General features: G+C 45.1%; 1 long non-coding RNA gene across 5 annotated transcripts; it reads right to left on the reverse strand.

Moving 5' to 3' along the window:
• Positions 1 to 11236: 11236 nt before the first annotated feature.
• LOC119933719 lies at positions 11237 to 60667 on the reverse strand. 5 transcript variants are annotated; one of them, XR_005452607.1, is made up of 7 exons: positions 16323 to 17024; positions 15793 to 16029; positions 14788 to 14950; positions 14202 to 14517; positions 13661 to 13755; positions 13074 to 13263; positions 11237 to 11318 (listed from the first exon to the last, which is right to left on the reverse strand). It is a non-coding gene; the product is annotated as an uncharacterized LOC119933719 (long non-coding RNA). The 5 variants fall into 5 exon arrangements; XR_005452605.1 differs by having other exon boundaries at positions 13661 to 14517; XR_005452606.1 differs by having other exon boundaries at positions 13656 to 14517.
• Between the last annotated feature and the right edge of the window lie 281 nt (positions 60668 to 60948).

The following is a 60948-nucleotide window of genomic DNA, read 5'->3' on the forward strand; positions in this document are numbered from 1 at the left end:
ATGCAAAGCACTGTTCCAAGCGCTGGGGAGGAGACAAGAGCACTGTTCTAAGCTCTGGCGGGGATACATGGTGATCAGGTTGTCCCACGTAGGGCTCACAGTGTTAATCCCCACTTTACAGATGAGGGAACTGAGGCCCGGGGAAGTTAAGTGACTTGCCCAAAGTCACACAGCTAAGTGGAGGAGCTGGGATTTGAACCCATGACCTCTGACTCCCAAGCCCGTGCTCTTTCCACTGAGCCATGCTGTACTACCCTGTGTTCAACATCATCATCATCATCAATCGTATTTATTGAGTGCTTACTGTGTGCAGAGCACTGTACTAAGCGCTTGGGAAGTACAAGTTACAAGTACAAGCTGTCCCGGGCCAGCCTAAAAACGCATCCCGCGGGAGAAGTCTAAGACAGCAACTTCAAGACCTCTGGGCTGCTTTCATTCACTCATTCAATCGTATTTATTGAGCGCTTACTGTTTCCCATTCCTCGATTCCCAACCAGGCTGGGTTAATAATAATAATAATAATAATAATAATAATAATGGCATTTGTTAAGTGCTTACTATGTGCAAAGCACTGTTCTAAGCGCTGGGGGGATACAAGGTGATCAGGTTGTCCCGCGTGGGGCTCACAGTCTTAATCCCCATTTTACAGATGAGGGAACTGAGGCTTCGAGAAGTTAAGTGACTTGCCCAAGGCCACACAGCAGACATGTGGTGGAGTAGGGATTCGAACCCATGACCTCTGACTCCAAAGCCCGGGCTCTTCCCACCGAGCCACAGGTCTCGCTTTGGAGATGTGTCCCTGCAGACCATGAGGAGTTGGGGCGGGGAATGGGATGTGACGGGCCTTAGAAGTCCTCTTTAATAAACTGGCAATTCATTCAATCGTATTTATCGAGTGCTTACTGTGTGCAGAGCACTGTGCCAAGCGCTTGGGAAGTCCAAGTTGGCAGCATATAGAGACAGTCCCTACCCAAAATCAGGTTCACAGTCTAGAAGGGGGAGACAGACAACAAAACACGGAGACAGGCGTCAAAGTCGTCAGAACAAACAGAATTAAAGCTAGACGCACAGGGGATGGGTCTGTTTGTTTCTTGTTCTACTGTGCTCTCCCGGGCCCTCAGTACAGTGCTCTGCACACAGTAAGTGACGAATAAATGGGATCGAGTGAATGAAGCAGCCATTAGATATCAGTGACTGATTGAGTGGCTGAACGATCCCCGTGGGCATCAAACGTATTTATTGAGCGTTTACTGTGTGCAGAGCCCTGTACTAAGCGCTTGGGAAGTCCAAGTTGTGCTGAGGGTCTTCAGAAGAATGTGGCTCCCTTGGGTGGGAGAGTCTCAGATTTCTCTGTGCCCCTGTCAACTTTGTCGTGCTGGGCTAGGCCGGAAGGCATGACCTTCTTAGGCCCAAGAGACAGTTGTGTTCCGTGAGGCTTCGCCTGTCTACCATCCCCCTGTGGCACTGACCATTTTTTACGATGCTTGTGAAGCACTCACGATGTGCCAGGCACTGTACTAAGCGCTGGGATAGAGAGAAGCTCATCTGTTTGGACATAGTCCGCGTTCCTAATGGGACCTCCAAGTCTTAATCCCCATTTGAGAGATGATCTAGCTGATTCTCAGAGAAGTGAAGTGACTTACCCAAGGTCACCCCGCAGATGAGTGGCCGACGCTGGATTTGGAGCCAGGTCCTTCCGGGCTGTAGCCACCAGGTGGCGCTGCTTCTCTTCCAGATGGTGATTCTGGGCGTCCGCGCTTCTCTATCGCCACCTGGTGGCACTTCGCTCCAACAGCGCCGGCTTCCTCCCCGAGCCTCCATCTCCTCTAGGTCAATCAATCAATCAGTCAATCGTATTTATTGAGCGCTTACTGTGTGCAGAGCACTGTACTAAGCGCTTGGGAAGTACAAGTTGGCAACATATAGAGACGGTCCCTACCCAACAGTGGGCTCACAGTCACAGAAGCAGCGTGGCTCAGTGGAAAGAGCCCAGGCTTGGGAGTCAGAGGTCGTGGGTTCGAATCCCAGCTCTGCCACATGTCTGCTGTGTGACCTTGGGCAAGTCACTTAACTTCTCTGAGCCTCAGTTCCCTCATCTGTAAAATGGGGATTAAGACTGTGAGCCCCACGTGGGACAACCTGATCAGCTTGTATCCCCCCCAGCCCTTAGAACAGTGCTTTGCACATAGTAAGCGCTTAACAAATGTCATTATTACATATTAGAAGGGGGAGACAGAGAACAAAACCAAACATATTAACAAAATAAAATAGAGTAGATATGTACAAGTAAAATAGAGTAATAAATATGTACAAACATATATACAAATATACAGGTGCTGTGGGGGAGGGAAGGAGGTAAGACGGGGGGGTGGAGAGGGGGACGAGGGGGAGAGGAAGGAGGGGGCTCAGTCTTGGAAGGCCTCCTGGAGGAGGTGAGCTCTCAGTAAGGCCTTGAAGGGAGGGAGAGAGCTAGCTTGGCAGACGTTGGGAGGGAGGGCATTCCAGGCCCAGGGGAGGACGTGGGCTGGGGGTCGACGGCGGGACTGTGAGCCCACTGTTGGGTAGGGACTGTCTCTATATGTTGCCAATTTGTGCTTCCCAAGCGCTTAGTACAGTGCTCTGCACATAGTAAGCGCTCAATAAATACGATTGATGATGATGATGACAGGTGAGAACGAGGCACGGTGAGAAGATTAGCGGCAGAGGAGCGGAGGGTGCGGGCTGGGCTTCCTCCAGGTTGCCTCCAGCTCCTTTTTCCACTGCCTCCCCCTGGCCTGGATCTCCCTCCCCGCTCCACATAGTCCAGACGGCCACTCTCCCCCTCTTCACAGCATTATTAAGGTCGCAACTCCTCCAAGAGGCCTTCTCTGATTAAGCCCTCTCTTCCCCCGGGCTTCTTCGCCCTTCTGCATCCTCTACACCTGTGACCTGTGGACATTCCCTATTTCCCCTGCAGCATTTATGTGCGTATCTGTAAACTATGCATTTGGTGTACAGAAATGCGGTGGTTGTGAGCACAAGGGGGACAGTTAATAATAATGTTCTTATTAATAGTAATTATTAGTAGTAATGTGGCATTTCTTTAGCACTTAAAACATACCAGGCACTGTGCTAAGCGTGGGGGTAGATACAAGAAAATTGGTTTGGGCGCAGTCTCTGTCCCAAATGGGGCTCACAGTCTTCATCCCCATTTTACAGATGCGGTAATTGAGGTAGAGGGAAGTGAAGTGACTTCCCCAAGGTCACACAGCAGACAAGCGGCAGAGCAGGAATTAGAACTCAGGTCCTTCTAACTTCCAGGCCCAGGTTCTCTCCACTAAGCCACACTGCTTAGTGCTTAAATGCCATAATAATAATAATGATGATGACATGGCTTCAGCTACCATGTCAACATGAATGACTCCCAAATCCATCTCTCCAACAATATGCCATGTGAGAGTGGGAAAACTTTTTTCTTTCAGGACAGCGTCATCGAATCACCAATTACACTTCCACTCTATTTCCCCTCTCTGCAATTTATATTAATGTCTGTCTCTCCCCTAGACTGTAAACTTGTTGTGGGCAGCTCATGTCTTCCAACTTTGATGTACTGGACTCCCCCAAGCACTTTGTATAATGCTCTGCACACAGCAAGCGCTCGATACCATTGATTGATTAATGAGCTCATCATTATTACATAACAAATATACCACTTCCACAAAGATTTGGATAGACTCACTGGAGCATCCAAAACTACCAGCACCCAAAAAAGTGATAAGAGATTTTGCCATTTGGAATTGGAAAAACAAAAGTAATCAGAAGTCATGGTAGTAGCTCCCCGTAGGAAAGGGACTGCATCCAACTTGATCTGTGTCCACCCCGCTCCCGGTACAATGCGTGGTGCATAGTTAAGTGCTTAACAAATACCTTTATTAATAATGACAATAATAATAAAATGGGGATTCAATAACTCTTCCCCCTTCTTATACTGTGAGTTCCATATGGAATGGGGACTGAATCTGACCCGATAATCGTGAAACTACCCAGTGCTCGGTACAGTGTTTGGCACAAACTGGGCACTTAAAATGCCACCACAATTATTATTATGCAGGAAAGGGTGGGGGCTAGCTGGTTTCTAACCAGATTTCCGTCCTCTATCCCTTCTTCCCCTGTCTTGTTAACTCGATCTACTCCAGCGCTTAGTACAGTGCTTGGCATAAAGTAGGCATTTAACAAGTACCATTATTTTTATCAATAATACACACAAAGTCAATCATATCTATGGAACACACTGCAGGCAGAGCCCTGTCTTAAGCACTTACGTGACTACAATCTAACTCCTAACTGCAGCCCCCTCCCCCGGAGTGTCACCACCATTATGTCAGTTATCCCTGATTTGGGCCTCCCTTCCTCACCCCTTTAATTCAAACCTTGAGCCCAACCCATTCCTCAACCCCCTCAATCACCATAATGAAAGAAAATCACTAATATCCCAAAACTAAGCATCCAACTCCCCTCACAAGCCACTCCCTCAGCAGTTTGGTCAATGTCAGTTAGCCCTACACTGTTACTCCCTGAAAGTATCAGACCAAGTCACTTCCAAGCCAACAAAACCAAACCATTTTGTCCTACCCACCTCAGCACCACCAGGACCACTGCTGTATAAAATAGGTAGAGAATGCCAATTTCAGGGGGCTCTTAATCATAAAAGATATATTAATCTTAACATATCAACTACCACAACTGAATAAAAGATAAGCTAATCACAGGCCCTCCTCACCAAAACCCCAGAGGAACACATTCTGTCTTCTCTTCTCATCCTACAGCAAATTCAACCCACAGACCTTACCTCTGGGACTTTAAAGGGGCAGTGCCCTTGCCCCATTGAATGGAGAGACTGGGTTTCCAGGAGGTGAGGCTGCAGGAGCAAGGAAAAAAGAGGCAGAAGGCTATTAAGGAGAAGGGCATTTGCAGCTGCTCATCGTTAAAAGGATCTGGAAAAAACATCCTTAATTATAGACACCTGCAACCCATTCACATACACCTGGAGGATAGGGTCTAATTCTCATCCAGGGCTTTTCCAATGCCTAGTACAGTGCTTTGCACCAAGGAGGATGTTCAATAAACAAGAACGAATGAGCAAATGAATCAATGAAGCAGCGTGGCTCAGTGGAAAAGAGACAGGGCTTTGGAGTCAGAGGTCATAGCCTCAAATCCCAGCTCCGCCACTTAGCTGTGTGACTTTGGGCAAGTCACTTAACTTCTCTGTGCCTCAGTTACCTCATCTGTAAAATGGAGGCGAAGACTGTGAGCCCCACGTGGGACAACCTGATCACCTTGTATCCCCCCCCCAGCACTTAGAACAGTGCTTTGCACATAGTAAGCACTTAATAAATGCCATTTCAAAAATTAAAAAAATGAATCAATCAGTCAACGAACTCAAGCTCTTCCCTGAGGCCTTTCTAGTCCCCAGGCCCTCCACTCCCCCCTCCACTCTGTCTCTCCTTTTTGTTTCCTTTTTAATGGAGTATGTTAAGCGCTTTCTGTGCGCCAGGCACTGTGCTGGGCGCCACTGTGGATACAAGATAGGTTGGACACGGTCTCTGTCCCACATGGGGCTCACACTCTTGCTCCTCCGTTTTGTAGATGAGATGACTGAGGCCCAGAGAAGTGAAGCGAATTGTCCAGGGTGGCACAGCAGAGGGGTGGCAGAGCCGGAATTGGAACCCAGGTCCTCTGACCCCCAGGCCTGGGCCCTTTCCGCTAGGCCGTGCAACGTCTGTCCTCCCTGCTTCTGTTTCTTTCAGCCTCTGGGGAAGGACTGTTGGTGTAAGAAATAATTAGAGGACGCCAGGTTTGGGGGGCTCTTAACCCAAGACCCTGGGAAGAGTGGAAGGAAAAGGCAGGGAAGGTGAAAATGACAGGAAGGAAGGGCGGGTCAGCTTTAAGGCTGGCCACTACGGTAGCCGCTGATGGCCTTTGCAGATCTTGGACCAAAAGATAATAATAATGGTATTTGTTAAGCGCTTACTTGGTAGCAAGCACTGCTCTAAGCCCCGTTGCCCAGTGTGTCCCATGTTTCACGGAACACTTTTTTATACTATTTATTTATGCTATTTGAACGCTTGCTATGCGTTCAACACCATTCTAAGCCCTGGGGTAGAAACAAGTGAATTAGTTCGGATACAGTCCCTGTCCCTTATGAGGCTCACAGTCTGAAAAGGAGGGAGAACAGGAGAACCTAGGCACAGAGAAGGAGAGTGACTTGGCCAAGGTCACACAGCAGACAAGAGGCAGAGCCAGGATTAGAACACTTGACCTTCTTAATAATAATAATGGCATTTATTAAGCGCTTACTATGTGCAAAGCACTGTTCTAAGCGCTGTGGAGGTTACAAGGTGATCAGGTTGTCCCACGTGGGACTCACAGTCTTTATCCCCATTTTATAGATGAAGTAACAGGCACAGAGAAGTTAAGTGACTTGCCCAAAGTCACACAGCTGACAAGTGGCGGAGCTGGGATTTGAACCCATGACCTCTGACGCCAAAGCTCATGCTCTTTCCACTGAGCCATGCTGCTTCTCTAACTCTTACTCTCAGACCCGTGTAGGATTGGCTTTTTTGAACTTCACAATGTCGATCCTTTCCTTTCCACTCATTCTTCAGCGTGCCATTATTTTACTCAAATTCACCCTTCATCTGCACTTCTCATTTTAGGGAGGTGGAATTTAGGGAAAATGGGGGAATTTTATGGTTCTTTTAAAGGCACATCTCCTCCGAGAGGCCTTCCCTTATTAAACTCTCATCAAACCTGGGAAAATGGGGGAATTTTAGGGCTCATTTAAGGCACATCTTCTCCATGAGGCCTTCTCTGAGCCCCCATCCCCTTTTCTTCCCCTTCCTTCTGGGTTACTCTGACTTGCTCCCTTTATTCACCCCCTCCCTCAGCCCCACAGCACTTTTGTCAAGCAGGATAGCTCCATGGAAAGACTACGGGCCTGGGAATTAGAGGTCATGGGTTCTAATCCTAGCTCCACCACCTGTCAGCTGTGTGATTTAGGGCAAGTCACAACTTCTCTGAGCCTCAGTACCTCATCTGTAAAATGGGGATTAAGGCTGGGAGCCCCACATAGGACAACCTGATCACCTTGTATCCCCCCAGTGCTTAAAACAGTGTTTTGCACATAGTAAGGGTTTAACAAATGCCATCATTATTATTACTATTATATCTGTAATTTATTTATATTAATGTTGGTCTCACCCTCTAGACTGGAAGATCGGTTTGGGAAGGGAATGTGTCTGCCAATTCTGCTGTATTGTACTCTCTCAATCGGTTAGTACAGTGCTCTGCATGTAGTAGGCACTAAATAAATACCATTGATCGATTGATTGGCTCTTAGATCGAAAGCCTGGAGCCTGGACAAAGTCCCATGATGTTTTCTCATGTTGCCAACAAACACCTCAGTGGTGGCGAACACTTTCTGGGCCCCAAGTGGGACAGAAACTTTGAGTGAGGTGATTGTCTTCTGATCTAAAAACTTCATATATTGGAGGCCACCCCATTTATCTCGTGCCTCATCAGGTTCACCAATGTTCACAATTTGTGCTTAGGTTGCTATCTCTCTGAGGTCGCTTAACTAATTCCACAGAAAGTTGTTTTCAGCTGGGAGAATCTGGTCAACGAACCAAGCTGAAAAATTGCTAAGGGCTCTTGGCACTAAGCTGAACCCAATCCGGGAATTGCAAAACTGATAATTGACCTTTGAGATGTCAGTCCCAGCTCAAGTCCATGAGTATGCCTTGCTTGTCACTCATCAGTCTATCAGTTAATGGTATTTACTGAGCCCTTACTATATGCAGAGCAGTGTACTAAGTATTTGGAAGAGAACTATAGGACAGAGCTGGTAGATACACTCAAATTGATGAATCAATGGTATTTATGGAGTGCTTACTGTGGGCAGAGAACTGTACTAAGCGTTTGGGAGAGGACAATAGGACAGAGTTGCTAGATGCATTCCCCGGCCACAAGGAGTTTACAGTGTAGAGGGGGAGACAGACATTAATCATCATCATCAATCGTATTTATTGAGCGCTTACTATGTGCACCGCACTGTACTAAGCGCTTGGGAAGTACAAATTGGCAACATATAGAGACAGTCCCTACCCAACCGTGGGCTCACAGTCTAAAAAGGGGGAGACAGAGACCAAACATACTAACAAAATAAAATAAATAGAATAGATATGTACAAATAAATTAGAGTAAAAAAAATATGTACAAACATATATACATATATACAGGTGCTGTGGGGAAGGGAGGGAGGTAAGATGGGGGGATGGAGAGGGGAACGAGGGGGAGAGGAAGGAAGGGGCTCAGTCTGGGATGTAAGTCAATCAATTCTGGATATGTGCATAAGTACTGTGGGACTGACAGAGGGGCCAATAAAGGGTGCAAATCCAAGTGCAAGTGTGAAGCAGAAGGAAATCTCCTGCCTTGGTGCAGTTTTAAGGTGCAAAGAAAGTGCTTAATAAATACCATCATTATCACACACACCTAGTTTCTGCTGCAGGCACATGGGACAGTTGTGGGGAGTGGAAATAAACACAAAAACACACACTCAAGCTTCTCCCCCTCTTTCCCTGTAGCTCATCTTTAAACTCCATTTCTTCCCTCTGCTTATAAGGTATTGTAGTGTCCATCTCTCCAACTTGATTTTAATCTCAGAAGGTGTTGTGTCAATGTTTCAGTATTCCTTGCTCCCCCCTTGTGCTCTTAGATTGTGAGCCCCCCAAGTCTAATTCTCACCTTTGTCTTCTCTCTCCGCAATTGGTATAGTGTTCTGCACCCAATAAGAACCTAATACCATTACTAAAACTGTTATTGCTACTATGGCACTACTCTTTCTGGCCCTTGGATAGAGAAATAAAAGTAAGAGATGGTTTTCAGGAAGGAAACTTGTACCTTTTGAACACAGATAGTCTCTTTTTGGGTCAAGAAGACCTTTGGTAGAGAAACCAAAGTGGGAGGTGGCTTACATGAAGTAAATGTCTCCTTTTCAACCTAAAATATCCTATACTTTCAGGCCTCGAAGACATTAGGTAAAGAAATAAAAGTAGGAGATTGTTTGCATGAAGCAAATTTCTCCTCTTCCACCTCAAATATTCTCTTGTCAGGTCTTTAGGGAGAAAAATGAAAGCAGGAACTGGTTTCCATGACACAAATTTCACCTTTTAGGCCTTAAATATTTTCTTTTGAAGGCGTGAAGACCTGAGGTAGAGAAATAAAAGGAGGAGATTGTTCTCATGAAGCAAATTTCTCCTCTTCCGCCTCAAATATTCTCTTTTCAGGGCTTTGTGCTGATAAATGAAAGCAGAAGATTGCTTAACGTGACCGGCATGGTTAAGGCTCCCAGTTTCATTGGTGCAGGGGTGGGCGGGATGTGAGAATCTCCTCCTTCCTCCTCATCTCCCAGAGCCTTGGGGTGAAGTGGGCACTTGAAATTTCTGAAAGGGAGGCCAAACCTCGGTTTGAACATAAAGCGACAACAGGGCTTTCCTAGGGAACAGCAGGAATTCCTTTTTGAATATCAGTATTCATTCAGCCTGCTACAAGATACAGGTAAAAGTCGTTTATCTTCTCTCTATATCGATCTAGGGGCTAGAAATGCACTTTTCAAAGGCGGATCTAGCTAGTACCGGATTCCAACCTCCTAGCCGGCCAGGAGTTGAGAGAAAGGATTTCTTTCTTTTAGATACAGTCGCCTCCCTTTCTCTTCTCAAACAGACCCCAGGATCCATGGCCCGACTTGAGCCCTCATCCTCCCCTTGGGCCCCGCTTTCTCTGAAATGAATCCCTTCAGGACAGAGCTATCCAAGGGACACAGTGGACCAGTGGGAATTCACATTTTTAACAAATGGTTTGAGAAGCAGAGTGGCTTAGTGGAAAGAGCACAGGCTTGGGAGTCAGAGGTTATGGGTTCTAATTCCGGCTCCGCCGTTTGTCAGTTGTGTGACCTTGGGCAAACTTCTCTGTGCCTCAGTTACCTCATCTGTAAAATGGGGATTAAGACTGTGAGCCCTTTGTGGGACAACCTGATTACCTTGTATCAACCCCAGCACTTAGAACAGTGCTTGGCACATAGTAAGCGCATAACAAACACCAAAATTATTATTATTAGATGGGATTTTAACAACTTTTATTCTCTGACAGTGTTCTGGAGAAGAAAAGCTCTCCTTTGAATATCTGGAAGGGGGACAGTGGATCAGGTTTAGGGAGCTGGCGGGGCGGGTCGGGGAGGGGGCATGTTTTAAGGAGGGGTGGCCAGGGTTGGCGGGGGGAGGTGGACAGGGCGGTCACAGACAACCCCAGGCCCCAGAAGACTCCCTGTGGCTTGGCTTTAGGGTTGTGTGGGGCTGAGGTGGGCGGTGGGGGGGGGAGGCGGCTCAGGAGCGCTTCGGCATGGTTTCCCTCAAAGTGTTGAGAGTCCAGGAGTAAGTTAGAGCTGGCTTGGCTGGAGGGCTGTGGTCCTTAGGGTGAGGGCAGGAGTGCTTCAGGATGGTTTCCCTCGGGGTGTTGAATGTCCAGGATGAAGATGGAGCTGGCTTGGCTGGAGACCTTGGGTCCTCCAAAGTTGGGGTGCTGTTGAAACAAGGTTTTTTCCTTTTATTTTGGGGAAGAAAGTGGAGGAGGAGGAGAAATGGAAGTGGCTGGAGAAAGAGGAGGGGAGGTGGAGAGGGGAAAAGATGGAGAAGGGGTCCCCAGCAACCCCTCTTCCCTGCTGCTCCCTCCCCTGCACTGCCCTCCCTGCAGTGGACCTCACACTGAGGATCAGGGGGGACCTAGTGGCAGGGCCCCAGTGGGCTTAAACTCTCCGTCCACCCTCCCCAGGTGGGCCTGGTCCGCCACCTCCCTCCTCCCCTGGTCCCCTGTCACCAGACTGCCCCTGCTTCCCCCCTGCTGCAATAAGGGGGGCAGTGGCCATGCCTCCGACAGCAGGCACAATTGCGTGAATTCTCCTTCTTGGTCCACTGCCCCTTTGCCTCGTTTCTTCCCCGGATTTAGGAACGCCGATTCTCTCCTTGCGGCATGTGGGGGACAAAAATCCTGTCAGCAGATTTTGAAGTGGAAAAGCTAAGGCAGGCGTAAATGCACTGACACCCATCAAGGCAACACTTGCCAGCTCCCAGGGCCACACTGAGGATAGCCCATGAATCACCCTTCCTGGGAATTAGGACATTTCTCCCTTCTGGCCCGCAGTTACCTCGGCTCCTAGCAGGGTCTATCTCATCCAGGATGGATCCAGTCCAGAGTAGCAGTCCCCAAGACATGTACAGATTCAAAACCTTGAGGACAAAAGACTCGGTGGGTCAGATGTTCTTAAACAAAGCACAGGAAGTGAAACTGCTTTGAAGTTGGATGGAATTTTCCCTGGAGGCTTTTGGGTGGGTCTATGGTGTTATAGTCAGTTTGCGTTCATAAAGCCATTCATCTAATCATATTAGAAAAGGCAGAGAGATAAACCTCACCATTTTTTGTCTTCTGATGCATGGTATTTTTATTATTTTTTTTAATCCTAAGATATCCCAGACGTCTACGTTCAATGGAATGAGTAGTGTATGAAGTTATATGTCAATTATTTTATATGTTAGTGATTTTAGTATTAACTTTTATTTTAAACTATTTTATTGTATTTTATTGTGCCTGTAGTTGTGTTTTGTATTTATTTTTATTTGAACTATTTTATTGACTTTTAAAATGCTGGTGTGATGTGCTGCATAAATCTTTTAATTGTTTTATATCATTTGAGTGAGAGAAAAATAACATTCCATTGAACATTGAGTTGGTCAACTAGGATTTAGTGAAGGACAAGGAGTTATCTCTGTTGTGCTTTTGTAGTACAGGTTAGAAATTGAAATCCTGACAAAACACTATAGAATTTTGAAAGATATCTCTCGATAAAACTGGGCAAATTCTTGACATGGAAAATGAGCCTACACGGTCCAACTGGGGAAGCTCTAACCTCTGTGAAAACAGGATGGCTCCCAAGAGAGAGAGCCCAGATTGTCTAGGAGGATAATCATCTCTTGGTCCAGAAGTGCAGCCCTAAAAGACCAACTGGGGATTTCTTGGACAACTGGGACATGCTTTTCAGGAGATTCTGCAAGAAGAGAATCTCCTCTCGTTTGCCCCTACAGGCCTTAAAGACCTTAGGTAGAGAAATCCAAGCTGGAGATGTTTGCATGAAGCCGATTTCCTCTTAAACCTCAAACATTCCCTCATTCATGCTCAGTTCATAGGCCTTGAAGGCCTGAGATGGAATAACGAACATGATATGGATCTGAAAGAAGCCAATTTCTCCTTTAGGACCCTCAACTGTTCTCTTTTGAAGCCTTAACGACCTCAAATAAGCAGGAGAGGGTTTGCATGAAGCAAAATTCTCCTTATTTTCAACCCACATATTGCCTTCTCAGGCTTCGAAGACTTTAGGAAGAGATAATGAAGTATTATTTGTATAAAGCAAATCTCCTCTTTTTCACCTCCAGTATTCTCTTTGGTGGTCTTGAAGACCCCGTAGATAGAAAAATAAAACTGGAGATTATTTCCTTGAAGCAGATTTCTCCTTTGGCACAGCTAATGCTCTCTCATAAGGCATAAAAGACAGTCGATAGAGAAAGTAAACCTGGAGGCTGTTTGCATGAAGCAAATTTCTCCCTTTCCACCTCAAACATCTTCGTGAAGGCCTTGAAGACCACCTTTGGCAGGGAAATTAAATTTGGTGAATTTTTACATGAAGCATATTTCTCCTCTGGCACCTCAATACTCTCCATCTGTTTGGCAATAAAAGGCCTCGGAGACACGAGGTGGGGGCTCAGGCACAGGGGATGTCTCAGCATCCAGCAAATCTCTCCTTTCCCTCCTCATCTATTTTCTTTGACGGCCTTTAAATCCTTATATAGACAAATAAGCAAGAGAGGCTTTGCATAAAGGAAAATCCTCTTTTTTTTTTAACCCCATAGTATATTTTCAGGCCTTGAAGACCTTGGGAAGATAAATCAAGCAGGAGATTGTTTGCATAATGAAAACTATTTGTGTTTTACCTCTGTCTTCCTGGCCACAAACACTTAGTTTACAGTGCTGGGGACTGGTTCAGGGCCTCAAAGGGTTTTGCCTTTTTCCAACCCTTGACGCGTGAGCCGGAGCGAGGGTCTTCTTTCACCACCGTCTTCATTCCCCTGATATTCTGGGAGAAGCTGAGCCAATTGGAGGTTTGGAATTCAGGAGGCAGTCCTGTGGAGGAGAAAGAAAATCCCTCCATTAGTGTTCTCTGTAGAGGTAGCGCGATCCACAAATAGCCTGGCATCCTTTGTCAAATATTCCCCAAGGTGAGTCAAGGAATCTCTCACTGCCCTGAACGGGTGGTGCGCACAGGACTGTCTGGCATTTCATTTTTCTGGATTATCGTGCCCAGAGATAAAACGAAGTTCCATAGGCAAGGATTCCAACCTGCGGCATGTGATTATGAGCATCCCCCTTCTCACTTCTGACAGTTGCTGAGATTGCTCTTCCCTTTGGCAGCCCTCAAAATCGCTCTAGACCTCACTCAGCCCAGCCCAAAACCTTCATTCTCCTCGTTTTCTACCTTTGCTGCTGCCAGCACCTTTTCACCTAGCCCTCCTCACCCTACCGTCGACTCGGCTTCTGCTGATGTCTGAGATCGCAGCTCTGCCTGGCTGCATGCTTGCCGGATGGGCCGCTCCCAGAAGTAGGCAGGTTAAGTCTCTGAAAAACATCAACGTGGGTTTGAGCCTACGAGCACAGACTATACCACCGTTTTTACAAGGCGCAGCAGCAATTCTTTTTCAGATCTCCTTCAGAATCACATGGCTGGAGGATGCGCAATAATTTTCTTGTCTCTCTTCTTAAGTTAAATCCAAACCTCATATGGAATATCAACCCAATTCCAATAGTCAGGAGAGTGAACAGTTCTAAATCAGGGAGCCTCGTCCTAAGACATTACATTCTTTGTTTTTAAGGAGACATGAGGTAAATTTCCCTTGGAAATTTACAGTAAGGTTCAGTTTTTGCATCTACTTTTAAATAGCCTAACAGTACTATGTATTTAATCTCTCTTTTAGTTTCCTTATTATTTCTTCCTATGTAAAGGCTCCCAGTCTCTCCTATCTGTCCTCTGATTGAATTTTAAGAAGCAAAAGCAACATCCTAACCAGCAGAGTTCATTCCCCTGAAAATGGATTGGGGAGATATATTGTGACGAAAAGTCCAAATACTTTTTCATCTTGAATATAAAAAGATGAGAGAGGCTTCTCAGAGTTCAGGTCATTTGATATGAACAGTAAATGTTTCCAAGTTTTTTTTTGGTTAAGATATGAGGAGATACTTATATTTGGTTTTCCTTCCCTGATGCACAGGTCGCCTCCCAACTTCTCTCGGGGAGTCCTGGGATCTCCAATCACTCCTCCCCTGTCCTCTTCCCCTTGGGAGTAGCTCTCGGTCCTGAAAGGTATCTGGTGTCTGAAGTATCTGAAAGGCAGCTCGATGTCACAGCAGAGTACGAGCCATAATGAGTAAAGGCTTCTTGCTTACGTTTTGGATTCCTTACCAATATTCAAATTCTTTCCTAATTTCTTCTCCCAGAAAAAGTGAAATCTGAAAGTCTGCTTAGTCCATCAGATTTCCCAGATGCCTAAGTAGACAGGTAATCCCTCCCACCCATAACATAACATGCTTTCTGCCTCACCGAGAGGCCATATATATTCATTTCCCCTTGAAATTAGGAAAGATTTTTCCTACCATTTGGCCTGTCACCACTGTCGCACTCATCTCCCTGGCCAGCATAGTGAAGGCTCCCGGTTTGGTTGGTGCAGGGGTGGGCGGGATGTTTGAGTCTCGTCCTTCCTCCTCTGGTTTCTCCTCATCTCCCGGATCCTTGGAGTGAAGTGGGCATTTGAAATTTCTGAAAGGGAGATCAAACCTCGGTTTGAACACAAAGCTAGTATTCATTCAGCCTGCTACAAGACACAGGTAAGTCGTTTATTTTTTCTCTCTTTATATCGATCTAGGGGCTAGAAATGCACTTTCAAAGGTGGATCTGGCTCGTACGGGATTCCAACCTCCTCGCCATCCAGGAGTTGACATAAAGCATTTCTATTAGAGACAGTCGCCTCCCTTTCTCTTCTCAAAACAGACCCTGGGGTCCACAGCCCAAACTGAGCCCTCATCCACCCCTCGGGCCCTGCTTTCTCTGAAATGAATCCCTTCAGGAAAGAGCTACCGGAGGGACCCAACGGAGCAGTTGGAATTCACATTTTCAGCAAACAGTTTGAGAAGCAGCATGGCTTAGTGGAAAGAGCAGGTGCTTGGGAGTCAGAAGTCATGGGTTCTAAACCCGGCTCTGCCGTTTGTCAGCTGTGTGACCTTGGGCAAGGCACTTAACCACTCTGTGCCTCAGGTCCCTCATATGTAAAATGGGGATGAAAACTGAGCCCTACGTGGGACAACCTGATTACCTTGTATCTACCCCAGCACTTAGAATAGTGCTTGGCACATAGTAAGCGCTTAACAAATACCAATATTATCATTATTATTAGATGGGATTTTAACAACTTTTATTCACTAACATAGTGTTCTGGAGAACAAAAACTCTCCTTTGAATATCTGGAAGGGGGAGAGATGGATCAGGTTTAGGGAGCTGGCAGGGGGTATGGGGGAGGGGGTGTGTTGGAAGGAGGGGTGGCCAGGGTTGTGGCGGGGAGGTAGACAGTACGGTCTGAGACAACCCTAGGCCCCAGAACACACTTTTTGGCTTGGGTATGGAGTTGTGTGGGGTTGGGGTGGAGTCAGGCATGCTTCAGGATGGTTTGCCTCGGGGTGTTGAGAGTCCAGGAAAAAGTTAGAGCTGGCTTGGCTGGAGGGCTGGGGTCCTTAGGGTGGGGGCAGGAGTGCTTCAGTATGGTTTCTCTCCGGGTGTTGGGTGTCCAGGACGAAGTTACAGCAGGCTTGGCTGGAGGCCTTGGGTCCTCGAAAGTTGGGGTGCTGTTGAAACAATATTTTTTCTCTTTATTTTAGGAAAGAAAGGAGGAGAAACGGAAGTGGCTGGAGAAAGAGGAGGGGAGGTGGAGAGGGGAAAAGATAGAGAAGGGGTCCCCAGCAACCCGCTCTTCCCTGCCACTCCCTCCCCTGCAGTGCCACTGTCCCCCCTGCAGTGGGCTTCCCACTGATGATCAGGGGGCACCTAGTGGCAATGCTGCAGTGGGCTTAGACCCCCGGTCCCCTGGTCCCAGGCGGGCCTGGTCCACCACCTCCCTCCTCCCCTGGTCCCCTTTTACCAGACTGCCTCTGTTTCCCCGCCGCTGCAATAAAGGGCCATAGGGGCAGTGGCCATGCCTCCGACTGCAGCCACAATTGCGTGAATTCTCCTTATTGGTCGGCTGCCCTTTCGCTTCATTTCTTTGCCGGATTTAGGAACGCCAATTCTCTCCTTGCTGCATGTGGGGAACAAAAATCCTACCAGGAGATTTTGAAGGGGAAAAACAAAGGCAGGCGTAAATGCACTGACATCCATCAAGGCAACACTTGCCAGCTCCCAGGGCCACACTGAGGATATCATATGAACCACCCTTCCTGGGAATTAGGACATTTCTCCCTTCTGGCCCGGACTTACCTCTGTTCCTACCTGGGCCTACCTCAACCAGGAAAGATCCAGTCCAGAGTAGCAGACGCCTAAATCTGTACAGATTCAAAACCTTGAGAACAAAACACTCAGTGGATCAGACATTCTTAAACAAAGCATAGGAAGTGAAACTGCTTTGAAGTTGGATGGAATTTTTCCTGGAAGTTTTTGGGTGGGTCTATAGTGTTATAGTCAGTTTCTGTTCATGAAGCCATTCATCTAATAACGTTAGAAAAGGCAGAGATATAAACCTTGCTGTTTTTGGACTTCTAATGCATGGTATTTTTCTTGTTTTTTTTTTTAATCCTAAGATATCCCAGATGTCTATATTCAATGGAATGAGTGTTGTATGGATTTATATGTCAATTATTTTATATGTCAGTGATTTTAGTATTAACTTTTATTTTAAACTATTTTATTGTTTTTATTGTGCTGGCTGCAGTTGTGTTTTACATTCATTTTTATTGTATTTAGCTAATTTTATTGACTTTTAAAATGCTAGTGTGATGTGCTGCATAAATCTTTTAATTGTTTTATATCAGTTGAGTGACAGAAAAATAACATTCCATTGAACACTGAGTTGGTCAACCAGGATTTAGTAAAGGACAAGGAGTTATCTCTGTTGTGCTTTTGTCGTACAGGTTAGAAATTGAAATCCTGACAAAACACTATAGAATTTTGAAAGCTATCTCCCGATAAAACCAGACAATTTCTTCACATGGAAAGTGAGCCTACACAGTCCAATTGGGGCAGCTCTAACCTCTGTGAAAACAGGAAGGCTCCCAAGACAGATAGCCCAGATTGTCTACAAGGATAATCTCTTGATCCAGAAGTGCAGCCCTAAAAGACCAACTGGGGATTTCTTGGACAACTGGACCAGGTTTTTCAGGAGATTCTGCAAGAGAATCTCGTCTCGGGGGCCCCTGCAGAGTTTCTTTGGGATTTCTCTCCCCTGCCCGCCCCCCTCCGCCCCAGCACCACCCTCCCCACTCGTCCCCTCGGCTCGGCCTCCACCAACCACCAGACCAGAGTAGCCAGATGGGAGATGATAGATCAAACAAGAGATATTTGCATGAAGCTACTTTCCCCCTAATCACCCCTGGGCCTTGAAGACCCAAGGCAGGAGGTCATCGGAGGAGAGGCTGTTTTACACGAAGCTAAGTTTTTCAAGAGTTTGGCATGATGCAAAAATGACTCCTCCTCCTCAAATTTTCATTGATCGCCCTCCAATACCCCGGACCAGAGGCTCGAGACTGAGCCTGAGGTCCAGAAGAGATTCCCAATGGACTGGCACGAAGCACACGCCTCCTTTCTCATATCAACCCTAAAATGAAAGGACCTTGAAGGCCTTGAAGACATTAGACAGATTATTAGAAGAGTGTTTGCAATGAAGCAAATTTCTCCGTTTTTGAATCCCACCTATTGCCTTTTCTGGCCCTCAGGTGGAAAAACAGAAGCGGGAGATTTTTTGCATGAAGAAAACCTGTCCTTTTTCCCCACAGATATTCTCTTTTCAGGTCATGAAGACCTCAGGTAGAGAAGTGAAAGCGGAAGATGGTTTGCAGGAAGCAAATTTCTCCATCTTCATCTCTAAGATTTTCTTTAGAGGCCTAAGAGAATGCAAAGTGGGAGATGGTTTGCATGAAGAAAATTTCTCCTTTTTTGCCTCCCATATCCTCTTTACAGGTCATGGAGATCTTAGAGGGTCAAATGAAAGCAGGAGATGGTTTTCATGAAGTCAGTTCCTCCTTTTAAGCCTCAGAGACTGGGAGGCCTTGAAGACCTCAGAGAAATAAAAGCTAGAGGTTGTACAGATGAGGCCGATTTCTCCATTTACACTGTGAATGCTCTCTTTTACGGAATTGAACTCCTTAAATAAGGAATGTAAACCTGGAATTTGTATTCCGGAAGCAAAATTATCCTTCTTCACTTCAAATAGTCTCTTCTGAGGCCTTGAAGACCTTAGACACAGAAGGACAAGTTTGACACGGATTTCAAGAAGAAAATCCCTCCTTTTGCACCTCAGAGATTCTCTATTCAGTCTCAATTAAAAGGCCTTGAAGGCCTGAAGTGCAGTTTTGCACAGGACGTAGTATCTGCATGAAGCAAATTTCTCCTTTTGACCACTAGAAATAGTCTCTTTTAAGGTCTTGAAGACCTTAGGGAGAGAAACAATAGCAGGAGATGGCATCCAGGAAACTCCTTTTTCAACACAAACATTCTTTTTTCAGGTCTTGAAGACCGGAGGGAGAAATACAAAAGCAGAAGATTGATTGCATGAAGCAAATTTCTCCTTTTTTCCCCTCATATATTCTCGATTCACGGGCCTTGAAGGCCTTTAGTGGAGTAAGACACAGGAGATATTTCCGCATGAAGCAGACTTCTCCTTTCACACTTCAGATCTTCTCTTTTCAGGCCCTGAAGACCTTAGGTAGAGAAATAAAAGGAGAGAGTTTTTTTTGCATGAAGCAAATTTCTCCTTTTTGCCACCAACATTCTGGTTGAACTGTCTTGTAAAAGGCCCTGAAGGCCTCACGTGGTGAAAACCACAGGACATGTTTCTGCATGAAGCAGACTTCTTTCTCCTTTTCCACTTCATATATTTTCTCTTCAGGTCTTGAAGACCTTAGGCAGAAAAATGATGAGGTGAGTTTTTCTACAAGGCAAATTTCACCTTCTTTAATCCTATACACTAGTCTTTCTGGCCCTTACGTAGAAGAATAAAAGTAGGAGATGGTTTGCAGGAAGAAAACTTGTGCTTTTTGGACACAGTCTCTTTTCGGGTCTTGAAAACCTTCGGTAGAGACACCAAAGTGGGAGGTGGCTTACATGAAGCAAATTTATCCTTTTAAGCCCTAAATATTTTCCTTTAAGGCCTAGAAGACCTTAGGTCGAGAAATCAAAGGAGGGGATTGCTTGCATGAAGCAAATTTCTCCTCTTCCGTCTCAGATATTCTCTTTTCAGGTCTTTGGGTTGATAAATGAAAGCAGAAGCTTGTTATCATGACGCACATGTGTCATTTTAAGCCTTAAACACTTTCTTCTGAGGACTTGAAGACCCTGTATTGAGAAACACAAACTGGAAACGGTTCGTGTCAAGCAAACATCTCCTTTAGCACATCACATATCCTCTAGTCACTCTCAATTCAAAGGCCTTGAAGGCCTGAGGTGGGGAAATGCACAAGAAATGTATCTGTATGAAGCAAATCTCTCCCTCTTTTCACCTAAAACGTTCTCTTTTAAGGCCTTGAAGACACTGTATAGAGAAATACAAGCTGGAGATGGTTCGCGTGAAGCAAACTTCTCCTTTCGCAACTCACATAGTCTCTTTTCATTCTCAAATCGGAGGCCTTGAAGGCCTGAAGTGGGGAAATGCACAGGAAGTGTATCTGCATGAAGCAAATTGCTCCCATTTTTCACATGAAACAGTCTGTTTTAAGACCTTGAAGACCTACTATAGAGACCTAAGTGCTGGTTTGCGGAAGCAAAATCACCCTTTGTCATCTCATCTATTACTTTGATGGCCTTGAAGACCTTGGGTTGAACACTAAGCAGGACAGTTTTTGCATGAAGAAAAATTCTCCTTTTTGAAGGCCATAAACTATCCTCTCAGGCCTTGAAGACCCTCTTAGAGAAAGAAAGCAGGAGACCATTTGTATCAAGCAAATTTCTCCATTTTCACCTCAAGTATTCCCTTTTGAGGCCTTGGAGGCCTTAGGGTCACAAAAACTGGAGTGTGTTCACATGAAGCAAATAGCTTCTTTTACACCACAAATATTCTCTTGTCTGGCCTTGAAGACCAGAGATAGAGAAATACTAGTTGGAGATGGTTTACATAAAGCCAATTTCTCCTTTTCATTTGAAATAGTCTCCTCTGAGGCCTTGAAGAGAAACCTAAACTGGAGATTGCGTCGATGAAACTAATTTTTTACTTCTTTACCTCACGTACCATTTTTCGAGGCCTCCAAGACCTTAGGTAGAGAAAGAAAAGCTGGAGATGGTTTCCAAGAAGCAATTTTATCCTTTCTGACCTTAAATATCCTCTTTTCTGGCCTTGACAACCTTAGGTAGAGAAATCCAAGCTAGAGACATTTGCATGAAGCAAATTTCCCCTTTCACACTTTAAACGTTCCCTCATTCATGCTCAGTTCAGTGGCCTTGGAGGCCTGAGATGGAGTAATGAACAGGATATGATCTGCAAGAAGCCAATTTCTCCTTTAGGACCCTCAAGTGATCTCTTTGAAGCCCTGAAGACCTCAAATGAGCAGGAAAGTTTTTGCATGAACCAAAATTCTCCTTAACTCCACAGTATCTTTTCAGGCTGGTGAGATCTTGGAAAGATAAATCCAAGCTGGAGATGTTTTGTGTAATGAAAATTATTTGTGTTTTACCTCTGTCTTCCTGGACACAAAGACTTAGCTTACAGGGCTGGAGATTGGTTCAGAGCCTCAAAGGATTTTTCCTTTATCCATCCCTTGCCGCTTGAGCCGGAGTAAAGGTCTTCTCCCACCGCCGTCTTCACTGCTCCGATATTCTGGGAGAAGCCGAGCCAACTGGAGGTTTGGAATTCAGGCTGCAGTCCTGTGGTGGAAAAAGAAAATACCTTCATTAGTGTTATCTGTAGAGGTACATCGATACGCCATTAGCCTGACTTCCTTTGTCAAACATTCCCCAAGGTGAGGTAAGGAATCTCTCACTTTCCCGAATGGGTGGGGTATGCATGACTTTCTGGACTTTCATTTTCCTAGATTATCGTGCCCAGGGATAAAACACAAGGAAGGATTCCAACCTGCTGCGTGTGATTGTAAGCATCCCCTTTCTCACTTCTGAGTCTCTGAGCCTGCTCTTCCCTTTGTCAGGCCTCGAAATCGCTCTAGACCTCACTCACCCGACCCCCAAACCCTTCCCTCTCCTCGGTTCATACCTTTGCTGCTGCCAGCATCTTTTCACCTAGCCCTCCTCACCCTCCCGCCGACTTGGCTACTGCTGACGTCTGAGACTGCAGCTCTGCCTGGCTGCATGCTTGCTGGATGGGCCGCTCCCAGAAGTAAGCAGGTTAAGTCTCTGAAAAATAGCAACCTGGGTTTGAGCACACGAGCACAGACTATACCACCGTTTTCACAAGGTGCAACAGCAGTTCTTTTCAGAGCCCCTTCAGAATCACACCACTCCAGGATGTGCAAGAATTTTCTTGTCTCACTTCTTAAACTAAAGCCAAACCTCATATGGAATATCAACCCAATCCCAATAGTCAGGAGAGTGAACTGTTCTAAATCAGGGAGCCTTGTCCTAAGACGTTTTATTCTTTCTTTTTAATGAAACATGAGGTAAATTTCCCTTGGAAATTTACAGGAAGGTTCAGTTTTTGCATCTACTTTAAAATCACCTAACAGTACTATCTACTTACTCTCTCCTTTATTTTCCTTATTATTTGCTCCCAAGTAAAGGCTCCCGGTCTCTCCTAGCCATCCTCTGACTGAATTTTAAGGAGCAAAAGCAACATCCTAGCCAGCAGAGTTCTTTCCCCTGAAAATGGATTGGGGAGATATTCTGTGAGGAAAAGTCCAAATGCTTTTTCGTCTTGAACATAAAATGGAGAAAACGCTTCTCGGAGTTCCTAGCTCATTTGATACCAACTGTAAATGTTTCCAAGTTTGGTTTGGTTAGGATATGAGGAGATACTTATTTCTTTTTCTTTCCCCGATGGGCAGGTCGAATCCCAACTTCTTTTGGGGAGTCCTGGTCTCCACATGTTGGACGGGATCCCCAATCACTCCTCCCCTGTCCTCTTCCCCTTGGGAACGGCTCTCGGTCCTGAAAGGTATCTGGTATCTGAGGTATCTGAAAGGCAACTCAATGTCATGGCATAGTAAGAGTCATAATGAGCAAAGGCTTCTTGCCTTCGTTTTGGATTCCTTACCGATACTCAAATTCTTTCTTAATTTCTTCTCCCAGAAAAAGTGAAATCTAAAAGTCTGCTTAGTCCATCAGATTTCCCAGATACCCAAGTAGACAGGCAATCCCTTCCACCCAAAACGTTACATGCCTCCAGCCTCCCCGAGAGGCCATATGTAATCATTTCCCCTCCAAAGGAGGAAGGATTTCTCCTACTATTTGGCCTGTCACATCTCCCCGGCAGGCATGGTGAAGGCTCCCGGTTTGGTTGGTACAGGGGTGGGTGGGATGTTCATGTCTCCTCCTTTTGCCTCTGCTGCTTTCTCCTCTTCTCCCAGAGCCTTGGGTGAAGTGAGTACTTGAAATTTCTGAAAGGGAGGCCAAACCTCAGTTTGAACACAAAGTGACAACGGGTGGCTTGGATGGAGGGCTGGGGTCCTTAGGCTGGGGGCAGGAGTGCTTCAGGATGGTTTCCCTCAGGGTGTTGAGTGTCCAGTACCAAGTTAGAGCTGGCTTGGCTAGAGGCCTTGGGTCCTCGAAAGTTGGGGAGCTGTTGGGGTGAGGAGTAATGGAAGTGGCTGGAGAAAGAGGAGGGGAGATGGAGAGGGGAAAAGATGGAGAAGGGGTCCCCAGCAACCCATTCGTCCCTGCTGCTCCCTCCCCTGCACTGCCACTCTCCCCCACTGCAGTGGGCCTCACACTGAAGACCAGGGGGGACCTAGTGGCAGTGCCTCAGTGGGCTTAGACCCTCAGTCTCCCCACCCCAGGTGGGCATGGTTTGACACCTCCCTCCTCCCCTGGTCCCCTCTCACCAGACTGCCCTTGCTCCCCCCGCCCCCAGGGCTGGAATAAGGGGCCGCAGGGGCAGTGGCCATGCCTCCGACAATAGGCACAATCGTGTGAATTCTCCTTCTTGGTCAGCTGCGCCTTCACCTCATTTCTTCTCCAGATTTAGGAACGCCGATTCTCTCCTTTCTGCATGTGGGGAACAAAAATCCTACCAGCAGATTTTGAAGGGGAAAAACTAAGGCAGGCATAAATGCACTGACATCCATCAAGGCAACACATGCCAGCTCCCAGGACCACACTGAGGATAGCCCATGAACCACCCTTCCCAGGAATTAGGACATTTCTCCCTTCTGGCCCGCACTTACCTCTGTTCCTACCTGGGCCTACCTCATCCAGGAAAGATCCAGTCCAGAGTAGCAGCCCCCCAAATCTGTACAGATTCAAAACCTTGAGGATAAAATACTCAGTGGGTCAGATGTTCTTAAACAAAGCATAGGAAGTGAAATTGCTTTGAAGTTGGATGGAATTTTTCCTGGAAGTTTTTGGGTGAGTCTATAGTGTTATAGTCAGTTTGCATTCATAAAGCCATTCATCTAATCATGCTAGAAATAGAAAAGGCAGAGAGATAAACCTCACCATTTCTGGTCTTCGAATGCATGGTATTTTTAGTCTTTTTTTTCATCCTAAGATATCCCAGACATCTACATTCAATGGAATGAGTGTTGCATTGATTTATATGTCAATTATTTTATATCTTAGTGATTTTAGTATTAACTTTTATTTTAAACTATTTTATTGTATTTTATTGTGCTGCCTGTAGTTGTGTTTTGCATTTATTTTCACTTTATTTAGCTATTTTATTGACTTTTAAAATGCTGGTGTGATGTGCTGCATAAATCTTTTAATTGTTTAATATCACCTGAGTGAGAGAAAAATAACATTCCATTGAACATTGAGTTGGTCAACTAGGATTTAGTGAAGGACAAGGAGTTATCTCCGTTGTGCTTTCGTCGTACAGGTTAGAAACTGAAATCCTGACAAAACACTATAGAATTTTAAAAGATATCTCCCGATAAAACCGGACAATTTCTTCACATGGAAAGTGAGCCTATAAGGTCCAATTGGGGCAGCTCTAACCTCTGTGAAAACAGGAGGGCTCCCGAGAGATAGCCCAGATTGTCTAAAAGGATAATCATCTCTTGGGCCAGAAGTGCAGCCCTAAAAGACCAACTGGGGATTTCTTGGACAACTGGACCAGGTTCTGAGGTGGACCAATGCACAGGAGATGTTTCTGCATGGAGGCAATGTCTCCTATTCCAGTTCACATATTTTCTCTTTGGGCCTTGAGGACAGATCATTAGGACAGCATTTGCATGAAGCAGATTTCTCCATTTTTTAACCCCACCTATTGCCTTTTGCGGACCTCAGGTGGAGAAACGGAAGCAGGAGATTGTTTGCATGAAGAAAACCTGTCCTTCTTCCCCACAGATATTCTCTTTTCAGGTCATGAAGACCTCAGGTGGGGAAGTGAAAGCGGAAGACGGTGTGCAGGAAGCAAATTTCTCCATCTTCATCTCCAAGATTCTCTTTAGAGGCCTAAGACAATGCAAAGAGGGAGATGGCTTGCATGAAGAAAATTTCTCCTTTTTCACCTCCAATATCCTCTTTACAGGTCATGGAGATCTTGGAGGGTCAAATGAAAGCAGGAGATGGCTTTCGTGAAGTCAGTTCCTCCTTTTAAGCCTCAGAGATTGGGAGGCCTTGAAGACCTCAGAGAAACAAAAGCTGGAAGTTGTACAGATGAGGTCAATTTCTCTACTTATACTGGGAATGCTCCCTTTTAAGGGCCTTGAACTCCTTAAACAAGGAATGAAAAGCTGGAATTTGTTTTCCTGAAGTAAAATCCTCCTTCGTCACCTCAAATAGTCTCCTCTGAGGCCTTGAAGACCTTAGACACAGAAGGACAAGCTTGAAACGGTTTTCAACAAAATTCCTCCTTTTGCACCTCAGAGATTCTCTTTTCAGTCTCAATTCAAAGGCCTTGAAGGCCTGAAGTGGAGTTAAGCACAGGACGTAGTATCTGCATGAAGCAAATTTCTCCTTTTGACCCCTGGAAATAGTCTCTTTTAAGGTCTTGAAGACCTTAGGGAGAGAAACAATAGCAGGAGATGGCATCCAGAAAACTCCTTTTTCAACACATTCTCTTTTCAGGTTTGAAGACTGGAGGGAGAAATACAAAAGCAGAAGTTTGCATGAAGCAAATTTCTCCTTTTTCCCCTCATATATTCTCGATTCACGGGCCTTGAAGGCCTCAAGTGGAGTAATGGACAGGAGATATTTCTGCATGAAGCAGACTTCTCCTTTCACACTTCAAATCTTCTCTTTTCAGGCCCTGAAGACCTCAGGTACAGAAATTAAAGGAGAGGGGTTTGTTTTTGCATGAAGCAAATTTCTGCTTTCCACCACCAACATTCTGGTTGAATTGTTTTATAAAAGGCCCTGAAGGCCTCAAGTGGTGAAAAACACAGGAGACGTTTCTGCATGAAGCAGACTTCCTTCTCCTTTTCCACTTCATATATTTTCTCTTCAGGTCTTGAAGACCTTAGGCAGAAAAATGATGAGGTGAGTTTTACTAGGAGGCATATTTTTCCTTCTTTAATCCTATACACTACTCTTTCTGGCCCTTAGGTAGAGGAACAAAAGTAGGAGATGGTTTGCTGGAAGAAAACTTGTGTTTTTTGGACAAAGTCTCTTTTCGGGTCTTGAAGACCTTCGGTAGAGATACCAAAGTGGGAGGTGACTTACATGAAGCAAATTTCTCCTTTTAAGCCCTAAATATTTTCCTTTAAGGCCTTGAAGACCTTAGGTCGAGAAATCAAAGGAGGAGATTCTTTGCATGAAGCAAGTTTTTCCTCTTCAGCCTCAGATATTCTCTTTTCAGGTCTTTGGGTTGAGAAATGAAAGCAGAAGCTTGTTTTCATGACGCACATGCCTCCTTTTAAGCCTTAAACACTTTCTTCTGAGGCTTGAAGACCCTGTACTGAGAAACACAAATTGGAAAGCTCCTGTGAAGCAAACATCTCCTTTATCACCTCACATATCCTCTAGTCACTCTCAATTCAAAGGCCTTGAAGGCCTGAGGTAGGGAAATGCACAAGAAATGTATCTGCATGAAGCAAATTTCTCCCTCTTTTCACCTAAAACATTCTCTTGTAAGGCCTTGAAGACATTGTATAGAGAAATACAAGCTGGAGATGGTTCGCATGAAGCAAACTTCTCCTTTCGCACCTCACAAAGTCTCTTTTCATTCTCAACTCAGAGGCCTTGAAGGCCTGAGGTGGGGAAATGCACAGGAAGTGTATCTGCATGAAGCAAACTGCTCCCATTTTTTACATGAAACAGTCTCATGAAGACCTTCTATAGAGACCTAAGTGCTGGTTTGCGGAAGCAAAGTCACCCTTTGTCATCTCATCTATTACCTTTGATGGCCTTGAAGACCTTGGGTTGAACACTAAGCAGGACAGTTTTTGCATGAAGCAAAATTCTCCTTTTTTAAGGCCAAAACCTATCCTCTCAGGCCTTGAAGACCCCCTTAGAGAAAGAAAGCAGGAGACCATTTGTATCAAGCAAATTTCTCCATTTGCATCTCAAATATTCCCTTTTGAGGCCTTTGAGGGTCACAAAAACTGGAGTATGTTCACATGAAGCAAATAGCTTCTTTTACACCACAAATATTCTCTTGTCTGGCCTTGAAGACCAGAGCTAGGGAAATACAAGTTGGAGATGGTTTGCATAAAGCAAATTTATCCTTTTGACCATCAACTATTCTCTATTCTTTCTCCGTTCAAAAGCACGGAAGGCCTCCAGTGGAGAAATTAACGTGAGATGTATCTACGATGTGAAGCGAATTTCTCCCTTTTCACATAAATCATTCTCTTGCAAGGCCTTGAAGACCTTCCAGCTGGATAATGGGTGGCATGAAGCAAATTGATAATTTTTCACCTCCTAGGTAACTTCTGAAGGCCTTATAGCCTTAAGGAGGATAAATTAAGCTGGGTAGTTTTTGCAGGAAGCAAAATTCTCCTTTTCAGATTCAAGCCTTGAAGACTTTCTGTTAGAAAACTGAATGCAGGAAATGGTTTGCATAAAGCCAATTTCTCCTTTTTCACTTGATATAGTCTCCTCTGAGGCCTTGAACAGAAACCTAAACTGGAGATTGCATCCATGAAATTAACTTTCTCCTTTTTTACGTCAAGTACCGTCTTTCAAGGCCTCCAAGACGTTCGGTAGAGAAAGAAAAGCTGGAGATGGTTTCCAAGAAGCAATTTTATCCTTTCTGACCTTAAATATCCTCTTTTCTGGCCTTGACAACCTTAGGGTAGAGAAATCCAAGCTGGGCACATTTGCATGAAGCAAATTTCCCCTTTCACACCTTAAACGTTCCCCCATTCATGCTCAGTTCAGAGGACTTGGAGGCCTGAGGTGGAGTAATGAACAGGAGATGTATCTGCAAGAAGCCAATTTCTCCTTTAGGACCCTCAAGTGTTCCCTTTTGAAGCCCTGAAGACCTCAAATGAGCAGGAGAGGTTTTGCATGAAGCAAAATTCTCCTTCTTTAATTCCACAGAATTTTTGCAGGCCAGTGAGACCTTGGGAAGATAAATCAAAGCAGGAGATTTTTTGTGTCATGAAAATTATTTGTGTTTTACCTCTGTCTTCCTGGACACAAAGACTTAGCTTACAGTGCAGGGGATTGGTTCAGAGCCTCAAAGGATTTTTCCTTTATCCATCCCTTGCCGCTTGAGCCGGAGCAAAGGTCTTCTCCCACCGCCGTCTTCACTGCTCCGATATTCTGGGAGAAGCCGAGCCAACTGGAGGTTTGGAATTCAGGCTGCAGTCCTGTGGTGGAAAAAGAAAATACCTTCATTAGTGTTCTCTGTAGAGGTACATCGATCCACAATTAGCCTGACATCCTTTGTCAAATATTCACCAAGGTGAGGTAAGGAATCTCTCACTTTCCCGAATGGGTGGGGTATGCATGATTTTCTGGCCTTTCATTTTCCTAGATTATCGTACCCAGGGATAAAACACAGGCAAGGATTACAACCTGTGGCATGTGATTGTAAGCATTCCCTTTCTCACTTCTGACAGATGCTGAGAATGCTCTTCCCTTTGTCAGGCCTCGAAATCGCTTTAGACCCCACTCACCCGATCCCCAAACCCTTCCCTCTCCTCGGTTCATACCTTTGCTGCTGCCAGCATCTTTTCATCTAGCCCTCCTCACCCTCCCGCCGACTCGGCTTCTGCTGATGTCTGAGACTGCAGCTCTGCCTGGCTGTATGCTTGCTGGATGGGCCGCTCCCAGAAGTAAGCAGGTTAAGTCTCTGAAAAATAGCAACCTGGGTTTGAGCCCACAAGCACAGACTATACCACCGTTTTCACAAGGTGCAATGGCAGTTCTTTTCAGAGCCCCTTCAGAATCACACCACTCCAGGATGTGCAAGAATTTTCTTGTCTCGCTTCTTGAACTAAAGCCAAACCTCATATGGAATATCAACCCAATCCCAATAGTCAGGAGAGTGAACTGTTCTAAACCAGGGAGCCTTGTCCTAAGACATTTTATTCTTTCTTTTTAATGAAACATGAGGTAAATTTCCCTTGGAAATTTACAGGAAGGTTCAGTTTTGGCATCTACTTTAAAATTGCCTAACAGTACTATGTACTTACCCTCTTTTTTATTTTCCTTATTATTTGTTCCCAAGTAAAGGCTCCCGGTCTCTCCTAGCCATCCTCTGACTGAATTTTAAGGAGCAAAAGCAACATTCTAGCCAGCAGAGTTCTTTCCCTTGAAAATGGATTGGGGAGATATTCTGTGAGGAAAAGTCCAAATGCTTTTTCGTCTTGAACATAAAATGGTGAAAGAGGCTTCTCAGAGTTCCTAACTCATTTGATACCAACAGTAAAGTTTGTTTTGGTTAGGATATGAGGAGATACTTACTTTGTTTTCTTTCCCCGATGGGCAGGTCGAATCCCAACTTCTCTCGGGGAGTCCAGGTCTCCACATGTTGGACGGGATCCCCAATCACTCCTCCCCTGTCCTCTTCCCCTTGGGAACAGCTCTCGGTCCTGAAAGGTATCTGGTATCTGAGGTGTCTGAAAGGCAACTCAATGTCATGGCACAGTAAGAGTCATAATGAGCAAAGGCTTCTTGCCTTCGTTTTGGATTCCTTACCGATATTCAAATTCTTTCTTAATTTCTTCTCCCAGAAAAAGCGAAATCTGAAAGTCTGCTTAGTCCATCAGATTTCCCAGATACCCAAGTAGACAGGCAATCCCTCCCACCCAAAACATTACATGCCTCCAGCCTCCCCGAGAGGCCGTATGTAATCATATCACCTCCAAAGGAGGAAGGATTTCTCCTACTATTTGGCCTGTCACATCTGCCCGGCAGGCATGGTGAAGGCTCCCGGTTTGGTTGGTACAGGGGTGGGTGGGATGTTCACGTCTCCTCCTTTTGCCTCTGCTGCTTTCTCCTCTTCTCCCAGAGCCTTGGGTGAAGTGGGTACTTGAAATTTCTGAAAGGGAGGCCAAACCTCAGTTTGAACACAAAGTGACAACAGGGCTTTCTTAGGGAACAACAGGAATTCCTTTTCTAAAGTCATTATTCATTCAGCCTGCTACAAGACACACATAAGTCGTTTATTTCCTCTTTCTTTATATTGATCTGGGGGCTAGAAATGTATATTTCAAAGGAAGATCTGGCTAGTATGGGATTCCACCCACCTTGCTGGCCAGGAGTTGAGGTAAAGGATTGCTTTCTTTTCGAGACAGTCACCTCCCCTTCTCTTAAACAGATCCCGGGGTCCACAGCCCCACTTCAGCCTTTGTCCTCCCCTTGGGCCCCACTTTCTCTGAAATGAATCCCTTCAGGACCTAGCTATCTGAGGGACCCAACGGACCAGCTGGAATTCACATTTCTAACGAATGGTTTGAGAAGCAGCATGGTTTAGTGGAAAGGGCACGGGCTTGGGAGTCAGAGGTCATTGGTTCTAATCCCAGCTCTGCCATTTTTCTGCTGTGTGACGTTGGGCAAGTAACTTAACTTCTCTGTGCTTCAGTTACCTCAACTGTAAAATGAGGATGAAGACTGTGACCCCTACGTGGGACAACCTGGTAACCTTGATAACCTTGTGGAGAAGTAGTGTGGCTCAGTGGAAAGAGCCCAGGCTTTGGAGTCAGAGGTCATGGGTTCAAATTCCGGCTCCACCAATTGTCAGCTGTGTGACTTTGGGCAAGTCACTTAACTCCTCTATGCCTCAGTTACCTCATCTGTAAAATGGCGATTAAAGCCGTGAGCCCCCATTGGGACAACCTGATCACCTTGTAACCTCCCCAGTGCTTAGAACACTGCTTTGCACATAGTACGCACTTAACAAATACCATCATTATTAGTATTATTATTAACTACCCCAGTGCTCAGAACAGTGCTTGGCACATAGTAAGCGCTTAACAAATACCAACATCATTATTACTATTAGATGGGATTTTAACAACTTTTATTCACTAACGTAGTGTTTTGGAGAAGAAAAGCTCTTTGAATATCTGGAAGGGGGAGAGGTGGATCAGGTTTAGGGAGCTGGCGGGGGTGGGGGGGAGGGGGTGTGGTGGAAGGAGGGGTGGCCAGGGTTGTCGGAGGGAGGTAGACAGTGCAGTCAGAGACAATCCTAGGCCCCAGAACACACCTTTTGGTTTGGGTATGGGGTTGGAGTGGAGTCAGGAGTGCTTCAGGATGGTTTCCTTCAGAGGGTTGAGAGTCCAGGAAGAAGTTAGAGATGGCTTGGCTGGAGGGCTGGGGTCCTTAGGGTGGGGGCAGGAGTGCTTCAGGATGGTTTCCCTCAGGGTGTTGAGTGTCCAGTGCCAAGTTAGAGCTGGCTTGGCTGGAGGCCTTGGGTCCTCGAAAGTTGGGGAGCTGTTGGGGTGAGGAGTAATGGAAGTGGCTGGAGAAAGAGGAGGGGACATGGAGAGGAGAAAAGATGGACAAGCGGTCCCCAGCAACCCCCTCGTCCCTGCTGCTCCCTCCCCTGCACTGCCACTCTCCCCCCCTGCAGTGGGCCTCACACTGAAGACCAGGGGGGACCAAGTGGCAGTGCCTCAGTGGGCTTAGACCCTCAGTCCCCCCACCCCAGGTGGGCCTGGGTCGACACCTCCCTCCTCCCCTGGTCCCCTCTCACCAGACTGCCCTTGCTCTCCCCCACCACGGGGTGGAATAAGGGGCCGCAGGGGCAGTGGCCATGCCTCCGATGACAGGCACAATCGTGTGAATTCCCCTTCTTGGTCAGCTGCGCCTTCACCTCATTTCTTCTCCAGATTTAGGAACGCCGATTCTCTCCTTGCTGCGTGTGGGGAACAAAAATCCTACCAGCAGATTTTGAAAGGGAAAAACTAAGGCAGGCATAAATGCACTGACATCCATCAAGGCAACACTTGCCAGCTCCCAGGGCCACACTGAGGAGAGCCCATGAACCACCCTTCCCGGGAATTAGGACATTTCTCCCTTCTGGCCCGCACTTACCTCTGTTCATACCTGGGCCTACCTCATCCAGGAAAGATCCAGTCCAGAGTAGCAGCCCCCCAAATCTGTACAGATTCAAAACCTTGAGGATAAAGTACTCAGTGGGAAAGATGTTCTTAAACAAAGCATAGGAAGTGAAATTGCTTTGAAGTTGGATGGAATTTTTCCTGGAAGTTTTTGGGTGAGTCTATAGTGTTATAGTCAGTTTGCGTTCATAAAGCCATTCATCTAATCACGCTAGAAATAGAAAAGGCCGAGAGATAAACCTCGCCATTTTTGGTCTTCGAATGCATGGTATTTTTAGTCTTTTTTTATTTAATCCTAAGATATCCCAGACATCTACATTCAATGGAATGAGTGTTGCATTGATTTATATGTCAATTATTTTATATGTTAGTGATTTTAGTATTAACTTTTATTTTAAACTATTTTATTGTATTTTATTGTGCTGCCTGTAGTTGTGTTTTGCATTTATTTTCATTTTATTTAACTATTTTATTGACTTTTAAAATGCTGGTGGGATGTGCTGCACAAATCTTTTAATTGTTTTATATCACCTGAGTGAGAGAAAAATAACATTCCATTGAACATTGAGTTGGTCAACCAGGATTTAGTGAAGGACAAGGAGTTATCTCCGTTGTGCTTTTGTCGTACAGGTTAGAAACTGAAATCCTGACAAAACACTATAGAATTTTGAAAGATATCTCCCGATAAAACCGGACAATTTCTTCACATGGAAAGTGAGCCTATACGGTCCAATTGGGGCAGCTCTAAACCTCTGTGAAAACAGGAAGGCTCCCAAGAGAGATAGCCCAGATTGTCTAAAAGGATAATCATCTCTTGGGCCAGAAGTGCAGCCCTAAAAGACCAACTGGGGATTTCTTGGATAACTGGACCAGGTTCTGAGGTGGACCAATGCACAGGAGATGTTTCTGCATGGAGGCAATGTCTCCTTTTCCAGTTCACATATTTTCTCTTTGGGCCTTGAGGGCAGATCATTAGGAGAGCATTGGCATGAAGCAAATTTCTCCATTTTGTAACCCCACCTATTGTCTTTTGAGGCCCTCAGGTGGAGAAACGGAAGCTGGAGATTGTTTGCATGAAGAAAACCCATCCTTTTCCCCCACAGATATTCTCTTTTCAGGTCATGAAGACCTCAGGTAGAGACGTGAAAGTGGAAGATGGTTTGCAGGAAGCAAATTTCTCCATCTTCATCTCCAAGATTCTCTTTAGAGGCCTAAGAGAATGCAAAGAGGGAGATGGTTTGCATGAAGAAAAGTTCTCCTTTTTCACCTCCAATATCCTCTTTACAGGTCTTGGAGATCTTGGAGGGTCAAATGAAAGCAGGAGATGGCTTTCATGCAGTCAGTTCCTCCTTTTAAGCCTCAGAGACTGGGAGGCCTTGAAAACCTCAGAGAAATAAAAGCTGGAGGTTGTATAGATGAGGCCAATTTCTCCACTTACACTGTGAATGCTCTCTTTCAGGGCCTTGAACTCCTTAAGTAAGGAATGAAAAGCTGGAATTTGTTTTCCTGAAGTAAAATTCTCCTTCTTCACCTCAGATAGTGTCCTCTGAGGCCTTGAAGACCTTAGACACAGAAGGACAAGCTTGACACGGTTTTCAAGAAGAAAATTCCTCCTTTTGCACCTCGGAGTTTCTCTATTCAGTCTCAATTAAAAGGCCGTGAAGGCCTGAAGTGGAGTTACGGACAGGACGTAGTATTTGCATGAAGCAAATTTCTCCTTTTGACCACTGGAAATAGTCTCTTTTAAGGTCTTGAAGACCTTAGGGAGAGAAACAATAGCAGGAGATGGCATCCAGAAAACTCCTTTTTCAACACAAACATTCTCTTTTCAGGTCTTGAAGACCAGAGGGAGAAATACAAAAGCAGAAGATTGTTTGCATGAAGCAAATTTCTCCTTTTTTCCCCTCATATATTCTCGATTCACAGGCCTTGAAGGCCTCAAGTGGAGTAACGCACAGGAGATATTTCTGCATGAAGCAGACTTCTCCTTTCGCACTTCAGATCTTCTCTTTTCAGGCCCTGAAGACCTTAGGTAGAGAAATAAAAGGAGAGGGGTTTTTTTGCATGAAGCAAATTTCTCCTTTCCACCACCAACATTCTGGTTGAATTGTCGTGTAAAAGGCCCTAAAGGCCTCAAGTGGTGAAAAACATGGGACATTTTTCTGCATGAAGCAGACTTCTTTCTCCTTTTCCACTTCATATATTTTCTCTTCAGGTCTTGAAGACCTTAGGCAAAAAAATGATGAGGTGAGTTTTTCTACAAGGCAAATTTCACCTTCTTTAATCCTATGCACTAGTCTTTCTGGCCCTTACGTAGAAGAATAAAAGTAGGAGATGGTTTGCAGGAAGAAAACTTGTGCTTTTTGGACACAGTCTCTTTTCGGGTCTTGAAGACCTTCGGCAGAGATACCAAAGTGGGAGGTGGCTTACATGAAGCAAATTTCTCCTTTTAAGCACTAAATATTTTCCTTTAAGGCCTTGAAGAGCCTTAGGTAGAGAAATCAAAGGAGGAGATTGTTTGCATGAAGCAAATTTCTCCTCTTCCGCCTCAGATATTCTCTTTTCAGGTCTTTGGGTTGATAAATGAAAGCAGAAGCTTGTTTTCATGACACACATGTCTCCTTTTAAGCCTTAAACACTTTCTTCTGAGGACTTGAAGACCCTGTATTGAGAAGTTCGTGTGAAGCAAACATCTCCTTTAGCACCTCACATATCCTCTAGTCACTCTCAATTCAAAGGCCTTGAAGGCCTGAGGTGGGGAAATGCACAAGAAATGTATCTGAAGCACATTTCTCCCTCTTTTCACCTAAAACATTCTCTTTTAAGGCCTTGAAGACACTGTATAGAGAAATACAAGCTGGAGATGGTTCGCATGAAGCAAACCTCTCCTTTCGCACCTCACATAGTCTCTTTTCATTCTCAAATCAGAGGCCTTGAAGGCCTGAGGTGGGGAAATGCACAGGAAGTGTATCTGCATGAAGCAAACTGCTCCCATTTTTTAAATGAAACAGTCTCTTTTAAGACCTTGAAGACCTTCTATAGAGACCTAAGTGCTGGTTTGCGGAAGAAAAATCACCCTTTGTCATCTCATCTATTATCTCTGATAGCCTTGAAGACCTTGGGTTGAACACTAAGCAGGAAAGTTTTTGCATGAAGCAAAATTATCCTTTTTGAAGGCCATAAACTATCCTCTCAGGCCTTGAAGACCCTCTTAGAGAAAGAAAGCAGGAGACCGTTTGTATTAAGCAAATTTCTCCATTTTCACCTCAAATATTCCCTTTTGAGGCCTTGGAGGCCTTAGGGTCACAAAAACTGGAGTGTGTTCACATGAAGCAAATAGCTTCTTTTACACCACAAATATTCTCTTGTCTGGCTTTGAAGTCCAGAGCTAGAGAAATACAAGTTGGAGATGGTTTGCATAAAGCCAATTTCTCCTTTTTCACTTGAAATAGTCTCCTCTGAGGCCCTGAAGAGAAACCTAAACTGGAGATTGCATCTATGAAACTAACGTTCTCCTTTTTTACCTCAACTACCATCTTTTGAGGCCTCCAAGACCGTAGGTAGAGAAAGAGAAGCTGGAGATGGTTCCCAAGAAGCAATTTTATCCTTTCTGACCTTAAATATCCTCTTTTCTGGCCTTGACAACCTTAGGTAGCGAAATCCAAGCTAGAGACATTTGCATGAAGCAAATTTCCCCTTTCACACCTTAAACGTTCCCCCATTCATCCTCAGTTCAGAGGCCTGAGGTGAAGTAATGAACAGGAGATGTATCTGCAAAAAGCCAATTTCTCCTTTAGGACCCTCAAGTGTTCTCTTTTGAAGCCCTGAAGACCTCAAATACGCAAGAGAGATTTTGCATGAAGCAAAATTCTCCTTCTTTAACTCCACAGTATCTTTACAGGCTGGGGAGACCTTGGAAAGATAAATCCAAACAGGAGATGCTTTGTGTAATGAAAATTATTTGTGTTTTACCTCTGTCTTCCTGGACACAAACACTTAGCTTACAGTGCTGGGGATTGGTTCAGAGCCTCAGAGGATTTTTCCTTTATCCATCCCTTGCCGCATGAGCCGGAGCAAAGGTCTTCTCCCACCGCCGTCTTCACTGCTCCGATATTCTGGGAGAAGCTGAGCCAATTGGAGGTGTGGAATTCAGGCTGCTTTCCTGTGGTGGAAAAAGAAAATACCTTCATTAGTGTTCTCTGTAGAGGTACATCGATCCACAATTAGCCTGACTTCCTTTGTCAAATATTCCCCAAGGTGAGGTAAGGAATCTCTCACTTTCCTGAATGGGTGGAGTATGCATGACTTTCTGGCCTATCATTGTCCTAGATTATCGTGCCCAGGGATAAAACACAGGCAAGGATTCCAACCTGCGGCATGTGATTGTAAGCATTCCCCTTCTCACTTCTGACAGTTGCTGAGCCTTCTCTTCCCTTTGTCAGGCCTTGAAATCGCTTTAGACCTCACACACCCAACCCCAAACCCTTCCCTCTCCTTGGTTCATACCTTCACTGCTGCCAGCATCTTTTCATCTAGCCCTCCTCACCCTCCCGCCGACTCGGCTTCTGCTGATGTCTGAGACTGCAGCTCTGCCTGGCTGTATGCTTGCTGGATGGGCTGCTCCCAGAAGTAAGCAGGTTAAGTCTCTGAAAAACAGCAACCTGGGCTTGAGCCCTCAAGCACAGACTATACCACTGTTTTCACAAGGTGCACCAGCAGTTCTTTTCAGAGCCCCTTCAGAATCACACCACTCCAGGATGTGCAAGAATTGTCTTGTCTCGCTTCTTAAACTAAAGCCAAACCTCATATGGAATATCAACCCAATCCCAATAGTCAGGAGAGTGAACTGTTCTAAATCAGGGAGCCTTGTCCTAAGACATTTTATTCTTTCTTTTTAATGAAACATGAGGTAAATTTCCCCTGGAAATTTACAGGAAGGTTCAGTTTTGGCATCTACTTTAAAATTACCTAACAGTACTATGTACTTACTCTCTCTTTTATTTTCCTTATTATTTGTTGCCAAGTAAAGGCTCCCGGTCTCTCCTAGCCATCCTCTGACTGAATTTTTTAAGAAGCAAAAGCAACATCCTAGCTAGCCAGCAGAGTTCTTTCCCCTGAAAATGGATTGGGGAGATATTCTGTGAGGAAAAGTCCAAATGCTTGTTCGTCTTGAACATAAAATGGAGAAAGAGGCTTCTCAGAGTTCCTAGCTCATTTGATACCAACTGTAAATGTTTCCAAGTTTGGTTTGGTTAGGATATGAGGAGATACTTATTTTTTTTTCTTTCCCCGATGGGCAGGTCGAATCCCAACTTCTCTTGGGGAGTCCTGGTCTCCACGTGTTGGACGGGATCCCCAATCACTCCTCCCCTGTCCTCTTCCCCTTGGGAACAGCTCTCGGTCCTGAAAGGTATCTGAGGTATCTGAAAGGCAACTCAATGTCATCGCACAGTAAGAGTCATAATGAGCAAAGGCTTCTTGCCTTCGTTTTGGATTCCTTACCGATACTCAAATTCTTTCTTAATTTCTTCTCCCAGAAAAAGCGAAATCTAAAAGTCTGCTTAGTCCATCAGATTTCCCAGATACCCAAGTAGACAGGCAATCCCTCCCACCCAAAGCATTACATACCTCCAGCCTCCCCGAGAGGCCGTATACATAATCATATCCCCTCCAAAGGAGGAAGGATTTCACCTACTATTTGGCCTGTCACATCTCCCCGGCAGGCATGGTGAAGGCTCCCGGTTTGGTTGGTATAGGGGTGGGTGGGATGTTCCCGTCTCCTCCTTTTGCCTCTGCTGCTTTCTCCTCTTCTCTCAGAGCCTTGGGTGAAGTGGGTACTTGAAATTTCTGAAAGGGAGGCCAAACCTCAGTTTGAACACAAAGTGACAACGGGTGGCTTGGATGGAGGGCTGGGGTCCTTAGGGTGGGGGCAGGAGTGCTTCAGGATGGTTTCCCTCAGGGTGTTGAGTGTCCAGTACCAAGTTAGAGCTGGCTTGGCTGGAGGCCTTGGGTCCTCGAAAGTTGGGGAGCTGTTGGGGTGAGGAGTACTGGAAGTGGCTGGAGAAAGAGGAGGGGAGATGGAGAGGGGAAAAGATGGACAAGGGGTCCCCAGCAACCCCCTCGTCCCTGCTGCTCCCTCCCCTGCAATGCCACTCTGCCCCCGTGCAGTGGGCCACACACTGAAGACCAGGGGGGACCTAGTGGCAGTGCCTCAGTGGGCTTAGACCCTCAGTCCCCCCACCCCAGGTGGGCCTGGTTCGACACCTCCCTCCTCCCCTGATCCCCTCTCACCAGACTGCACTTGCTTCCCCCGCCCCCCGGGATGGAATAAGGGGCCGCAGGGGCAGTGGCCAAGCCTCCGACGACAGGCACAATCGTGTGAATTCCCCTTCATGGTCAGCTGCACCATCACCTCATCTCTTCTCCAGATTTAGGAACGCCGAATCTCTCCTTGCTGCGTGTGGGGAAGAAAAATCCTACCAGCAGATTTTGAAAGGGAAAAACTAAGGCAGGTATAAATGCACTGACATCCATCAAGGCAACACTTGCCAGCTCCCAGGGCCACACTGAGGATAGCCCATGAACCACCCTTCCCGGGAATTAGGACATTTCTCCCTTCTGGCCCGCACTTACCTCTGTTCCTACCTGGGCCTACCTCATCCAGGAAAGATCCAGTCCAGAGTAGCAGCCCCCCAAATCTGTACAGATTCAAAACCTTGAGGATAAAATACTCAGTGGGTCAGATGTTCTTAAACAAAGCATAGGAAGTGAAATTGCTTTGAAGTTGGATGGAATTTTTCCTGGAAGTTTTTGGGTGAGTCTATAGTGTTATAGTCAGTTTGCATTCATAAAGCCATTCATCTAATCATGCTAGAAATAGAAAAGGCAGAGAGATAAACCTCACCATTTCTGGTCTTCGAATGCATGGTATTTTTAGTCTTTTTTTTCATCCTAAGATATCCCAGACATCTACATTCAATGGAATGAGTGTTGCATTGATTTATATGTCAATTATTTTATAGCTTAGTGATTTTAGTATTAACTTTTATTTTAAAACTATTTTATTGTATTTTATTGTGCTGCCTGTAGTTGTGTTTTGCATTTATTTTCACTTTATTTAGCTATTTTATTGACTTTTAAAATGCTGGTGTGATGTGCTGCATAAATCTTTTAATTGTTTAATATCACCTGAGTGAGAGAAAAATAACATTCCATTGAACATTGAGTTGGTCAACTAGGATTTAGTGAAGGACAAGGAGTTATCTCCGTTGTGCTTTCGTCGTACAGGTTAGAAACTGAAATCCTGACAAAACACTATAGAATTTTAAAAGATATCTCCCGATAAAACCGGACAATTTCTTCACATGGAAAGTGAGCCTATAAGGTCCAACTGGGGCAGCTCTAACCTCTGTGAAAACAGGAAGGCTCCCAAGAGAGATAGCCCAGATTGTCTAAAAGGATAATCATCTCTTGGGCCAGAAGTGCAGCCCTAAAAGACCAACTGGGGATTTCTTGGACAACTGGACCAGGTTTTGAGGTGGATCAATGCACAGGAGATGTTTCTGCATGGAGGCAATGTCTCCTTTTCAAGTTCACATATTTTCTCTTTGGGCCTTGAGGACAGATCATTAGGAGAGCATTTGCATGAAGCAAATTTCTCCATTTTTTAACCCCACCTATTGCCTTTTGCGGCCCTCAGGTGGAGAAACGGAAGCAGGAGATTGTTTGCATGAAGAAAACCTGTCCTTTTTCCCCACAGATATTCTCTTTTCAGGTCATGAAGACCTCAGGTACAGAAGTGAAAGCGGAAGATGGTTTGCAGGAAGCAAATTTCTCCATCTTCATCTCCAAGATTCTCTTTAGAGGCCTAAGAGAATGCAAAGAGGGAGATGGTTTTCATGAAGAAAATTTCTCCTTTTTCACCTCCAATATCCTCTTTACACGTCTTGGAGATCTTGGAGGGTCAAATGAAAGCAGGAGAAGGCTTTCATGAAGTCAGTTCCTCCTTTTATGCCTCAGAGATTGGGAGGCCTTGAAGACCTCAGAGAAATAAAAGCTGGAAGTTGGACAGATGAGGCCAATTTCTCCATTTACACTGGGAATGCTCCCTTTTAAGGGCCTTGAACTCCTTCAATACGGAATGAAATGCTGGAATTTGTTTTCCTGAAGAAAAATGCTCCTTCTTCACCTCAAATAATCTCCTCTGAGGCCTTGAAGACCTTAGACACAGAAGGACAAGCTTGACACGGTTTTCCAGAAGCAAATTCCTCCTTTTGCACCTCAGAGATTCTCTATTCAGTCTGAATTAAAAGGCCTTGAAGGCCTGAAGTGGACTTAGGCACGGGAAACAGGATCTGCATGAAGCAAATTTCTCCTTTTGACCACTGGAAATAGTCTCTTTTAAGGTCTTGAAGACCTTAGGGAGAGAAACAATAGCAGGGGATGGCATCCAGAAAACTCCTTTTTCAACACAAACATTCTCTTTCAGGTCTTGAAGACCGGAGGGAGAAATACAAAAGCAGAAGATTGTTTGCATGAAGCAAATTTCTCCTTTTTTCCCCTCATATATTCTCGATTCACGGGCCTTGAAGGCCTCAAGTGGAGTGGAGTAACGCACAGGAGATATTTCTGCATGAAGCAGACTTCTCCTTTCTCACTTCAAATCTTCTCTTTTCAGGCCCTGAAGACCTTAGGTAGAGAAATAAAAGGAGAGGTTTTTGGTCTGGGTTTTTTTTGCATGAAGCAAATTTCTCCTTTCCACCACCAACATTCTGGTTGAATTCTCTTGGAAAAGGCCCTGAAGGCCTCAAGTGGTGAAACACACGGGAGATGTTTCTGCATGAAGCAGACTTCTTTCTCCTTTTCCACTTCATATATTTTCTCTTCAGGTCTTGAAGACCTTAGGCAGAAAAATGATGAGGTGAGTTTTTCGAGGAGGAAAATTTTTCCTTCTTTAATCCTATACACTACTGTTTCTGGCCCTTAGGTAGAGGAATAAAAGTAGGAGACGGTTTGCAGGAAGAAAACTTGTGCTTTTTGGACACAGTCTCTTTTCGGGTCTTGAAGACCTTCGGTAGAGACACCAAAGTGGGAGGTGGCTTACATGAAGCAAATTTATCCTTTTAAGCCCTAAATATTTTCCTTTAAGGCCTAGAAGACCTTAGGTCGAGAAATCAAAGGAGGGGATTGCTTGCATGAAGCAAATTTCTCCTCTTCCGTCTCAGATATTCTCTTTTCAGGTCTTTGGGTTGATAAATGAAAGCAGAAGCTTGTTATCATGACACACATGTGTCATTTTAAGCCTTAAATACTTTCTTTTCAGGCCTTGAAGACCCCGTATTGAGAAATGACAAACTGGAAATGGTTCGTGTGAAGCACACATCTCCTTCAGTACCTCACATATCCTCTAGTCACTCTCAATTCAAAGGCCTTGAAGGCCTGAGGTGGGGAAATGCACAAGAAATGTATCTGCATGAAGCAAATTTCTCCCTCTTTTCACCTAAAACATTCTCTTTTAAGGCCTTGAAGACACTGTATAGAGAAATACAAGCTGGAGATGGTTCGCATGAAGCAAACTTCTCCTTTCGCACCTCACATAGTCTCTTTTCATTTTCAACTCAGAGGCCTTGAAGGCCTGAGGTGGGGAAATGCACAGGAAGTGTATCTGCATGAAGCAAATTGCTCCCATTTTTCACATGAAACAGTCTCTTTTAAGACCTTGAAGACCTTCTATAGAGACCTAAGTGCTGGTTTGCGGAAGCAAAATCACCCTTTGTCATCTCATCTATTACCTTTGATGGCCTTGAAGACCTTGGGTTGAACACTAAGCAGGACAGTCTTTGCATGAAGCAAAATTCTCCTTTTTTAAGGCCAAAACCTATCCTCTCAGGCCTTGAAGACTCTCTTAGAGAAAGAAAGCAGGAGACCATTTGTATCAAGCAAATTTCTCCATTTGCATCTCAAATATTCCCTTTTGAGGCCTTTCAGGATGACAAAAACTGGAGTATGTTCACATGAAGCAAATAGCTTCTTTTACACCACAAATATTCTCTTGTCTGGCCTTGAAGACCAGAGCTAGGGAAATACAAGTTGGAGATGGTTTGCATAAAGCAAATTTATCCTTTTGACTCTCAACTATTCTCTATTCCTTCTCTGTTCAAAAGCACTGAAGGCCTCCAGTGGAGAAATTAACGTGAGATGTATCTACGATGTGAAGCGAATTTCTCCCTTTTCACATAAATCATTCTCTTGCAAGGCCTTGAAGACCTTCCAGCTGGATAATGGGTGGCATGAAGCAAATTGATAATTTTTCACCTCCTAGGTAACTTCTGAAGGCCTTATAGCCTTAAGGAGGATAAATTAAGCTGGGTAGTTTTTGCAGGAAGCAAAATTCTCCTTTTCAGATGGCACATATTTTCAAGCCTTGAAGACTTTCTGTTAGAAAACTGAATGCAGGAAATGGTTTGCATAAAGCCAATTTCTCCTTTTTCACTTGATATAGTCTCCTCTGAGGCCTTGAACAGAAACCTAAACTGGAGATTGCATCCATGAAATTAACTTTCTCCTTTTTTACGTCAAGTACCGTCTTTCAAGGCCTCCAAGACGTTCGGTAGAGAAAGAAAAGCTGGAGATGGTTTCCAAGAAGCAATTTTATCCTTTCTGACCTTAAATATCCTCTTTTCTGGCCTTGACAACCTTAGGGTAGAGAAATCCAAGCTGGGCACATTTGCATGAAGCAAATTTCCCCTTTCACACCTTAAACGTTCCCCCATTCATGCTCAGTTCAGAGGCCTTGGAGGCCTGAGGTGGAGTAATGAACAGGAGATGTATCTGCAAGAAGCCAATTTCTCCTTTAGGACCCTCAAGTGTTCCCTTTTGAAGCCCTGAAGACCTCAAATGAGCAGGAGAGGTTTTGCATGAAGCAAAATTCTCCTTCTTTAACTCCACAGAATTTTTGCAGGCCAGTGAGACCTTGGGAAGATAAATCAAAGCAGGAGATTTTTTGTGTCATGAAAATTATTTGTGTTTTACCTCTGTCTTCCTGGACACAAAGACTTAGCTTACAGTGCTGGGGATTGGTTCAGAGCCTCAAAGGATTTTTCCTTTATCCATCCCTTGCCGCTTGAGCCGGAGCAAAGGTCTTCTCCCACCGCCGCCTTCACTGCTCCGATATTCTGGGAGAAGCCGAGCCAACTGGAGGTTTGGAATTCAGGCTGCAGTCCTGTGGTGGAAAAAGAAAATACCTTCATTAGTGTTCTCTGTAGAGGTACATCGATCCACAATTAGCCTGACATCCTTTGTCAAATATTCACCAAGGTGAGGTAAGGAATCTCTCACTTTCCCGAATGGGTGGGGTATGCATGATTTTCTGGCCTTTCATTTTCCTAGATTATCGTACCCAGGGATAAAACACAGGCAAGGATTACAACCTGTGGCATGTGATTGTAAGCATTCCCTTTCTCACTTCTGACAGTCGCTGAGACTGCTCTTCCCTTTGTCAGGCCTCGAAATCGCTCTAGACCTCACTCACCCGACACCCAAACCCTTCCCTCTCCTCGGTTCATACCTTTGCTGCTGCCAGCATCTTTTCATCTAGCCCTCCTCACCCTCCCGCCGACTCGGCTTCTGCTGATGTCTGAGACTGCAGCTCTGCCTGGCTGCATGCTCGCTGGATGGGCCGCTCCCAGAAGTAAGCGGGTTAAGTCTCTGAAAAATAGCAACCTGGGTTTGAGCCCATGAGCACAGACTATACCACCGTTTTCACAAGGTGCAACAGCAGTTCTTTTCCAGAAGCCCTTCAGAATCACACCACTCCAGGATGTGCAAGAATTTTCTTGTCTCGCTTCTTAAAGCCAAACCTCATATGGAATATCGACCAAAGCCCAATAGTCAGGAGGGTGAACTGTTCTAAATAAGGGAGCCTTGTCCTAAGACATTTTATTCTTTCTTTTTAATGAATCATGAGGTAAATTTCCCCTGGAAATTTACAGGAAGGTTCAGTTTTTGCATCTACTTTTAAATCACCTAACAGTACCATGCACTAAATCTCTCTTTTATTTTCCTTATTATTTCTTCCCAAGTAAAGGCTCCGGGTCTCTCCTAGCCATCCTCTGACTAAATTTTAAGAAGCAAAAGCAACATACTAGCCAGCAGAGTTCTTTCCCCTGAAAATGGATTAGGGAGATATTCTGTGAGGAAAAGTCCAAATGCTTTATCGTCTTGAACATAAAATGGTGAAGGAGGCTTCTCAGAGTTCCTAACTCATTTGATACCAACAGTAAATGTTTCCAAGTTTGTTTTGGGTAGGATATGAGGAGATACATATTGTTTTTTTTTCTTTCCGTGATGGGCAGGTCGAATCCCAACTTCTCTCGGGGAGTCCAGGTCTCCACATGTTGGACGGGATCCCCAATCACTCCTTCCCTGTCCTCTTCAGCCTTGGGAACAGCTCTCGGTCCTGAAAGGTATCTGCTATCTCAGGTATCTGAAAGGCAACTCAATGTCATGGCATAGTAAGAGTCATAATAAGCAAAGGCGTCTTGCCTTCATTTTGGATTCCTTACCGATATTCAAATTCTTTCTTAATTACTTCTCCCAGAAAAAGCAAAATCTGAAAGTCTGCTTAGTCCATCAGATTTCCCAGATACCCAAGTAGACAGGCAATCCCTCCCAACCAAAACATTACTTGCCTCCAGCCTCCCCGAGAGGCCGTATATAATCACATCCCCTCCAAAGGAGGAAGGATTTCTCCTACTATTTGGCCTGTCACATCTCCCCGGCAGGCATGGTGAAGGCTCCCGGTTTGGTTGGTACAGGGGTGGGTGGGATGTTCCCGTCTCCTCCTTCCTCCTCTGCTGCTTTCTCCACTTCTCCCAGAGCTTTGGATGAAGTGGGTACTTGAAATTTCTGAAAGGGAGGCCAAACCTCAGTTTGAACACAAAGTGACAACAGGGATTTCTTAGGGAAAAACAGGAATTCCTTTTCTAAAGTCAGTATTCATTCAGCCTGCTACAAGTAAGTCGTTTATTTTCTCTTTCTATCGATCTGGGGGCTAGAAATGTATTTTTCAAAGGAAGATCTGGCTAGTATGGGATTCCACCCACCTCGCTGGCCAGGAGTTGAGGTAAAGGATTTCTTTCTTTTCGAGACAGTCGCCTCCCTTTGTCTTCTCAAACAGACCCCGGGGTCCACAGCCCGACTTCAGCCTTAGTCCTCCCGTTGGGCCCTGTTTTCCCCGAAATGAATCCCTTCAGGACCTAGCTATCCGAGGTACCCAACGGAGCAGTTGGAATTCATATTTCCAACGAATGGTTTGAGAAGCAGCCTGCTTTAGTGGAAAGGGCACGGGCTTGGGAGTCAGAGGTCATTGGTTCTAATCCCAGCTCTGCCATTTTTCTGCTGTGTGACCTTGGGCAAGTAACTTAACTTCTCTGTGCCCCCGTTACCTCATCTGTAAAATGAGGATGAAGACTGTGACCCCTACGTGGGACAACCTGATAACCTTGATATCCTTGTAGAGAAGGAGTGTGACTCAGTAGAAAGAGCCCAGGCTTTGGAGTCAGAGGTCATGGGTTCAAATCCCGGCTCCACCAATTGTCAGCTGTGTGACTTTGGGCAAGTCACTGAACTTCTCTGTGCCTCAGTTACCTCAGCTGTAAAATTGGGATTAAAGTTGTGAGCCCCCATTGGGACAACCTGGTCACCTTGTAACCTCCCCAGCACTAAGAACAGTGTTTTGCACATAGTAAGCACTTAAATACCATCATTATTAGTATTATTATTACCCCAGCGCTTAGAACAGTGCTTGGCACATAGTAAGCACTTAACAAATACCAACATCATTATTACTATTAGATGGATTTTAACAACTTTTATTCACTAACGTAGTGTTTTGGAGAAGAAAAACTCTTTGAATATCTGGAAGGGGGAGAGGTGGATCAGGTTTAGGGAGCTGGCGGGGGTGTGGGGGAGGTGTTGGAAGGAGGGGTGGCCAGGGTTGTCGGGGGGAGGTAGACAGTGCAGTAAGAGACAACTCTAGGCCCCAGAACACACCTTTTGGCTTGGGTATGGGGTTGGAGTGGAATCAGGAGTGCTTCAGGATGGTTTCCTTCAGAGCGTTGAGAGTCCAGGAAGAAGACTGAGGTGGCTTGGATGGAGGACTGGGGTCCTTAGGGTGGGGGCAGGAGTGCTTCAGGATGTTTTCCCTCAGGGTGTTGAGTGTCCAGTACCAAGTTAGAGCTGGCTTGGCTGGAGGCCTTGGGTCCTGGAAAGTTGGGGAGCTGTTGGGGTGAGGAGTAATGGAAGTGGCTGGAGAAAGAGGAGGGGAGATGGAGAGGGGAAAAATGGAGAAGGGGTCCCCAGCAACCCCCTCGTCCCTGCTGCTCCCTCCCCTGCACTGCCACTCTCCCCCCCTGCAGTGGGCCTCACACTGAAGATCGGGGGGGCCTAGTGGCAGTGCCTCAGTGGGCTTAGACCCTCAGTCCCCCCAACCCAGGTGGGCCTGGTTCAACACCTCCCTCCTCCCCTGGTCCCCTCTCACCAGACTGCCCTTGCTCCCCCCGCCCCCCGGGCTGGAATAAGGGGCCGCAGGGCCAGTGGCCATGCCTCCAACGACAGGCACAATCGTATGAATTCCCCTTCTTGGTCAGCTGCGCCTTCACCTCATTTCTTCACCAGATTTAGGAACGCCGATTTTCTCCTTGCTGCGTGTGGGGAACAAAAATCCTACCAGCAGATATTGAAAGGGAAAAACTAAAGCAGGCATAAATACACTGACATCCATCAAGGCAACACTTGCCAGCTCCCAGGGCCACACTGAGGATAGCCCATGAACCACCCTTCCCGGGAATTAGGACATTTCTCCCTTCTGGCCCGCACTTACCTCTGTTCCTACCTGGGCCTACCTCATCCAGGAAAGATCCAGTCCAGAGTAGCAGCCCCCTCAATCTGTACAGATTCAAAGCCTTGAGGATAAAATATTCAGAGGGTCAGATGTTCTTAAACAAAGCATAGGAAGTGAAATTGCTTTGAAGTTGGATGGAATTCTTCCTGGAAGTTTTTGGGTGGGTCTATAGTGTTATAGTCAGTTTGCATTCATAAAACCATTCATCTAATCACGTTAGAAATAGAAAAGGCAGAGAGATAAACCTGCCATTTTTGTTCTTCGAATGCATGGTATTTTTAGTCTTTTTTTATTTAATCCTAAGATATCCCAGACATCTACATTCAATGGAATGAGTGTTGCATTGATTTATATGTCAATTATTTTATATGTTAGTGATTTTACTATTAACTTTTATTTTAAGCTATTTCATTGTGTTTTATTGTGCTGCCTGTCGTTGTGTTTTGCATTTATTTTCATTTTATTTAGCTATTTTATTGACTTTTAAAATGCTGGTGGGATGTGCTGCATAAATCTTTTAATTGTTTTATATCAGCTGAGTGAGAGAAAAATAACATTCCATTGAACATTGAGTTGGTCAACCAGGATTTAGTGAAGGACAAGGAGTTATCTCCATTGTGCTTTTGTCGTACAGGTTAGAAACTGAAATCCTGACAAAACACTATAGAATTTTGAAAGACATCTCCCGATAAAACCGCACAATTTCTTCACATGGAAAGTGAGCCTATACGGTCCAATTGGGGCAGCTCTAACCTCTGTGAAAACAGGAAGGCTCCCAAGAGAGATAGCCCAGATTGTCTAAAAGGATAATCATCTCTTGGTCCAGAAGTGCAGCCCTAAAAGATCAACTGGGGATTTCTTGGACAACTGGACCAGGTTTTGAGGTGGACCAATGCACAGGAGATGTTTCTGCATGGAGGCAATGTCTCCTTTACCAGTTCACGTATTTTCTCTTTGGGCCTGGAGGACAGATCATTAGGAGAGCATTGGCATGAAGCAAATTTCTCCATTTTGTAACCCCACCTATTGTCTTTTGCGGCCCTCAGGTGGAGAAACGGAAGCTGGAGATTGTTTGCATGAAGAAAACCCATCCTTTTCCCCCACAGATATTCTCTTTTCAGGTCATGAAGACCTCAGGTAGAGAAGTAAAAGCGGAAGATGGTTTGCAGGAAGCAAATTTCTCCATCTTCATCTCCAAGATTCTCTTTAGAGGCCTAAGACAATGCAAAGAGGGAGATGGTTTGCATGAAGAAAAGTTCTCCTTTTTCACCTCCAATATCCTCTTTACAGGTCTTGGAGATCTTGGAGGGTCAAATGAAAGCAGGAGATGGCTTTCATGCAGTCAGTTCCTCCTTTTAAGCCTCAGAGACTGGGAGGCCTTGAAAACCTCAGAGAAATAAAAGCTGGAGGTTGTATAGATGAGGCCAATTTCTCCACCTACACTGTGAATGCTCTCTTTTAGGGCCTTGAACTCCTTAAGTAAGGAATGAAAAGCTGGAATTTGTTTTCCTGAAGTAAAATTCTCCTTCTTCAACTCAGATAGTGTCCTCTGAGGCCTTGAAGACCTTAGACACAGAAGGACAAGCTTGACACGGTTTTCAAGAAGAAAATTCCTCCTTTTGCACCTCAGAGATTCTCTATTCAGTCTCAATTAAAAGGCTGTGAAGGCCTGAAGTGGAGTTACGGACAGGACGTAGTATTTGCATGAAGCAAATTTCTCCTTTTGACCACTGGAAATAGTCTCTTTTAAGGTCTTGAAGACCTTAGGGAGAGAAACAATAGCAGGAGATGGCATCCAGAAAACTCCTTTTTCAACACAAACATTCTCTTTTCAGGTCTTGAAGACCAGAGGGAGAAATACAAAAGCAGAAGATTGTTTGCATGAAGCAAATTTCTCCTTTTTTCCCCTCATATATTCTCGATTCACAGGCCTTGAAGGCCTCAAGTGGAGTAACGCACAGGAGATATTTCCGCATGAAGCAGACTTCTCCTTTCGCACTTCAGATCTTCTCTTTTCAGGCCCTGAAGACCTTAGGTAGAGAAATAAAAGGAGAGGGGTTTTTTTGCATGAAGCAAATTTCTCCTTTCCACCACCAACATTCTGGTTGAATTGTCGTGTAAAAGGCCCTAAAGGCCTCAAGTGGTGAAAAACATGGGACATTTTTCTGCATGAAGCAGACTTCTTTCTCCTTTTCCACTTCATATATTTTCTCTTCAGGTCTTGAAGACCTTTGGCAAAAAAAATGATGAGGTGAGTTTTTCTACAAGGCAAATTTCACCTTCTTTAATCCTATACACTAGTCTTTCTGGCCCTTACGTAGAAGAATAAAAGTAGGAGATGGTTTGCAGGAAGAAAACTTATGCTTTTTGGACACAGTCTCTTTTCGGGTCTTGAAGACCTTCGGTAGAGATACCAAAGTGGGAGGTGGCTTACATGAAGCAAATTTCTCCTTTTAAGCCCTAAATATTTTCCTTTAAGGCCTTGAAGAGCCTTAGGTAGAGAAATCAAAGGAGGAGATTGTTTGCATGAAGCAAATTTCTCCTCTTCCGCCTCAGATATTCTCTTTTCAGGTCTTTGGGTTGATAAATGAAAGCAGAAGCTTGTTTTCATGACGCACATGTCTCCTTTTAAGCCCTAAACACTTTCTTCTGAGGACTTGAAGACCCTGTATTGAGAAGTTCGTGTGAAGCAAACATCTCCTTTAGCACCTCACATATCCTCTACTCACTCTTAATTCAAAGGCCTTGAAGGCCTGAGGTGGGGAAAAGCACAAGAAATGTATCTGAAGCACATTTCTCCCTCTTTTCACCTAAAACATTCTCTTTTAAGGCCTTGAAGACACTGTATAGAGAAATACAAGCTGGAGATGGTTCACGTGAAGCAAACCTCTCCTTTCACACCTCACATAGTCTCTTTTCATTCTCAAATCAGAGGCCTTGAAGGCCTGAGGTGGGGAAATGCACAGGAAGTGTATCTGCACGAAGCAAACTGCTCCCATTTTTAAAATGAAACAGTCTCTTTTAAGACCTTGAAGACCTTCTATAGAGACCTAAGTGCTGGTTTGCGGAAGAAAAATCACCCTTTGTCATCTCATCTATTACCTCTGATAGCCTTGAAGACCTTGGGTTGAACACTAAGCAGGACAGTTTTTGCATGAAGCAAAATTATCCTTTTTGAAGGCCATAAACTAGCCTCTAAGGCCTTGAAGACCCTCTTAGAGAAAGAAAGCAGGAGACCATTTGTATCAAGCAAATTTCTCCATTTTCACCTCAAATATTCCCTTTGGAGGCCTTGGAGGCCTTAGGGTCACAAAAACTGGAGTGTGTTCACATGAAGCAAATAGCTTCTTTTACACCACAAATATTCTCTTGTCTGGCCTTGAAGACCAGAGCTAGAGAAATACTAGTTGGAGATGGTTTGCATAAAGCCAATTTCTCCTTTTTCACTTGAAATAGTCTCCTCTGAGGCCTTGAAGAGAAACCTAAACTGGAGATTGCATCCATGAAACTAACTTTCTCCTTTTTTACCTCAAGTACCATCTTTTGAGGCCTCCAAGACCGTAGGTAGAGAAAGAGAAGCTGGAGATGGTTTCCAAGAAGCAATTTTATCCTTTCTGAACTTATATATCCTCTTTTCTGGCCTTGACAAACTTAGGTAGAGAAATCCAAGCTAGAGACATTTGCATGAAGCAAATTTCCCCTTTCACACCTTAAACATTCCCGCATTCATCCTCAGTTCAGAGGCCTGAGGTGAAGTAATGAACAGGAGATGTATCTGCAAAAAGCCAATTTCTCCTTTAGGACCCTCATGTGTTCTCTTTTGAAGCCCTGAAGACCTCAAATGAGCAAGAGAGATTTTGCATGAAGCAAAATTCTCCTTTAACTCCACAGTATCTTTACAGGCCGGGGAGACCTTGGAAAGATAAATCCAAACAGGAGATGTTTTGTGTAATGAAAATTATTTGTGTTTTACCTCTGTCTTCCTGGACACAAACACTTAGCTTACAGTGCTGGGGATTGGTTCAGAGCCTCAAAGGATTTTTCCTTTATCCATCCCTTGCCGCATGAGCCGGAGCAAAGGTCTTCTCCCACCGCCGTCTTCACTGCTCCGATATTCTGGGAGAAGCTGAGCCAATTGCAGGTTTGGAGGTCAGGCTGCAGTCCTCTGGTGGAAAAAGAAAATACCTTCATTAGTGTTCTCTGTAGAGGTACATTGATCCACAATTAGCCTGACTTCCTTGGTCAAATATTCTCCAAGGTGAGGCAAGGAATCTCTCACTTTCCTGAATGGGTGCAGTATGCATGACTTTCTGGCCTTTCATTTACCTAGATTATCGTGCCCAGGGATAAAACACAGGCAAGGATTCCAACCTGCTGCATGTGATTGTAAGCATCTCTTTTCTCACTTCTGACAGCTGTGAGACTGCTTTTCCCTTTGTCAGGCCTCGAAATCGCTCTAGACCTCACACACCCAACCCCAAACCCTTCCCTCTCCTCGGTTCATACCTTTGCTGCTGCCAGCATCTTTTCATCTAGCCCTCCTCACCCTCCCGCTGACTCGGCTTCTGCTGACGTCTGAGACTGCAGCTCTGCCTGGCTGCATGCTTGCTGGATGGGCCGCTCCCAGAAGTAAGCAGGTTAAGTCTCTGAAAAATAGCAACCTGGGTCTGAGCCCTCGAGCACAGACTATACCATCGTTTTCACAAGGTGCACCAGCAGTTCTTTTCAGAGCCCCTTCAGAATCACACCACTCCAGGATGTGCAAGAATTTTCTAGTCTCGCTTCTTAAACTAAAGCCAAACCTCATATGGAATATCAACCCAATCCCAATAGTCAGGAGAGTGAACTGTTCTAAATCAGGGGGCCTTGTCCTAAGACATTTTATTCTTTCTTTTTAATGAAACATGAGGCAAATTTCCCCTGGAAATTTACAGGAAGGTTCAGTTTTGGCATCTACTTTTAAATCGCCTAACAGTACTATGCACTTACTCTCTCTTTTATTTTCCTTGTTATTTCTTCCCAAGTAAAGGCTCCGGGTCTCTCCTAGCCATCCTCTGACTGAAGTTTAAGGAGCAAAAGCAACATCCTAGCCAGCAGAGTTCTTTCCCCTGAAAATGGATTGGGGAGATATTCTGTGAGGAAAAGTCCAAATGCTTTTTCATCTTGAACATAAAATGGTGAAAGAGGCTTCTCAGAGTTCCTACCTCATTTGATACCAACAGTAAATGTTTCCACGTTTGTTTTGGTTAGGATATGAGGAGATACTTATTTTTTTTTTTCTTTACACGATGGGCAGGTCGAATCCCAACTTCTCTCGGGGAGTCCTGATCTCCACATGTTGGATGGGATCCCCAGTCACAACTCCCCTGTTCTCATCCCCTTGGGAACAGCTCTCGGTCCTGAAAGGTATCTGCTATCTGAGGTATCTGAAAGGCAACTCAATGTCATGGCATAGTAAGAGTCATAATGACCCAAGGCTTCTTGCCTTCGTTTTGGATTCCTTACCGATACTCAAATTCTTTCTTAATTTCTTCTCCCAGAAAAAGCGAAATCTAAAAGTCTGCTTAGTCCATCAGATTTCCCAGATACCCAAGTAGACAGGCAATCCCTCCCACCCAAAGCATTACATACCTCCAGCCTCCCCGAGAGGCCGTATACATAATCATATCCCCTCCAAAGGAGGAAGGATTTCACCTACTATTTGGCCTGTCACATCTCCCCGGCAGGCATGGTGAAGGCTCCCGGTTTGGTTGGTACAGGGGTGGGTGGGATGTTCCCGTCTCCTCCTTTTGCCTCTGCTGCTTTCTCCTCTTCTCTCAGAGCCTTGGGTGAAGTGGGTACTTGAAATTTCTGAAAGGGAGGCCAAACCTCAGTTTGAACACAAAGTGACAACGGGTGGCTTGGATGGAGGGCTGGGGTCCTTAGGGTGGGGGCAGGAGTGCTTCAGGATGGTTTCCCTCAGGGTGTTGAGTGTCCAGTACCAAGTTAGAGCTGGCTTGGCTGGAGGCCTTGGGTCCTCGAAAGTTGGGGAGCTGTTGGGGTGAGGAGTACTGGAAGTGGCTGGAGAAAGAGGAGGGGAGATGGAGAGGGGAAAAGATGGACAAGGGGTCCCCAGCAACCCCCTCGTCCCTGCTGCTCCCTCCCCTGCAATGCCACTCTCCCCCCGTGCAGTGGGCCACACACTGAAGACCAGGGGGGACCTAGTGGCAGTGCCTCAGTGGGCTTAGACCCTCAGTCCCCCCACCCCAGGTGGGCCTGGTTCGACACCTCCCTCCTCCCCTGATCCCCTCTCACCAGACTGCACTTGCTTCCCCCGCCCCCCGGGATGGAATAAGGGGCCGCAGGGGCAGTGGCCAAGCCTCCGACGACAGGCACAATCGTGTGAATTCCCCTTCATGGTCAGCTGCACCATCACCTCATCTCTTCTCCAGATCTAGGAACTCCGATTTTCTCCTTGCTGCGTGTGGGGAACAAAAATCCTACCAGCAGATTTTGAAAGGGAAAAACTAAGGCAGGCACAAATGCACTGACATCCATCAAGGCAACACTTGCCAGCTCCCAGGGCCACACTGCGGATAGCCCATGAACCACCCTTACCAGGAATGAGGACATTTCTCCCTTCTGGCCCGCACTTACCTCTGTTCCTACCTGGGCCTACCTCATCCAGGGAAGATCCAGTCCAGAGTAGCAGCCCCCTCAATCTGTACAGATTCAAAACCTTGAGGATAAAATACTCAGTGGGTCAGATGTTCTTAAACAAAGCATAGGAAGTGAAATTGCTTTGAAGTTGGATGGAATTTTTCCTGGAAGTTTTTGGGTGAGTCTATAGTGTTACAGTCAGTTTGCGTTCATAAAGCCATTCATCTAATCATGTTAGAAATAGAAAAGGCAGAGATATAAACCTGCCATTTTTGGTCTTCGAATGCATGGTATTTTTCGTCTTTTTTTTTTAATCCTAAAATATCCCAGACATCTACATTCAATGGAATGAGTGTTGCATTGATTTACATGTCAATTATTTTATATGTTAGTGATTTTAGTATTAACTTTTATTTTAAACTATTTTATTGTATTTTATTGTGCTGCCTGTAGTTGTGTTTTGCATTTATTTTCATTTTATTTAGCTATTTTATTGAGTTTTAAATGCTGGTGGGATCTGCTGCATAAATCTTTTAATTGTTTTATATCACCTGAGTGAGAGAAAAATAACATTCCATTGAACATTGAGTTGGTCAACCAGGATTTAGTGAAGGACAAGGAGTTATCTCCGTTGTGCTTTTGTCGTACAGGTTAGAAACTGAAATCCTGACAAAACACTATAGAATTTTAAAAGATATCTCCCGATAAAACCGGACAATTTCTTCACATGGAAAGTGAGCCTATAAGGTCCAATTGGGGCAGCTCTAACCTCTGTGAAAACAGGAAGGCTCCCAAGAGAGATAGCCCAGATTGTCTAAAAGGATAATCATCTCTTGGTCCAGAAGTGCAGCCCTAAAAGACCAACTGGGGATTTCTTGGACAACTGGACCAGGTTTTGAGGTGGACCAATGCACAGGAGATGTTTCTGCATGGAGGCAATGTCTCCTTTTCCAGTTTACATATTTTCTCTTTGGGCCTTGAGAGGACAGATCATTTGGAGAGCATTTGCATGAAGCAAATTTCTCCATTTTTTAACCCCACCTATGCCTTTTGTGGCCCTCAGGTGGAGAAACGGAAGTAGGAGATTGTTTGCATGAAGAAAACCTGTCCTTTTTCCCCACAGATATTCTCTTTTCAGGTCACGAAGACCTCAGGTACAGAAGTGAAAGCAGAAGATGGTTTGCAGGAAGCAAATTTCTCCATCTTCATCTCCAAGATTCTCTTTAGAGGCCTAAGAGAATGCAAAGAGGGAGATGGTTTGCATGAAGAAAATTTCTCCTTTTTCACCTCCAATATCCTCTTTACAGGTCTTGGAGATCTTGGAGGGTCAAATGAAAGCAGGAGAAGGCTTTCATGAAGTCAGTTCCTCCTTTTATGCCTCAGAGATTGGGAGGCCTTGAAGACCTCAGAGAAATAAAAGCTGGAAGTTGGACAGACAAGGCCAATTTCTCCATTTACACTGGGAATGCTCCCTTTTAAGGGCCTTGAACTCCTTCAATAAGGAATGAAATGCTGGAATTTGTTTTCCTGAAGAAAAATGCTCCTTCTTCACCTCAAATAGTCTCCTCTGAGGCCTTGAAGACCTTAGACACAGAAGGACAAGCTTGACACGGTTTTCCAGAAGCAAATTCCTCCTTTTGCACCTCAGAGATTCTCTATTCAGTCTCAATTAAAAGGCCTTGAAGGCCTGAAGTGGACTTAGGCACGGGAAACAGGATCTGCATGAAGCAAATTTCTCCTTTTGACCACTGGAAATAGTCTCTTTTAAGGTCTTGAAGACCTTAGGGAGAGAAACAATAGCAGGAGATGGCATCCAGAAAACTCCTTTTTCAACACAAACATTCTCTTTCCAGGTCTTGAAGACCGGAGGGAGAAATACAAAAGCAGAAGATTGTTTGCATGAAGCAAATTTCTCCTTTTTTCCCCTCATATATTCTCGATTCACGGGCCTTGAAGGCCTCAAGTGGAGTGGAGTAACGCACAGGAGATATTTCTGCATGAAGCAGACTTATCCTTTCTCACTTCAAATCTTCTCTTTCCAGGCCCTGAAGACCTTAGGTAGAGAAATAAAAGGAGAGGCTTTTGGTCTGGTTTTTTTTTTGCATGAAGCAAATTTCTCCTTTCCACCACCAACATTCTGGTTGAATTCTCTTGGAAAAGGCCCTGAAGGCCTCAAGTGGTGAAACACACGGGAGATGTTTCTGCATGAAGCAGACTTCTTTCTCCTTTTCCACTTCATATATTTTCTCTTCAGGTCTTGAAGACCTTAGGCAGAAAAATGATGAGGTGAGTTTTTCGAGGAGGAAAATTTTTCCTTCTTTAATCCTATACACTACTGTTTCTGGCCCTTAGGTAGAGGAATAAAAGTAGGAGACGGTTTGCAGGAAGAAAACTTGTGCTTTTTGGACACAGTCTCTTTTCGGGTCTTGAAGACCTTCGGTAGAGATACCAAAGTGGGAGGTGGCTTACATGAAGCAAATTTCTCCTTTTAAGCCCTAAATATTTTCCTTTAAGGCCTTGAAGAGCCTTAGGTCGAGAAATCAAAGGAGGAGATTGTTTGCATGATTCTCTTCTTCCACCTCAGATATTCTATTTTCAGATCTATGGGTTGATAAATGAAAGCAGAAGCTTGTTTTCATGACGCACATGTCTCCTTTTAAGCCTTAAATACTTTCTTTTGAGGCCTTGAAGACCCTGTATTGAGAAATGACAAACTGGAAATGGTTCGTGTGAAGCACACATCTCCTTCAGCACCTCACATATCCTCTAGTCACTCTCAATTCAAAGGCCTTGAAGGCCTGAGATGGGGCAATGCACAAGAAATGTATCTGCATGAAGCAAATTTCTCCCTCTTTTCACCTAAAACATTCTCTTTTAAGGCCTTGAAGACACTGTATAAATACAAGCTGGAGATGGTTCACATGAAGCAAACTTCTCCTTTCTCACCTCACATAGTCTCTTTTCATTCTCAACTCAGAGGCCTTGAAGGCCTGAGGTGGGGAAATGCACAGGAAGTGTATCTGCATGAAGCAAATTGCTCCCATTTTTCACATGAAACAGTCTCTTTTAAGATCTTGAAGACCTTCTATAGAGACCTAAGTGCTGGTTTGCAGAAGCAAAACCACACTTTGTCATCTCATCTATTACCTTTGATGGCCTTGAAGACCTTGGGGTTGAACACGAAGCAGGACAGTTTTGGCAAGAAGCAAAATTCTCCTTTTGTAAGGCCATAAACTATCCTCTCAGGCCCTGAAGACCCTCTTAGAGAAAGAAAGCAGGAGACCATTTGTATCAAACAAATTTCTCCGTTTTCACCTCAAATATTCCCATTTGAGGCCTTGGAGGCCTTAGGGTCACAAAAACTGGAGTGTGTTCACATGAAGCCAATAGCTTCTTTTACACCACAAATATTCTCTTGTCTGGCCTTGAAGACCAGAGCTAGAGAAATACAAGTTGGAGATGGTTTGCATAAAGCCAATTTCACCTTTTTCACTTGAAATAGTCTCCTCTGCGGCCTTGAAGAGAAACCTAAACTGGAGATTGCGTCCATGAAACTGACTTTTTCCTTTTTTACCTCAGGTACCATCTTTCGAAGCCTCCAAGATATTAGGTAGAGAAAAAAAAAGCTGGAGATGGTTTCCAAGAAGCAATTTTATCCTTTCTGACCTTAAATATCCTCTTTTCTGGCCTTGACAACCTTAGGTAGAGAGATCCAAGCTAGAGACAATTGCATGAAGCAAATTTCCCCTTTCACACCTCAAACGTTCCCTCATTCATGCTCAGTTCAGAGGCCTTGGAGGCCTGAGGTGGAGTAATGAACAGGAGATGTATCTGCAAGAAGCTAATTTCTCCTTTAGGACCCTTAAGTGTTCTCTTTTGAAGCCCTGAAGACCTCAGATGAGCAGGAGAGGTTTTGCATGAAGCAAAATTCTCCTTCTTTAACTCCACAATATCTTTTCAGGCTGGTGAGACCTTGGAGAGATAAATCCAAGCAGGAGATGTTTTGTGTAATGAAAATTATTTGTGTTTTACCTCTGTCTTCCTGGACACGAACACTTAGCTTACAGTGCTGGGGATTGGTTCAGCGCCTCAAAGGATTTTTCCTTTATCCATCCCTTGCCGCATGAGCCGGAGCAAAGGTCTTCTCCCATCGCCGTCTTCACTGCTCCGATATTCTGGGAGAAGCTGAGCCAATTGGAGGTGTGGAATTCAGGCTGCTTTCCTGTGGTGGAAAAAGAAAATACCTTCATTAGTGTTCTCTGTAGAGGTACATCGATACACAATTAGCCTGACTTCCTTTGTCAAACATTCCCCAAGCTGAGGTAAGGAATCTCTTACTGTCCCGAATGGGTGGGGTATGCATGACTTTCTGGCCTTTCATTTTCCTAGATTATCATGCCCAGGGATAAAACACAGGCAAGGATTCCAAACTGCGGCATGTGATTGTAAGCATTCCCTTTCTCACTTCTTGTAAGCATTCCCTTTCTCACTTCTGACAGTCACTGAGCCTGCTCTTCCCTTTGTCAGGCCTCGAAATCGCTCTAGACCCCACTCACCCGATCCCCAAACCCTTCCCTCTCCTCGGTTCATACCTTTGCTGCTGCCAGCATCTTTTCATCTAGCCCTCCTCACCCTCCCGCCGACTCAGTTTCTGCTGATGTCTGAGACTGCAGCTCTGCCTGGCTGCATGCTTGCTGGATGGGCCGCTCCCAGAAGTAAGCAGGTTAAGTCCCTGAAAAATAGCAACCTGGGTTTGAGCCCTCAAGCACAGACTATACCACCGTTTTCACAAGGTGCAAAGGCAGTTCTTTTCAGAGCCCCTTCAGAATCACACCACTCCAGGATGTGCAAGAATTTTCTTGTCTCGCTTCTTGAAATAAAGCCAAACCTCATATGGAATATCAACCCAATCCCAATAGTCAGGAGAGTGAACTGTTCTAAATCAGGGAGCCTTGTCCTAAGACGTTTTATTCTTTCTTTTTAATGAAACATGAGGTAAATTTCCCTTGGAAATTTACAGGAAGGTTCAGTTTTGGCATCTACTTTAAAATTGCCTAACAGTACTATGTACTTACTCTCTTTTTTATTTTCCTTATTATTTGTTCCCAAGTAAAGGCTCCCGGTCTCTCCTAGCCATCCTCTGACTGAATTTTAAGGAGCAAAAGCAACATTCTAGCCAGTAGAGTTCTTTCCCTTGAAAAAGGATTGGGGAGATATTCTGTGAGGAAAAGTCCAAATGCTTTTTCGTCTTGAACATAAAATGGTGAAAGAGGCTTCTCAGAGTTCCTAACTCATTTGATACCAACAGTAAAGTTTGTTTTGGTTAGGATATGAGGACATACTTACTTTGTTTTCTTTCCCCGATGGGCAGGTCGAATCCCAACTTCTCTCGGGGAGTCCAGGTCTCCACATGTTGGACGGGATCCCCAATCACTCCTCCCCTGTCCTCTTCCCCTTGGGAACAGCTCTCGGTCCTGAAAGGTATCTGCTATCTGAGGTGTCTGAAAGGCAACTCAATGTCATGGCATAGTAAGAGTCATAATGAGCAAAGGCTTCTTGTCTTCGTTTTGGATTCCTTACCGATATTCAAATTCTTTCTTAATTTCTTCTCCCAGAAAAAGCGAAATCTGAAAGTCTGCTTAGTCCATCAGATTTCCCAGATACCCAAGTAGACAGGCAATCCCTCCCACCCAAAGCATTACATGCCTCCAGCCTCCCCGAGAGGCCGTATATAATCATATCCCCTCCAAAGGAGGAAGGATTTCTCCTACTATTTGGCCTGTCACATCTTCCCGGCAGGCATGGTGAAGGCTCCCAGTTTGGTTGGTACAGGTGTGGGTGGGATGTTCCCGTCTCCTCCTTCCTCCTCTGCTGCTTTCTTCTCTTCTCCCAGAGCCTTGGGTGAAGTAGGTACTTGAAATTTCTGAAAGGAAGGCCAAACCTCAGTTTGAACACAAAAGGAACAGCAGGAATTCCTTTTCTAAAGTCAGTATTCATTCAGCCTGCTACAAGACACACATAAGTTGTTTATTTTCTCTTTCTTTATATCGATCAGGGGGCTAGAAATATACTTTTCAAAGGGAGATCTGGCTAGTATGGGATTCCAACCACCTTGCTGCCCAGGAGTTGAGGTAAAGGATTGCTTTCTTTTTAAGACAGTCGCCTCCCTTTCCCTTCTCAAACAGACCCCGGGGTCCACAGCCCAACTTCAGCCTTCGTCGTCCCCTTGGGCCCCGCTTTCTCTGAAATGAATCCCTTCAGGACCTAGCTATCCGAGGGACCCAACAGAGCAGTTGGAATTCACATTTCTAACGAATGGTTTGAGAAGCAGCATGGTTTAGTGGAAAGGGCTCGGGCTTGGGAGTCAGAGGTCATTGGTTCTAATTAGTCCCAGCTCTGCCGTTTTTCTTTTGTGTGACCTTGGGCAAGTAATTTAACTTCTCTGTGCCTCAGTTACCTCATCTGTAAAATGAGCATGAAGACTGCGACCCCTACGTGGGACAATTTGATAACCTTGATAACCCTGTAAAGAAGCAGTGTGGCTCAGTGGCAAGAGCCCGGGCTTTGGAGTCAGAGGTCATGGGTTCAAATCCCGGCTCCGCCAATTGCCAGCTGTGTGACTTTGGGCAAGTCACGTAACTTCTCTGTGCCTCAGTTACCTTATCTGTAAAATGGGAATTAAAACTGTGAGTCCCCTTTGGGACAACCAGATCACCTTGTAACCCCCCCACCCAGCGCTTAGAACAGTGCTTTGCACATAGTAGGCACCTAACAAATACCATCATTACTATTAATTACCCCAGCGCTTAGAACAGTGCTTGGCACATAGTAAGCGCTTAACAAATACCAACATTATTATTACTATTAGATGGGATTTTAACAACTTTTATTCACTAACGTAGTGTTTTGGAGAAGACAAGCTCTTCTTTGAATATCTGGAAGGGGGAGAGGTGGATCAGGTTTAGGGAGCTGGTGGGGGTGTGGGGGAGGGGGGGTGTTGGAAGGAGGGGTGGCCAGGGTTGTCGGGGGGGAGGTAGACAGTGCAGTCAGAGACAACCCTAGGCCCCAGAACACACCTTTTGGCTTGGGTATGGGGTTGTGTGGGGTTGGAGTGGAGTCAGGAGTGCTTCAGGATGGTTTCCTTCAGAGTGTTGAGAATCCAGGAAGAAGATAGAGGTGGCTTGGCTGGAGGGCAGGGGTCCTTAGGGTGGGGGCAGGAGTGCTTCAGGATGGTTTTCCCTCAGGGTGTTGAGTGTCCAGTATGAAGTTAGAGCTGGCTTGGCTGGAGGCCTTGGGTCCTCGAAAGTTGGGGTGCTGTTGGGGTGAGGAGTAATGGAAGTGGCCGGAGAAAGAGGAGGGGAGATGGAGAGGGGAAAAGATGGAGAAGGGGTCCCCAGCAACCCCCTCGTCCCTGCTGCTCCCTCCCCTGCACTGCCACTCTCCCCCCCTGCAGTGGGCCT

The sequence above is a fragment of the Tachyglossus aculeatus genome, chromosome 10, assembly GCF_015852505.1.
Source record: "Tachyglossus aculeatus isolate mTacAcu1 chromosome 10, mTacAcu1.pri, whole genome shotgun sequence".
In the NCBI taxonomy this organism is placed as follows: Eukaryota; Metazoa; Chordata; class Mammalia; order Monotremata; family Tachyglossidae; genus Tachyglossus; species Tachyglossus aculeatus.